The sequence below is a fragment of the Amblyraja radiata genome, chromosome 1, assembly GCF_010909765.2.
Source record: "Amblyraja radiata isolate CabotCenter1 chromosome 1, sAmbRad1.1.pri, whole genome shotgun sequence".
Taxonomy (NCBI): domain Eukaryota; kingdom Metazoa; phylum Chordata; class Chondrichthyes; order Rajiformes; family Rajidae; genus Amblyraja; species Amblyraja radiata.
Window position 1 is genome coordinate 168,672,355 of NC_045956.1, and position 72,089 is coordinate 168,744,443.

The 72,089-nt window shown below is 43.6% G+C and overlaps 1 protein-coding gene across 1 annotated transcript; it reads right to left on the bottom strand.

Moving 5' to 3' along the window:
* Positions 1-21,758: 21,758 nt before the first annotated feature.
* On the bottom strand, positions 21,759-42,328 carry cd8a (CD8a molecule). Its single transcript, XM_033035142.1, has 7 exons — positions 42,207-42,328; positions 40,465-40,782; positions 39,709-39,804; positions 35,905-36,015; positions 35,755-35,794; positions 29,317-29,365; positions 21,759-23,332 (listed from the first exon to the last, which is right to left on the bottom strand). The coding sequence occupies exons 1-6, from the start codon at positions 42,274-42,276 to the stop codon at positions 29,320-29,322; spliced, it is 681 nt and encodes a 226-aa protein (XP_032891033.1). The 5' UTR covers positions 42,277-42,328; the 3' UTR covers positions 21,759-23,332; positions 29,317-29,319.
* Positions 42,329-72,089: the final 29,761 nt, after the last annotated feature.

A 72,089-nucleotide genomic window follows, 5' to 3' on the forward strand; every position in this document is an offset into this window, starting at 1 on the left:
CTATAGAACATTGGAAAATGATCACCAATGCGCCCACGATTTCTAGAGCCACTTCCTTAAGTACTATAGGATGCAGACCATCAGGCCCTGGGGATTTATCAGCCTTCAGTCCCATCAGTCTGCCCAACAGAATTTCCTGCCTGATGTGGATTTCCTTCAGTTCCTCCAACACCCCAGATCTTCTGGCCACTAGTACTTCAGGAAGATTGTTTGTGTCCTCCTTAGTGAAGATGGATCCAAAGTACCTGTTTAACTCATCTTCCATTTCCTTGTTCCCCATAATAAATTCAGCCTTTAAGGGTCCAACTTTGGTCTTAACTAATTTTTTCCTCTACACATACCAAAAAAAGCTTTTACTAACCTCCTTTATATTCTTGGCTATCTTACCTTCGTACCTCATCTTTTCTCCCCGTATTGCCTTTTTAGTTATCTTCTGTTGCTCTTTAAACATTACCCAATACTCTTGCTTCCCGCTCATCTTTGCTACGTTGTACTTCTCTTTTATTTTTAGACTATCCCTGACTTCCCTTGTCAGCCATGGTCGCCCCTTACTCCCCTTGGAATCTTTCTTCCTGTTTGGAATGAACCGATCCTGCACCTTCTGTATTATTGCCAGAAATACCTGCCATTGTTGTTCCACAGTCATCCCTGCGAAGGTATCTTTCCAGTCAACATTGGCCAGCTCCTCCCTCATGGCTCCATAGTCCCCTTTGTTCAACTGTAATACTGACACTTCCGATTTACCCTTCTCCCTCTCACATTGTAGATTAAAACTTACCATATTATGGTCACTACCTCCTAATGGCTTCTTAACCTCAAGTTCCCTTTATCAAATCCGATTCATTATACAACACTAAATCCAGAATTGCCTTCTCCCTGGTAGGCTCCAATACAAGCTGCTCTAAGAATCCATCATGGAGGCACTCCACAAACTCCCTTTCTTGGGGTCCACTACCAATCTGATTTTCCCAGTCTACCTGCATGTTGAAATCTCCCATAACCGTAGCATTACCTTAACGACATGCCAATTTTAACTCTTGATTCAACCTATGTCCAGGCTACTGTTTGGGGGCCTGTAGATGTCCCATTGGGGTCTTTTTAACCTTACAATTCCTTAGTTCTATCCATACTGACTCCACATCTCCTGTTTCAATGTCACCCCTTGCAAGGGACTGAATTTCATTCCCCACCAACAGGGCAACCCCACCCCCTCTGCCCACCTGTCTGTCTTTTCGATAGGACATATACCCTTGAATATTCAGTTCCCAGCCCTGGTCCTCTTGCAGTCATGTCTCTGTAATTCCCACAACATCATACTTGCCAATTTCTAACTGAGCATCAAGCTCGTCCACTTTATTTCTTATACTTCGCGCATTCATATGCAGCACTTTAACTTTGGTATTCACCTCCTCTCTCACACCGCTCACAATTGGCCCTGACCTTACTCTCTTATCCCTTCTCGAACTTTCCTTCCCATTAATTCAGCAGTCCTTTATAACAAATGGCTTTGCACAACAAGATCGCTAACTAATCCTGCCTCATTACACAATACTCAGTCTAGGATGGCCTGCCCTCTAGTCGGTTCCTCTACATATTGGCTTAAAAAAACATTCCGTATTCCAGGAAATCTTCCTCAGTGCTGTTACCAATTTGGTTGGCCCAATCTATATGTAGATTAAAGTCACCCATGATATCTGCTGTACCTTTGCTACACATCCCTAATTTCCTGCTTGATGCTATCCCCAACCTCCCTACTGCTGTTTGGTGGTCCGTATACAACTCCAACAAGCGTTTTCTGCCCTTGGCTATTTTGCAGTTCTACCCATACCGATTCTGCAGCATCCAAGCTAATGTCTCTCCTTACTATAGCATTGATCTCTTTAACCAACAATGCCACCCTACCTCCTCTTCCTTTCTGTCTATCCTTCCTGAATATTGAATACCAATACATGTTTAGCCGCCAACCTTGGTCACCCTGGAGCCATGTTGGCCGGTGTGGGCAAGTTGGGCCGAAGGGCCTGTTTCCACGCTGTACCTCTCTCTCGATGACTCTGTTCTGTAATACAGGAGGCATTATCATTTGATTGTTAGAATGCAGACAGCGATTCTTCACCTCATCCTGTTTCGTTAGCTCCCTGCAGCGGAAAATTAATCTTACTTGTGTGAAAGCTGCTGGATTCCCTTTTATGTTTAAAAAAAAATCCAAGAAAAGGTAATGAAGGAATTATTTTTGAAACATAAATATTTCATGAAACTTTTTTTTCTTCCAATCCTTCACCTCTAGATGGTGATACATGTCTCTGTTTATCAAGGATCAGATCTGACCACAGAAGGTGGTTTCTGAGCTTTTTGGAGGATGCAATTGCTTTGAAGCTCGACATTTAGTGGGTGTCAAAAACCCAAACACTGCTGTCCTCTGGCATAGGTCACAAATGTTCCTTTGTCCTTTATCGGTCAGAGTTGCATTGCAATAAAATAGCTGCCAGTGATAGGCTCAAGCATGGTTTCAGCGCCCTGTGTACACAGGAAAAGGTCAGAAATAGTCTACTTGAGGTTAGAGACATTGCGCGCAAACAGGCCCTGCGGCCCACCACATCCGCACCGACCAGCCACCCCCGCACGCTAACACTATCCTATACACACTAGGGACAATTTACAATTTTACCAAGCTAATTAGCCTACAAATCTGTACATCTTTGGCGTGTGGGAGAAAACCAGAGCACCTGGGGAAATCTCACGGGGTGATCGTACAAACTCCCTACAGACGGCACTTTAGTCAGGATTGAACTCTGGTCTCTCTTGTTGTGCCACCATGCTGTCCAATTGGTCACTGAGTGAGTGGCAAGAATGTGGCAGATGTAAGATAATGCTGAAAAGTGCGCAATTATTTATTTTGGTGCAGTTGAGCCGACTTGTTAAATGATGAGAGGCTGGGTTGTGTTACTATTGAAAGGTTCAAGGTGTCCTTGCACACAAGTCTATGGAAGCTGACAAATGATTGGGCAGGCAAGTGGAAGTGGAACTATTGACTGGGAGGGAAGTGCTTTGAAAGGAAACTAGGAAGGCATAGGTCTCAAGACATCAGTGGTATGCAAGATGTAGGTAAATCCAAAGCTATGCTATAATAAGTATCCAAAGGGCAAGAGAATAATCAGGGAAATGTGCCACTGGTCGCATTTTGCCCTGGCAGCATCTAGCACCTATCCAGGGCCCTGGAGAGACCACACGTGGAGTATTGTGTGCAGTTTTGGTCTCCTAATTTGAAGAAGGACATTCTTGCTATTGAGGGAGTACAGCGTAGGTTCACAACGTTAATTCCCGGGATGGCGGGACTGTCATATGCTGAAAGAATGGAGTGACTCTGCTTGTATTCACTGGAACTTAGAAGGATGAGGTGGGATCTTATAGAAGCATATAAAATTATTAAGGGATTGGACATGTTCAATGTAGGAAATATGTTCCTGATGTTGGGGGAGCCCAGAACCAGGGGCCACAATTTAAGAATAAGCGGTAGGCCATTTAGTACTGAGATGAGGAAAAACTTTTTCACACAGAGAGTTTTGAATCTGTGGAATTCTCTGAAGGCAGTGGAGGCCAATTCTCTGAAGGCTTTCAAGAGAGAGTTAAATAGATCTCTTAATGATAGAGGAGTGAAGGGATATGGGGAGAAGGCAGGAACGGGATTACTGATTGTGGATGATCAGCCATATCACAGTGAATGCCGGTACAAGACTCAGGAAATTATGATACAACTTTATAGGATGTTGGTTAGGCCACATATGGAGTAGTGTCGATAGATTTATTTATAGACTTTATAGTCACATACACCATGAAGGTTCAGTGAAATTCTTTGTTTTTGCATTCACTGCCACAAGACGCAGACAGAGTTACAAAGTACCCTTAGATATTGTTGTCCATTCTTTGTGTCCCCATTTCCCCCCCGCCCCCTCCCACTACCACAGGTCCCTCTTCTTCTCGGCAGCCAGGGACTCTGTCCTCGTTGTTCCGCATCCCTCGTTCTTGGCGATGTGGTTCCCACCAATGTCGGTGGCCCTGGCTCGAGTTCGGAGTCCGCGGTGTGTGAGCCTACCCACCCTACTGGCAGGTCCTCTGTCAGCAGGGCGTGGCGAGCGATTTACCGTCCACGGCGGGCGGGCCTCCGTTGTCTTCGGTCCGCGGCGAGCAATCCTCGGTGGATGGTTTTGAGTCGTTAATCCACAGCGGCGGTGAGCAGGGCCTGCTGGTGGGACCTACCTGTTGGTCCATGTGCAGTTCTCATAAGGTCGTAAGGAGTAGGGGGTAGGATTAGGCCATTCGGCCCATCATGTCTACTCCGCCATTCAATCATCTCTTCATCCTAACCCCATTCTCCTGCTTGCTCCCTGCAACCTCTGACACCTGTTCTGGTCACGACATTAGAGAATGATGTGGAGGCTTTGGAAAATGTTCAGAGAAGATTTGCTGGAATGATACCTGGGTTAAGGGGTATTATCTACAGGGAGAGGTTAGGCAGACTTGGATTGCTTTCTCTGACATGTCGGAGGTTGCAGGGAGACTTGACAGAAGTACAGATGCTCCACGGATTACGATGCTTCGCCTGAAGATATCTCGACATTACGATGGTGTCAACGCTGGGCAACGGCAGCGAGTTGCAGCTCATTTCCTGTCATGTGATCACGTTGTATTTGAAACTGAAACATAGAAAATAGGTGCAGGAGTAGGCCATTCAGCCCTTCGAGCCTGCACCGCCATTCAATATGATCATGGCTGATCATCCAACTCAGTATCCCATCCCTGCCTTCTCTCCATACCCCCTGATCCCTTTAGCCACAAGGGCCACATCTAACTCCCTCTTAAATATGGAACAAGTATTAAATGCCTTTTTGACTTACGATATTTACGATATTTACGATAGGTTTATTTAAACGTAATCCCATCGTAGGTCGAGGAGCAGCTATATATACAATTAAAAGGTGCCAACATAGGGGAGACAATCTGAACCTTTGTTTCCCAGGATGGAAAAATCAAATACTAGAGGGCATGGCTTTAAGGTGAGAGAGGCAAGGTTTAAAGAAGATGTGTGAGGCAAGGATATTTCTTTTTACACAGAGTATGGTGAATGCCTGGAAGATGCTGCCGGGATTGGTGGTTTTAGCAGATACATTCGTAGCATTTAAGACTTTTGGAGAGGCATATGGATGCACAAGGAATGGAGGGATAAATATGTGCAGGTAGTTAAGTGATGCCCTTGGCCTCATGTTTGGAACAGACAATGTGGGTCAAAGGGCCTGATTTTGTACTGTACTCTTCTATGTTGATGCACAGTCTCTTGCCCAGAGTAGGTGAATCGAGGACCAGGGGATAAAGTTTTACGGTGAAGGGGAAAAGATTTGGTAGGAATCTGAGGGGTAACTTTTTCACACAAATGGTGGTGGGTGTATGGAACAAGCTGCCAGAGGTGGTAGTTGAGGCTGGGACTATCACATCGTTTAAGAAAGTTCGACAAGTACATGGATAGGACAGTTTTGGATAGAGAGAGACCAAATGTGGGCAGGTTGGACTTGTGTAGCTGGGACATAGAAACACAGAAAAATAGGTGCAGGAGGAGAACATTCGGCCCTTCGAGCCAGCACCACCATTCAATATGATCATGGCTGATCATCTAAAATCAGTACCCGTGCCTGCTTTTCCCCCCATATCCTTTGATTCCATTAGTTCCAAGAGCTGAATCTAACTCTCTCTTTAAAACATCCAGTGAATTGACCTCCACTGCCTTCTGTAACAGAGAATTCCACAGATTCATAACTTTTTGGCTCAAAAAGGTATTTCCTAATCTCAGTCCTAAATGGCCCATGAGAACTGCTGTACCTTTGCTACACACATCACTAATTTCCTGCTTGATGCTATCCCCAACCTCCCGACTGCTGTTTGGTGGTCTGTATACAACTCCAACAAGTGTTTTCTGCCCTTGGCTATTTCGCATTTCTACCCATACCGATTCTACAGCATCCAAGCAAATGTCTCTCCTTACTATAGAATTAATCTCCTCTTTAACCAGTAATGTCACCCTCCCTCCTCTTCCTTTCCAAAAGTCCTAAATATCGAATACCAATACATGTTTAGCTGCCAGCCTTGGTCACCCTGGAGCCGTGTTGGCCGGTGTGGGCAAGTTAGGCCGAAGGGCCTGTTTCCACGCTGTATCTCTATGACTCTGTGTTCTGTAATACAGAAGGCATTATCATTTGATTGTTAGAATACAGACAGCGACTCTCCACCTCATCCTGTTTCGTTAGCTCCCTGCAGCGGAAAATTAATCCTACTTGTGTGAAAGCTGCTGGATTCCCTTTTATGTTTAAAAAAAATCTAAGAAAAGGTAATGAAGGAATTATTTTTGAAACATAAATATCTCATAAAGCTTTTTAAAAAATTTTTTATTCCAATCCTTCAGCTCTAGATTGTGATACATGTCTCTGTTTATCAAGGATCAGATCTGACCACAGAAGGTGGTTTCTGAGCTTTTTGGAGGATGCAACTGCTTTGAAGCTCGACATTTAGTGGGTGTCAAAAACCCAAACACTGCTGTCCTCTGGCATAGGTCACAAATGTCCCTTTGTCCCTTATCGTTCAGAGTTGCATTGTAACAAAATAGCTGCCAGTGATAGGCTCAAGCACGGTTTCAGTGCCCTGTGTACACAGGAAAAGGTCAGAAATAGTCTACTTTTAGGTTAGAGATACGGCACAGAAACAGGCCCTGCGGCCAACCACTTCCACGCCGACCAGCAACCCCCGCACGCTAACACTATCCTACACACACTAGGGACAATTTACAATTTTACCAAGCTAATTAACCTACAAATCTGTACGTCTTTGGCGTGTGGGAGGAAACCAGAGGACACGGCGAAAACCTACGCAGGTCACGGGGAGAACGTGCAAACTCCATACAGACGGCACCCGTAGTCAGGATTGACCAATCGGTCACTGAGCAAGTGGCAAGAATGTGGCAGATGTAAGATAATGCTGAAAAGTGCGCAATTATCTATTTTGGTGCAGTTGAGCAGAATATTTTGTTAAATGATGAGAGACTGGGTTGTGTTACTATTCAAAGGTTCAAGGTGTCCTTGCACACAAGTCTTTGGAAGCTGATAAACGATTGGGCAGGCAAGTGGAAGTGGAACTATTGACTTGAGGGTCGGTGGGGGCGCTGCAAGACGGCTGCCCTGCCAGCAGCATGGCCGTTATTTCTACTTTTTTTTTAGTGTCCAAATGTTTGTTTTAGTGTCTCTCGGTATGTATTGTGTGGGGGATGGTGAGGGGGGGGATAAGGTGGGAACCACTTTCAGTTACCTCCTCCACGGAGAGGCGATTTTTTCCATGTCGCCTCCCTCGCGGCCTAACACCAAGGATTGAAGCGGCCTTTCCTGGAGTCAGGCCCGGAGTTTCAGCAGCGGGTGCAGCATGGACTTTTCATTGAGGAGCGGGCGGGCCCTTGCCGGGGTCGCCAGAAGGGAGCGCTCCGGTCGCTTGCCCACAGACTGTTACATCCTGAAGCCTCGGTCTGTGGAGCTTCTATCCGCAAGCGCGGCGTCCAGAGCCTAGGAATCCCTCATTGGGGATCCCCGGAGAAGAGCTCCGACCGCCGGCCTGCGGCCTATAACATCCTGAAGCCGCGGTCTACGGAGCTTCTAGCCGCGGGCGCAGCGTGGACTTACCATCTGGAGCCTGGGTTGCCTCGCCGGGGACAGCCAGAGAAGAGCTCCGACCGCCGGCCCTGCGACCTACAACATACTGAAGCCGCAACCTCCGGTAGGAAATCGTCGATTCGGGGCCTCCAAGCCGCAGAGTGTGTTCGACTTTCCCGACGAGAGGGGCTGTACATCGGGCCGTCCGTAGCAGCGACTGCGGTGGTTTATGGCCCCGACCACGGGTGAACAAAGGAGGAGGACTGACTGTACTTTGTGCATTCCACCACAGTGAAGAATGCTGTGGTGGATGTTTGTGTTAAACTTTATTGTGTTTTGTGTGTTTTTTTATTTTACCTCTGCTTGCAAATTCATTTCACTGCACATATGTGTATGTGATGAATAAAACTTGATTGATTGGTTGACAGGGAGGGAGGTGCTTTGAAAGGAAACTAGGAAGGCAAAGTAGGTCTCAAGACATCAGTGGTACGCAAGATGTAGGTAAATCCAAAGAGATGCTGTAAGCATCCAAAGGGCAAGGGAATAACCAGGGAATATGTACCACAGGTTGCATCTTGCCTTGGTTGCATCTTGCATGTTCCCAGGGCGCTGGTGAGACCACACCTGGAGTATTGTGTGCAGTTTTGGTCTCCTAAATTGAGGAAGGACATTCATGTTATTGAGGGAGTGCAGAGTAGGTTCACGAGGTTAATTCCCGGGATGGCGGGACTGTCATGTGCTGAGAGAATGGAACAACTGGGCTTTTATTCGCTACAAGGATCAAGGGGAATCTTATAGAAACATATAAAATTATTAAGCTCGATGGACATGCTCGATGCAGGAAACATGTTCCCGATGTTGGGGGAGTCCAGAACTAGGGGCCACAGTTTAAGAATAAGGGGCAGGCCATTTAGTACTGAGATGAGGAAAAACCTTTTCACACAGAGTTGTGAATTTGTGGAATTCTCTGCCTCAGAAGGCAGTGGAGGCCAATTCACTGGATGTTTTCAAGAGAGAGTTAGAGTTCGTATGGCTAACAAAATCTAGGGATATGGGGAGAAGGCAGGAACGGGGTACTGATTGTGGATGATCAGCCATGATCACATTGAATGGCAGTGCTGGTTCATAAAGCTAAATGGCCTACTACTGCACCTATTGTCTATGTATCCAGGTGTCTTCCGATCTCCATCCCTTTCTGCTTTCTGCAGAGACTGTTCCCTCTGCAACTTCCTGGTTCACTCATCCATTCCCACCCAAACCACCCCTTCCCTAGGAACCTTCCCCAGCAACGGCAAGGGATGCAACACCTGTCCTTGTACCTCCTCCCTTAACTCCATCCAGGGACCCCGACAATCCTTTCAGGTGAGGCAGAGGATCATTTGCACCTCCTCCAATCTGATCTGTATCCTTTGTTCTCTGTGTGGGCTGCTATATATCGGCGAGACCAAGTGAAGACTGGGCACTCATTGCGCTGGGCAATCATTCCACCTACGCTCATTCTGCCTTAGCCTAAGTGATCTCCCAGTTGCCAAACATTTCAATTCCCCTTCCCATACTGTCCTTTCCATCCTGGGCCTCCTCCACTGTCAGAGTGAGGCCACATGTAAATTGGAGGAACAGCACCTCATGTTTCACTAAGCACTCTGGTGGAATCAAAATGTGTGGGTGAGATCCTAAATGAATACTTTTCATTGATGTATTCAGAGAAAAATAAACATTATAATTGGTGAATTCCATGAAGGAGATGGTGAAAGTCTAGTGCTGGTCACCATCAATAATATAGAAACTTACAAAATTCTTAAGGTGTTGGACAGGCTCGATGCAGGAAGATTGTTCCCGATGTTGGGGAAGTCCAGGACGAGGGGGTCACATCTTAAGGATAGAGGGGAAATCCTTTAGAACCGAGATGAGAAGAAAATTTTTCACGCAGAGAGTGGTGAATCTCTGGAACTCTCTGCCACAGAAGGTAGTTGAGGCCAGTTCATTGGCTATATTTAAGTTAGATGTGGCCCTTGTGGCTAGATGGATCAGGGGGTATGGAGAGAAGGCAGGTACGGGATACTGAGTTGGATGATCAGCCATGATCACATTGAATGGCCTACTCCTGCACCTATTTTCTATGTTTCTATGAGGAAGTACTTGATACACAAGGAACTGCAGATGGTGGTCTACAAAAAAAAAAGATACTAAGTGCTGGAGTAACTCAGCAGGTCAGGCAGCATCTCTGGAGAACATGGGCAGGTGATGCTTCAAGTCTGAAGAAGGGTTCTGACTCAAAACACCACGCATCCATGTTCTCCAGAGATGCTGCTTGACCTGCCGAGCTACTCCAGCATTTTGTGTATTTTATTTTAGATGCTTTCGCAGGTTTAAAGATGGAAAAGTCTCCAGGACAAAATGGGTTTTATACCAGGCTGCTACAGAAGGCCAAGGAAGGGATTTCTGAGGCACTGTTACGATTTTTAAAATCTTCGTTGAATGCAAGAGAGGTATTGGATGACTGGAGGACAGCAAACACAGCAGTTCTCCTTTTTCAAGACAGACTGCAGGGAAAAGGTCTGGTTATGTGGAAATTGCAATAAGACAAAGGTTAAGATTGACCTGTGAGCCTAACATCAGCGGTAGAGAAAAGCTTGCAAAGATGGGGATTAATAAGAGACACCTAATACAGCATCTGCCCAGTATTTGTCAGAGGCAGATGCTGTATGAAAAATGTGATTTAATTTGTGAAAAGGATAACAAAGATGATCAGTGAGCAGGAGATATAATGACTTTACATCCCATATGAGATTGGTTTAAAAGGTTAGGGCCTGTGGGATCAAATTGCCAACCTGGATCCAAGTTTGGCTTGGCAAACAGACACAGAGGGTGATGATAGATGATTGGCTATTTGTGACTGCTGGTGCTCTATATCGATCAGTGTTGGGATCCTTACTATTTGTGATGTGCAAGGATGTGGGAGGCAAGGTCAGGAGGTTTGCGGATGTCATGAATATTGGCAGAAGTATCGATAATGTGGAAGGTAGTCTTGGACTGCAGAGAGATGTATAATTGGCAATAGAAACACTTATGTCAGGATGCTGTTCATTGACCACAGCTCAGCCTTCAACACCACAAGTTAATCTCTAAACTCTTAGATTGTGGTCTTGGAGCCTTCATCTACAACAGGCTTCTGGACTTCCTGATCACGTGACCTCAGTCGATTAGAATCGGTCTTCACATTGTCTCCACTCTAACTTCAGCCAGAGAGTTGTGAATTTGTGGAACTCACCCAGAGAGTTGTGAATTTGTGGAATTCCCTGCCACAGAGGCAGTGGAGGCCAAGTCACTGGATGGATTTAAGAGAGAGTTAGATAGGGCTCTAGGGGCTAGTGGAATCAAGGGATATGGGGAGAAGGCAGGCACGGGTTATTGATTGGGGACGATCAGCCATGATCACAATGAATGGCGGTGCTGGCTCGAAGGGCCGAATGGCCTCCTCCTGCACCTATTTTCTATGTTTCTATGTTTCCGACACTGGTGCTCCTCTAGATTGTGTGCTCAGTCCCTTGCTCCACCCGCTGTACACCCATGACTGTGTGGCCAAGTATAATGCCAACTCTATCTTTCCTTTTTTCTGATGATATCACAGTTGGCTGGATCAGCAACAATGATGACACGGAGTATAACAAAGAAATTGAGAGCGATGCGTCATGCTGTCAGGACAACAACCTATCTGGGAACGTCAGCAAGATTAAAGAGTTGGTTGTCAAACTAAGATAGTGGGATGGGGGGGGGGGGGGGGAATAATGCTGTCCCTGTCAATGGAGCTGGTGTTGAGACGTTGACAGCTTAAAATTCCAAACCATCCATATCACCAACTCCCCTAGACATCTACTTCACATTTTATTTATTCTATTATTGCACATCAGTACCTTTTTTTCACTACTTCAGATTGCACACCACTCAGCACCATTTTGATGTTTCGCATTTACCATATATCTATCATTATCATGTGCACTGTGTACTCTGAGTTTAATGGAATTAGGAGCTTCATTGCACCCTGTTGTGTATGACAATAAACTCATCTGAATTGACTTATTTATGTTTTGGGGAAATGGAGAGAAAAATGACATTGACAAATCCAGACGAATTTTAGGTGATGCATTTTAGGAGCACAAATGGGAATCGGACAAACATCTTGAATGGTAGGGTCTTGGGAAATATTGAGGATCAGAGACCCTGGAAGACAAGTCCATAGATCTTTAAAGGTGGCAATGCAGGTAGACAACATTGTTAGGATGGTATTTGGATAACAGGCATTTATTCAACAGGCCATTGAATAAATGAGTAGAAAGATCTGCTTCAACTTTATAAAACCTTGGTCAGAGCTCAACTGGAGTTCTGCGTGCTGTTCTGCTCACCAACTGCCTACAGGTTAGACTAAATAAAACTAGCAGACATAGATTTGGTGTCATTAGGAGTTGAATTTGGACATTCGGCCCATTAAGTCTACTTTGCCATTCAATCATGATTGATCTATCTCTCCCTCCTAACCTCCTTCTCCTGCCTTCTCCCCATAACCTCTGACACCTGTAGTAATCAAGAATCTATCTATCTCTGCCTTAAAAATATCCACTGACTTGGCCTCCACAGCCTTCTGTTGCAAAGAAAATTCCACTGATTCACCACCCTCTGACTAAAGAAATGTCTCCTAATTTCCTTCCTAAAAGAACGTCCATTAATTCTGAATGTAATGGTGAATGTAATTCTGGTGTAATGGAGAAATTCAATGAGGATTTGAGGGAGACCTTCATCCAGAGAGTGCTACATACCGAATGGTATGTTAGCATTCATAGCAAAAGGATTTAAGTATAGGAGCAGGGAGGTTCTACTGCAGTTGTACAGGGTCTTGGTGAGACCACACCTGGAGTATTGCGTACAGTTTTGGTCTCCTAATCTGAGGAAGGACATTATTGCCATAGAGGGAGTACAGAGAAGGTTCACCAGACTGATTCCTGGGATGTCAGGACTTTCATATGAAGAAAGACGGATAGACTCGGCTTGTACTCGCTAGAATTTAGAAGATTGAGGGGGAATCTTATAGAAACTTACAAAATTCTTAAGGGGTTGGACAGGCTAGATGCAGGAAGATTATTCCCGATGTTGGGGAAGTCCAGAACAAGGGGGTCACAGTTTAAGGATAAGGGGGAAATCTTTTAGGACAGAGATGAGGAAAATATTTTTCACACAGAGAGTGGTGAATCTCTGGAATTCTCTGCCACAGAAGGTAGTTGAGGCCAGTTCATTGGCTATATTTAAGAGGGAGTTAGATTTGGCCCTTGTTGCTAAAGAGATCGGGGGTATGGAGAGGGCAGGTACAGGATACTGAGTTGGATGATCAGCCATGATCATATTGAATGGTGGTGCAGGCTCGAAGGGCCGAATGGCCTACTCCTGCACCTATTTTCTATGTTTCTATGTACCTTGAATTTGCTGGGAGAGAGTGGTTGAAGCTGGGTCACTCACACCCATTAAGCAGTGTCTAGATAAACACTTGAATTGTGCAGGAATGGAGTCCCTGGAATTAGTGCTGGGTGATATAAATACCATGGAAGGGTGTCCACTAGTTGGCAAAGAAGAGTTGTGCCAAATGGTTTGTTTCCTTGTAGTATGATTCTATGAGTAGGGGAGCATATAAAATGGCTTCCGAAGATCATGCACTGAGCAGTTAAAGGTTTTGCAGCATGTTTTGTGCAACCGCCGATCCACAAAAGGACAATATTTTACTTTGCATCTGTGCATCAAACGTCCATTTCTTCTATGGTTCAGGCCAGTGTGGTTCAGTTGCCTCTTGAAATGATGGAAAGGCAAAGGCAGGGCCTTTTGCACAGAGTGGTGGTTTGGAATGGGTGACAGGGAGATGGCCTTAAGGAAGGACTACCCTTGAAGCATCAATGCTTCAATCTTAGGTAGACAAAAATGCTGGAGAAACTCAGCGGGCGAGGCAGCATCCATGGAGTGAAGGAAATAGGCGACGTTTCAGGTCGAGACCCTTCTTTAGATTTTAGAGAGTGTGGAAATAAGCCCTTCAGCCCGAGCCGACCGATAATCATCCCGTATATTAACGCTATCCTGCACACTAGGGACAGGTGTTTTACAACTGCCAATTTAACGAAAAACCTGTTCATCTTCGGAGGGTGGGAGGAATCTGGATGAAACCCATCTGGTCACAGGGAGAACGTACAAACTCCATGCAGACAGCAGCCGTAGTCAATATCGAACCTGTGTCTCTAACGTTGTAAGGCAGTTATGCCCCTGTCCCACTTAGGAAACCTGAACGGAAACCTCTGGAGACTTTGCGTCCCACCCAAGGTTTCCGTGCGGTTCCCGGAGGTTTTTGTCAGTCTCCCTACCTGCTTCTACTACCTGCAACCTCCTGCAACCTCCGGGAACTGCACGGAAACCTTGGGTAGGGCGCGAAGTCTCCAGAGGTTTCCGTTGAGGTTTCCTAAGTGGGACAGGGGCATAACTCTTCCGCTGCACCACTGCAGAACACTTTCCAGGGTTGATGCAAGAAGATCAGTGCTGAAGCTGTCAATGATTCCACAAAGGCTGTTCGTCACAGACAGCACCTGACAGACAACCTGTCATCTCCTGGCCCACAGCAACCACAAAGCATCTGCTGATCCACTGGTTGAAACTTTTCATAACTAGCTAAACTTCAGGAGGGTAGCGGAAGAGTTGGCAACAGCTGATGTGACTCCATTGTTCGAAAAGGGAGAAAGGCAGAAGGCAGAGAACTATCAGCCAGTTGTGAACAGCTTAATGTTGGCAAGATGCGAGCATCAATAATCAAAGAGGAAATAAATAACCAGTTGGAAAAATTTAACACAATCGACCCTATTGAACATGGTTTTGTGAAAGGTAAACCACATTTAAAACTTTTGCTCTCAAACAAAGGACATAACAAGAAGGTCGTTTGAAACTGAGATACTCTATATAGAAATTTCAGCTCACAGTGAATGGTGAATTTTAAGTTCTCTGCCATGCAGGTGGTGGTGGAATCTGGATCAATTGTATTTAAAGTAGAGGTGGATAAATAGATCAGCTGTGATCATATTAAATGGTGGATTGGTTTGAAGGGCTGGTGAGCTGCTCCTGTTTCTACTTTCTTTTGTTCTTGTGTTTAAGCTCTGCCTTGAACTCTGCCAATAATTGACATCAGTGAACAAATTATTGACTTCTCCAACAATCAGGACAGGTTTGAAAGAATGATAAGATGAAAGAGCGATGAGCTGGGCTGGCAAGATAAGGGACCATAGGCTGACAAGGGATATTGAGGAGTCTAGGAAGGAACTGCAGATGCTGGTTTACACCGAAGATAGCCACAAAAACCTGGAGTAACTCAGCTGCCTCAGTCTGAAAAAGGGTTGAAAGCCAAAGTCAAATTTATTCGTCACATGCACCTGAAGGGGCAGTGAAGTGAATTTGCCAGCAGCGATACACTTAAAAAAATAACACACAATACACACTAGAATCTACCACACAAACATCCACCACAGTATTCTTCACTGTGGTGGAAGGCAACAAAGTTCAGTCAGTCCTTCTCCTTTGATCACCCGTTGTTCGGGGCCATAAACCCTCCGTAATCGCCGCTACGGACTGCCCGATGTATAGGCCCTCTCGTCGGGATGATCCAAACTCCGACGTCGGGACAGTAAAACACACCGCTTGGAGCACCCGAATCGGCACTGTTCTACCGGAGACTGCGGCTTCAGGATGTTATAGGCTGCAGGCCGGCGGTCGGAGCTCTTCTCCCGTGATCCCCGGCAATGGATCCCAGGCTCCGGATGGTAAGTCCACGCCACGCCCGCGGCTAGAAGCTCCACAGACCATAGCCTCACGATGCCAAAGTCACCATGCCACTCCTTTCTGTTGACCCCCAGCAAGGGTTCGCAATGAAAAATTCCACGTTGTGCCCGCTTCTGAAGCTCCGGGAAAGGCCCCTCCAATCCATGCTGTTAGGCTGCAAGAGGGGAGGCGGAGAAGTGACATAGAAAAAGTCGCCTCTTCGTCCTGGGTGACGGAAGAACGGTTTCCCTCTTTTCCCCCCCACACAAGACACCAAGAAACACCCAAAACAATCACTTAGACAAACCAAAAAAACGCCCAAAAAAGTAGAAATAACGGGCACGCTCCTGCCAGGGCAGCCGACTCACAGCGCCCGCAACTGACCCAAAATGTCACCTATTCCTTTCCTCCAGAGATGCTGCCTGTTCCGCTGGGTTATTCCAGCTTGTGTGTCTATCTAAGGGATATTTGAAGGTTTGGTCAGGAAAAGGGAGGCATCTGTCAAATATAGGCAACTGCAATTGAGCAAGTCTTTTCGTTTAGTTTAGAGATACAGCATAATAACCGGCCCAATGACCCACCGAATCACACCAGCAATAGATCACCCGTGCACAGTAATTCTATGTTATCCCACTTTCTCATCCACTCCCTATGCATTAGTGGCCAATTATAAACTCGCATGTATTTGGGATGTGGGAGGAAACCAGAGCACCCTAAGGAAACCCACGCAGTCACAGGGTGAACATGCAAACTCTACACAGAAACTTGAGGAATATAAAGGATATCGGAGCATACTTAAAGAGGAAATTAGGAGAGCAAAAGGGGGGTGGATATCAAATATCCTTAGCAAGTAGGAATGAGGAGAATCCCAAGGATTTATTTCCCACGGTGAAATGTCAAGGGCTGGAAGGCAATGTTTAAAGGAAATGTGCAGGGCCAGTTTTTTTTAATCAAGAGAGTGAGGGTGCCTGGAACACACTGGCAGGGGTGGTGGTAAAGACAGATATGACACCTTAAGAAAACTGGAGAGTACCGAGTGTTATTCCTATGTTTAAAATGGGCAATTAGGATAATCTAACAAATTAGATTTCACCAAGTCTTATTTCAGTGATTGGGGAAATTATTGGAGAAGATTCCATGGGACAGGATTTATTTGCATTTGGAAGGGCAGTGAATTCTTGGAGATAGTTGTCACAATTTTGTGCAACGGAAGTCAGGTCTCACTAACTTAGTTTTCTGAGAAGAAAACAAAGATGATTGATGAGAGTAGTGCAGTGGATGTGGTCTACATGAACCAGTAAAACATTTGAGAAAGTCCGTCATGGTGGACTGATCCTGAAGATTAAATCACATGGAGATCTACTGTATGAATGACTGAATAAGTTTATTGGCCAAGTATTCACATACTCCATAGCTTGGCCATAGAAGGCAGTTGGTCTTCCAGAATATCCCTTGAGGGACTGAAGTCCATACCAGCCAAGATGCTTTCATGAGCTAGTCCCATTTGCATGTACTTGGCCCATATCCCTCTATGCGTTTCCCATCCATGAAGCTGCCAAAATGTCTTTAAAACATTAGAACTGGTATTGGGCTCTATAGCTTCATCTGGCAGCTCGTTCCATGCACCCACCGCAACCAAGATGATAAAGGCCGAAACCATGACTTCCAACACAAAATTCCATTTGTCACTTTTGTACCCACCCAACCTGCCTATTGATAGCTTCCTACAAGCTGAAACTTATTTATTACCATCAATCACACTGCTAATTTTGTTATTATCAGCAAACTCCTAATCATGACCCTGAATATAATTAATAAAAGTCCAATTCATTAATATATACCATACCAAGCATAAGGCTTAGTTCTGAACCCCAGAGGATTGCCATTACACATGGTCCCTCAGGCACTATACCATTTATTCCCAGAATCTCTTATTTGTGACTGAGGAAATGTTCTATCTACTTTATCACTCTCCATGAATCCCATGGGCTTTTCCCATCTCGATTGATCTTCCATATGGAACTTTGTCATGCAGCTTGAGAAAATGTATGCTCATCAAAGGCTCATCGATCCTTCCTGTTACCTCCTCAAAACATGTCATTGTTTTCCACCATGACTAACAAACACATATTGTTTTAGACACTAGACAATAGGTGCAGGAGTAGGCCATTTGGCCCTTCGATCCAGCACCACCATTCAATGTGATACCTTGACTAACCCTTGCCTCCCCACAACCTGCCTCCGAAATCTTATTCCAGCTGCTTTCCCACCACCATGGATTGGATGACTAGTCTGAAATGATCATCTATCCTTTCTTCCATTTTCGATGAGGGCAGAGCCTCTACATGTACTTCAACAAGGCCTTCGAAACAAGGCTGCCCTGGAAGGTTAGATCACATCGGATCCAGGGAGAGTGAGCTGATTGAATACAGAATTGGCTTCATGGTAGTAAGCAGAGGGTGGTGATGGAAGGTTTGTTTTTCAGACTGGAGACCTGTGACTAATGTTGTGCTTCAGGGATCAGTGCTGCGTCCAGATCCTTCTTCAGTCTGACGAAGGTTCTCAACCTGAAATGTCACCTATCCCCTTTTCTCCAGAGAAGGTGTCTGACCGGCTGAGTTATTCCATATTTTTGTGTCTATCTTCGATTTAAACCAGCATCTGCAGTTCCTTTCTACACAATGCTGGATCCATTGTTATTTGTCACGTACATCAACAATTTGAATGAGACTGTACAGGCATCATTTCTAAGCCTGCAAATGGCACATAATAGATGGTAGGTGGTATTATAGGCAGTGATGTATCTCCCCTGGATCACTCCACAGGAATCTACCATGTGGAAAATTATCAAAGATCTTAATAAAATCCATATACACTATGCCAACAATCCTGTCCAAATTGACTTTCATAAGTGATAGTGAGCAGAATTAGGCCATTTGTCCCATCAAATCTACTCCGCCATTCGTTTATGGCTGATATATCACACCCTCCTATCCCCATTCTTCTGCCTTCTCCCCATAACCCCCTGCCCATACACCTTTTTGTTTGTTTCTTTAAAATAAAATCAATTAAATTTCCCATGCACAAAAAACATGCGGACTATCCATAATCAACCTGTCTTTCCCCTGTCAGAATCCCCTCCAGTAACTTCGACCACAAATGTTAGACTCATTGGTCCCAGTATTTTCAATGTGACCTTTTTCAAAGAAAGCCATCTTCCAGCACCTGACTTGTGGCTAACATCTATGAATATCTCTATTCAGGGCTCACACAATGTTTTCTCTAGCTTCCCGAGCTTTCCTTCGATATATCTGATCACACATTTTAGGACGTGCGCCATCTCCTCTACCATAGTGCAGTCTATCTTAAGACATCCCCATTAATTTTACCAAGTTCCCTCATCTTCATTTCATTCTCCATGATAACAGTGGAGAAATACTATTTGAGGCCATTGCCCATCTCCTGTAGATCCTCGCATGGGTAACCATTGGCCCTTGAGAGTCCTGTTCTTTCTCCAGTTACCTATTTTATCTTACTATATTTATAACGACTCTGGATTCTCCTTAATTTCCTCTGCCAAAACTCTCATGCCCTATTTTAGCCTCCCAATTTCCTTCTGAAGACTCTCCTGTACACCCCAATCTCAGCTGCTTGTACTTGACCAATTCTTCATTTTATTCCTCATCAAGAACCTTGTCATCCAAGGTTCCTTACTCTGTCTTTCCCTCCACTATCACATACCTCCATATTTAATAACCCCCCCCCCCCCCACACACACACACACACACACACACACACTTGCTCTAGGTTGCTTTGCTGCCATACAGCCTACTCCAATGCTTTCATTTTTATTTGTAGTTTTAGTTTAGTTTGACTAACTGAACCATCCTACCAACTGCTAGAGAGTAGTCCTGATCTATTATCTGCCTCATTGGAGACTTTCGGACTATCTTTGATCAGACTTCACAGGACTTTATCTTGCACTAACGTTATTCACTTTATGGTGTCACTGAGGAGGTCATGTTGCAGTTGTATAAGACGTTGGTGAGACTGCATTTAGAGTTTTGTGTTCAGTTCTGGGCACCATGTTATAGGAAAGATAGTGTCAAGCTTGAAAGGGTTCAGTCAGATTAACGAGGATGTTGCCAGGACTTGAGACCGTGAGCTATAGGGTTGAGTAGGCTGGGTCTCTATTCCATGGAGTGCAGGAGGATGAGGGGTGATCTTATAGAGCTGTATAAAATCATGAGAGGAATAGATCGGGCAGATGCACAGAGTCTCTGCCCAGAGTAGGGGAATCGAGGACCAGAGGACATAGGTTCAAGGTGAAGGGGAAAAGATTTAATAGGAATCTGAGGGGTAAATTTTCACGCAAATGGTGGTGGGTGTATGGAACAAGCTGCCAGAAGAGGTAGTTGAGGCTGGGACTATCCCAACATTTAAGAAACAGGAGGACAAGTACATGGTTTGGAGGGATATGGACCAAGCGCAGGTGGGTGAGACTAGTATAGCTGGGGCAAGTTGGGCCGAAGGGCCTGTTTTCACACTGTATTATTATGTGACCCTATGAGAACGGCTCGATTGTAATCATGTATTGTCTTTCGGCTGACTGGTTAGCACCAACAAAAGCTTTTCACTGTACCTCGGTACACGTGACAATAAATTAAACTAAAAGCAATCAACTTTTGTTAGGTCCTGTCTAACAGCAAGTGGGTCTCGCCCATGTTTAGAACTTCAACCTCTGTCCTTTGTCATAACAAGTTTAAAACTAAAATAATGTACGTCAAGGGCATACGTGGTTAAATTCTGGCCCATATGTTTACTGTAAACCGCAGTGGAGATGGTTGTTTTCGATTCTGCTCGCTCTATCTCCGGTTATATGTGTAAAAAAGAAAAGAAGTGTTTGCAAGCGCTTGTCAGTGTTGCAAGGTGCAAGGAGTCAGTCACCTGGTGCGGTTTTGCCGAGCGCCGAGAAACCGTGGCGACACAGGGTGCGGTTCATTGCAACATTTATTGTCTCAAAATCTACATCCAACCCATCTCAATCAAGAAGCTACAAGCTCCGAGAAACAACAGCTTGGGATGCGGCGAAGCAATGGCATTTCTCTGGCTGCGTGAAAGGATCATCAGTCACATACTGCTCAAGAAAAGACACAAAGTGCTGGAGTAACTCAACGGGTCGGGCAACTTCTCTGGAGAACGTGGAACAGGGAAGTTTCCTGAACCGTCGCCTATCCATGTTCCAACACTTTGTGACTTTTTTGTTGTTGTAAACCAGTTCCTTGTTTCTAAATAGTGGGCAAGCACCGGCAGAGCATGGGGGTCTCTATAACATGGCATTGAAGTAATCACACTAAAAAGAATACAGATATGCAACCGCGTATTATCGCTCGATCTGAATTGCCTCTGAATCTTGTTTGTTCCATGCGCTCTAAAGCGTGTCCGCGTCCCACCCGCCGCCAATGAGATCAAAGCGGTTCTGAAAGTTTAGTTTAGAGATCCGGGGTGGAAACAGGCCCTTCGGCCCATCGAGTCCGCGCCGACCAACCCATACTACACCAGTTCTATCCTACACCTTTTATAGAAGCCAATTAACCTACAAACCAGAAGGTAGACACAAAATGCTGGAGTAACTCAGCGGGACAGGCAGCATCTCTGGAGAGAAGGAATGGGAGACGTTTTGGGTTGAGACCCTTCTTCAGACTGATATCAGGGGAGACTGGTGGGAGAACTGGGAAGGGGGAGGGGATGTAGAGAGAGGGAAACCTAGGGCTATCTGAAGGTAGAGAAGTCAATGTTCATACCGCTGGGGTGTAAGCTACCCAAGTGAAATATGAGATGCTGTTCCTCCAATTTGCGTTGGGCCTCACTCTGACAACGGAGGAGGCCTAGGACAGAAAGGTCAGATTGGGAATGGGAGGGGGAGTTAAAGTGCTGAGCCAGCGGGAGATCAGGAAGGTTAAGGCGGACTGAGCGGAGGTGTTCAGCGAAACGATCGCCGAACCTGCGCTTGGTCTCGGCCGATGTACAGGAGTTGACACCTGGAACAGCAGATACAGTAGATGAGGTTGGAGGAGGTGCAAGTGAACCTCTGCCTCACCTGAAAAGACTGTCGGGGTCCTTGGATGGAGTTGAGGGGGGAGGTAAAGGGACAGGTGTTGCCTCTCCTGCGGTTGCAGGGTAACCTACAAACCTGCACGTCGTTGGAATGTGGGAGGAAACTGGAGAAAACCCACAAGGTCATGGGGAGAATGAACAAAGCCCGTGCAGGCAGCACCCGAGGTCAGGATCGAACCTGGGTTTCTGGCGCTGGAAGGCAGCAACTCTACCGCTGTGCCACTGTGCTGCCCCCAATGAAAAGGTCTGGGCCCATCTGCAGGAAACCATGCAGCTTCTGCAAACAACCCATCATCCTCCTGGGACTGACTTCTTCACTGTCTGGGAAGCAGCGTCACTCCAGAGCCTACAAAGCAATTGTGACTAAAAACTTAATTATCCCGAGAAAAAAAACATCCACACAAAGTGCTGGAGTAACCTAAAGGGCCAGATAGTATCTCTGGAGGACATGGATAAGTGATGGCTGGGGTCAGAATCCTTTTTAAAGCTGATTCAGATTTTTCCTGACCAACTGAGGCAGTACAGCACTTTGTATTTTGATTCATTGATTGAAATATACAGCATGGAAACAGACCCTTCGGCCCACTTTTGCATTTGTTATACTACACATTGGAGACAATTCACTGCGGCCAATTAACCCATGGACCCAAGACTCCAGCATCCGCAGTTCCTTGTGGCTCCATTAACCATTCCGAGGTTACCAGGCTCTCTGTGTAGAAACAAAGAACTGCAGATGCTGGTTTACATGAAAAGACACAAAGTGCTGGAGTATCTCAGCGGGTCGGGCGGCATCTCTGGGGGGTGTATGGTCAGTCTCTCTGAAACTCATTCGGAGCCCCGGGCCCACCACCAAAGTGCAAAATCTGATGGGCAATGTTTGCAGCCACGTGTTAGCACAACTGATGAAGGAGATGAGGAGGAATTTCTTTGGTCAGAGGGTGGTGAATCCGTGGAATTCATTTTCACAGAAGACTGTGGAGGCCAAGTCAATGGATATGTTTAAGGCAGAGATGGATAGATTCTTGATTAATTCAGTTGTCTGGGGTTATGGGGAGAAGGCAGTTAGAATGGGGTTAGGAGGGAGAGATAGATTGGCAATGATTGAATGGTGGAGTAGGCTCAATAGGCCTAATGGCCTAATTCTGCTCCTATCACTCATGACCTTATGACTTATGAACAGCCTCGCTGAGTGCAATGCTTGTGACAGTTGTTTCCCAGACCCTGACACATCAAGATGCTCAAGATGTGACACGTGGACTGTGAAACAGCCCAGCCCCACTTGTCCCGGAAACGTTCAGCGCTCGGGGAGCCCAGTGTTCGGGGCCAAGGCTCAATAGGTGGAACGGGACTTTGCATTTTGGCCGGTCCAGGGATTTCAAATAATTCACATTAAACAATTGAAAAGAACCCCTGCAGATTGTTATTCCACAACTTAATTAATTGTTAAACACATTAGAGAGAAAAAAAACTAATTGCCAACACTTTTAGGCATTGATCGACGTTGTAGCATAGCCATAAAATAAACACAATGTCCAGGATCAGGAAGAATCTTTAAAGACAACTCAAATAGACGTGTCCGGTTCGGCAGCGCTCCATCGACCGACTGCACGCTCATTCCAATGCAACCTCCTTTATTTCCCTGGGGTGTAGAGTTGAATTCCAGGATTTCCATTTATGGTTGTACACGTTTTTGCGGAATTAACCTTCAGCAAAATGAAAGAAAACAACATTTGTATTGTAAATAGCGAAGGTCAAGCAGACCTTTAGACGAGAGCCATTTTCTAAAACAACACTTACATTCTGGTGGTCCATGAAACAAAAATAATAAAGGTATCATCTTGGGAATCAATATTGCTTCAGTCCAAAGCAAATCCAGGCATGATACGTGGAAAACTGCAGTGACAGAGACAGTGACAGAGAGAGCCTCTATGGGCTTGCCCCCACCTACATTAAAAGTCTGCTCACCCACCACACCACCTCCAGGTCCCTCAGATCGGCCGACTTGGGGTTACTGAACTTCCCGCGGTCTAGGCATATGCTCAGGGGCGACCGCGCCTTTGCGGTTGCAGCTCCGAGACTGTGGAACAGCATCCCCCTTCCCATCAGAACTGCCCCCTCCATCGACTCCTTTAAGTGGTGACTAAAAACTCATCTCTACTCCCAGGCCTTTCTTGACATCCTCTGAGCGAGGGCTATATGTATGTAGTGATGTTTGTATTTTATCTATGAACCACTGTTGTTTGTTATATTATTCTTTTACCAATGTATATTATAGCACTTTGGCCAACGAGAGTTGTTTTTTAAATGTGCTATATAAATAAAAGTGACTTGACTTGACTTGACTCTGTCCATGGCCACTTTTCCCGCTGAGCTGTATTTACTTCCTGACACAAATTATCGATATCGCTATATTCAAAAATGTTATTTTCAGAAGAAACCGCGAAAGAATGATCGATGCGCGCAGATTTGCCCAATTTGCAAGAAGTATGGAAAAAACGCACTTTTGGAAGGAAGTCACAAGACTAATTCAGATAGACAACATGGAAGGGTGGGGCAATGCATTTACACATACACAGTCCTTAATGTTTCTGCTCCACCTACATTCGCCATACACTACGGCCATTCAAAGATAACACTAAAAGTACAACAAATAGCGAAGTGAAACGTTGAAGTTTATCAGCAAAACGTCATTAGTGTCACCAACTAAACGCATCCGTTCAGTTGACCAAGTCTCGGAAGAAAGGTCCCAGAAATATTAAGCATTACATATTGCGGAGAGTAAAAAACATCGTTTAGGACAGTGATTCCCAACCTGGGGCCATGGCAAATTTCAGGGGGGCCACAGAAATATTTTGGGCCACAGTTTCAATGAAGGGGGCCACAGAGCTACCACCCTGTTGCCTCATAAATTTCAGTTCTAATAAATTTAAATCTATGTAGTTGAAATATTTTTGATGTTTGTGGAATAGAATAAAAGAGAATATATGTGCAATTAATAGACACTGATATTTTTATGGAAGGTATTATAATATTGAAGCACTTTTTTCCCGCTAATAAATGCCCCCCCCCCACCCGGCCACAAAAAAATTAAAAGATCCCAAGGGGGCCATGAGCAAAAAAAGGTTGGGAACCACTGCTTTAGGAGTACAGAGTCTTCATTGCATCCACACAAAGTACTGGAGGAACCTAGCGGATCTGTGAAGGCAATGAACTGACGATGTTTTGGGTCGGGACTCTGGTTCAGACTGACCAAAGAAGGGTCCCGACTCGAAAAGTCGCCTGCCCATTCCCTCCACAAATGCTGCGTGACCCGCTGAGATCCCCGCAGTCCGTTGTGTTTTGACCAAGATTCCAACATCTGATGATGTTTGCCAATGTCAAAGTTTGGTTAAAATTGACCCAAAGTGTCAGTTTTTAAAATCTTTACCAGCTCCTCAGTGACAATATATTCATAGTCATACAGCGCGGAAACATGCCCTTTGGATCAACTTACCCACACCAACCAACATGCCCCATCTATGCTAGTCCCACCTGCCCACATTTGCCCATAATCCTCGAAACCATTCCTCTCCATAACCTGTCCAGATGTCATTGAAATGTTGTTATAGTACTTGACTCAACCTCCTGAGGCTCGATCCATATACCCACCGCCCTTTGCTTGAAACGTTGCCTCTAGGTCCCCTGCTTCTTGATTCTCCTACTCTGGGTAAAAGCCTCTGTGCTATTCCCCTCATGATCTTATACACATCCATAAGATCAGCCCACATTCTCCAGTGCTCCAAGGAAGATAGTCCCAGCCTGCCCAACCTCTCCCTACGGCTCAGGCTCTCAAGTCCTGGCAGCATCCTCGTAATCTTCTCTGTATTCTTTCCAGCTCGACAACATCCTTGCTGTAAGCAGGATGACTAAAACTGAATGCAATACTCCAAATGTAGCCTCGCCAACATCTTGTACAATTGTAACAAAATATCCCAACTTCTAGACTCAAAACAATAGACAATAGACAATAGGTGCAGGAGTAGGCCATTTGGCCCTTCGTGCCAGCACTGCCATTCAATGTGATCATGGCTGATCATCCCTGGATTGGTGAATGCCAATGTACCAACCTATCGACCTGTGACACCTTTTCAAGGAACAAGATATCTGCACTCCCAGATCTCTCTGCTCTACAACACTCCCCATGGCCCTGCCATTCTCTGAAATGACAGTGAAGGAGAATGTTGACAGTTAAAGATTGGCTATTTTTACAACCAATATTTTCCATGGAAATTCCTCCAGCACCCATCCAGTGGAAGTGCTGGCATCTGTAAGAAAAATAACAGAAAATGCTGGAGCGACTAGCTGTTCCGGCAGCCTCTGTGGCTTTTTGACCAGCTGAGTGTCTCCACCATTTTGTGTTTACATTTCACATTTTCCAGCAGCTTAGTTGCTTTCTTTCATCGATTACTAATTTCTGCTGGCTTATAATTCACAGATAATTCACAGATAAAGAATCTTATCTTGGAACGATATTCTTGTGTGTACCCAGACTGTATGAATTGGTAGGCTAGGCTACAGTGGGAATCACATTCATAAATTCATTCGATCGCGGATCAGAATGAGGCCATTCAGCTTATCAAATCTACTCTGAACGAAATAACCAAACCAATCAAACCAATGTAGGGTCCACATTTCATCCAAGGCCCGAATGCAGCGGACGTGCACGGCGCTGCAGATTGTATCTAATCTTAAAGATATTATCTATATTCGCATGAAAATTTAAGTCCAATGAGGCAATTACGTTTTTTTTTACATGTTATCAGATCAACACTCACGCGGGCGGAAGGAGTAGATACCCACACAATTCCCACAGTCCTTTTGTGCTTCGGTTACCGTTAGAGGTACACAGTTTTGTTTCACACCAGAAAAATCCCCCATTCCGAGCGACCAAGAAGAGGTGACCCCATCCTTTGCCTGAGCAGTCCATATGATCCCCGAATCGCATGGGCCGGTGGAGTCTAGCTGGCCAGCCCTGTAGGCTTATCAAATCTACTCTGCTATTCAATCATGGCTGATCTATCTGTTCCTCTCAACCCCATTCTCCTGCCTTCTCCCCGTACCCCCTTACATCCGTACTAATCAAGAATCCGTCAATCTCCACTTTAAAAATATCCATTGCCTTGGCCTCCACAGCCATCTGAGGTAATTAATTCCACAGATTCATCACCCTCTGATGAAAGAAATTTCTCCTCATCTTTCTAAAGGTACTTCCTTCTATTCTGAGACTCAGATCTCTGGTCCAAGACTCTCCCACTCATGGAAGCATCCTCTCCACATTCTGACCTTGCCTTCTTCTTACATTAACTCGCTCGTTCTGACAGAGATCAGTTGATGGGTGGTGCAGCAGGTAGTGCAGCTGACTAACTACTCCAACAACCTGGTTTGATCCTGATCTCCAGCACTGTCTGTGTGGAGTTTGCTGGTTCTGGTCGTCTGGTGATTAGGTCGTCCAAGTGGGACAGCCCCTTTACATTTATTCCTTTCATGGTAGTGGGCTCATTGTCCTTATAATAAAAAGTGCGGAAAATGAAGTCATACTTTGAACCTAACTTTTGCGGTCCATAAGGCACTAAAGGACACAACATTAGAAACATAGAAAATAGGTGCAGGAGGAGGCGATTCGGCCCTTCAAGCCTGCACCGCCATTCATTGTGATCATGGCTGATCGTCCCCTATCAATAACCCGTGTCTGCCTTCTCATATCCCTTGACTCCACTAGCTCCTAGAGCTCTATCTAACTCTCTTAAATCCATCCAGTGACTTGGCCTCCACTGCCCTCTGTGGCAGGGAATTCCATAAATTCACAACTCTTCTGGGTGAAAACGTTTTTTCTCACCTCAGTCTTAAATGACCTCCCCTTTATTCTAAGACTGTGGCCCCTGGTTCTGGACTCGCCCAACATTGGGAATATTTTTCCTGCATCTAGCTTGTCCAGTCCTCTTATAATTTTATATGTTTCTATAAGATCTCAATTCTGGATACATTCTGGAGTAACGAGCCAGGTAGCATCTCTGGAAAAACATGGATAGTTGACGTTTCAGGACTAAAATATCAATGTTCTCCAGGAATGCTGCCTGAGCAAGCTGAGGTGCTCCAGCACTTTGTGTACTTTTGTGTATTAACCATCATCTACAGCTCTTTGTTTTTACTTTTGCAGACAACGACTGACTTTGTCTGTGAACACAATTCACTAAACATAGTAGGGCTGGCTGAAGTTCCACATAAAGATATTGTGCACTGCTGCACAACCACAAACTAAAGAATTGCACCTAAAGATCAAGACACTCATTTCGAGCCTGATCTCGGTTTTATACAATGCGATGTTTTGCAGATCAAAATGCTAGTTTTCCAACAGTCAACTAGAAAATACCCCTCACACCTTTGATGAATAACTTGCAGTTCTTATCAAAATAATCACTTCTTGGGATTCACTGTCACAAGAAATGAAATTCCAAGAAATGGATTTCATAATTGAAAAACAATTCCTCAAGGGATACAAAATGGAATGTTTTTATGGTCTTTGCTGATAACGTCTTTGCAAATGAGCCACTTCACTCAACTATCGCATTTCTAGTAGTCCACAGTATTGTTTGATAGAAAGATCACAGATTAGATCTAGAAAATATGTAGAAAGAATAATACATTTCTATATAAAGATAAAATGTAGCTGGGAGGGGTTTTCAAGTGGTTCTATTCCAGTGTGCCCGCTGTCCTTGGTTAGGCTAGTCTGTAGTGCATTTGAGGGAAACTTTGACAAACATGTGTATCTTCTGTGCTTTGGTTGACTGTAACACTACAGCCAAGGCATGCCGACAGTCAGGGGACAGTGGGTTTTTAGGAGGGGTGAAACTCTGATATGCCCTTGGAGGTGCTGAAATTCATGAAGGGTGTTGGGGCTACACTTATCCAGATAATTGGAGAGTTTCACATCACCATTCTGATTTGTTCCCTGTATATTCTGGAAAGGCTTTGGGGTTGAATTTTTTATATATAAAATTATGAGAGGCATTCCTGTAAACCTTTCCTATACAGAGAAGTGTTCAGTCCACGTGGCTGAGAACAATATGCTTGTTAGTCAGTCTTCTCGTTTTCATTTACAAATCATCAACCAAACTTCTTTATTATTTACCAAGATACAGTGAAAATCATAGTCAGAGAGAACTTCTACAATGTCTTCCAGCCCAATGTCTAGTTTGTATCTCAAGTATCTTTGACCGGCATTCTTTTGTATATTATCCTAGACCCATGGTCATAGCGAACGTACAATTTCACCCAGCCCTACATCTAGTTTGCATCTCAAGGCCCTTTAAACTTGTATTTCACCTGTATATTATCCTTGCCCAATGTTATTCATTTGGCAGCAATTCTTTGCTTCTCCGAATCTTTGAAACCTGCCTCAATCCAAAATGTTCACTAAGAATTTACCATTTTCTCAAATAATTTGATTATGAGTTAGCAATGAAATGCTTGAGATGATTTATGATTGAGGGCACTGTACAAATCAAAGTTATTGTTGGGTCATTTTGCTACATATGACTCTTTACTAAATACCACCAAAATATTGCTCTTCTTTTAGCTATTCCATGCAACACAACTTGAGCTATATTAAATTAGATGGTTTGTTCTTTCATTGAAATCCTGTACTTACTTGTTAATGGTAATTATTTAATGGTCTTCTAATATCTTCAGTCATTGGTCTGGAAAATAAATACATTCAGAATGATGTTAATGTAAGAAAAGATATTTCCTTGAACGTACTACAGTTTTACAAATGACGTATAATGACTACAGAAATAAATAAATGCCAACAAACGATGATGCGCAGAACTACACTTTATCTTGTAAAACAAAATGCAGGATAAATTTGGAGGTGACTTTCAAAACCATAAACCACTTTTTAGTCAGCAATTTTCTGAAAACTTGATCATACATTTATTTAATATCTCTTGAAATGCTTTAATATGATTTACATTAACTATAACTAAATAGTTAGGGAATATTTAGAGCAAAGTTCGCATTCCAAAGTTGGAATTAGTTCAAAATATTATTTGATTAAACATCCTGAAAGATATATTTAATTCAATTATATTATCACAAAAATAGTAACCCTGAAACTATATGTTTTATTAATGATTAAACAATGGTGCAATTGTAAATAGAAGTTAAAAGTATTTAGGGCATTATAATAGACAATGCCTGATGATGTAATATCAATCTATTTTTATTTATTTTTTAATATTTTATTTTATTAGAAGTAAGTACAGTCATATGGCACCAAAGTGCCTAATATATATTTTCATAATACATTTTATGTACAACTTCTTTTTTTTTTTTTTTTACATTGAAAAAAGATTAGAATAAGAAAAAGAAGTTAGATAGTAAAGGATAGAAAGATGTGAAATATATAGTGTGTGAAAAAAGAAAACGAGTAAATGAAGAAAGTTGAGAGAGAAAATAGAGAAAATAAAATAAAATAAAAAAGAAAAGGAGATCATTATTTATAATCTTGACCAACCCTCGTCCAGTCCTGAAACAGTTATTTTTTTACAATTGTGTTGCACCAAATGATTCCAAAAAAACGACGAATGGAGACCAACTCGTTATGAATTGGTCTGATTTATCCATTAGGAGGAATCGCATTTCCTCAAGATGAGCGGTGTCCAACATACTTGCAATCCACATTTTAAGCGTTGGTATTGATGTACCCTTCCAAAATTTAAGAATTAATTTTTTTGCTATTATTAAACCATAGTTAAGGAATAGATTTTGAGATGTGTTCAATTTATTCCCATCTTCCATTACGCCAAATATAATCATTTCAGTATTAGGTTCCATTCTTGTCTTGAACAATTTTGTAAATATTTCAAAAATATAATTCCAAAATCTATAAAGTTTTATGCAGGAAACTAAGGAGTGTGTTATAGTTGCCTTTTGGGCTAGACATTTATCACAAGTGGCGGATATATTTGGATAAAATTTGTTCAATCTTGTTTTTGAATAATATAATCTATGTACAATTTTAAATTGAATTAGATTATGTCTTACATTAATTGAACATTTGTGAATATATATCAGGTATTTTTCCCATTTAACCTTCGTAATTTTTATCATTAGTTCCCGTTCCCACTCTTCTCTAAGTACCTCTGTCGATGGTAGGTCTATATTTAGAATACTATTATATAAATATGATATTAATTTTTGTGAGTCAGCTTCAATATTCATTGATTCTTCCAATAAGTCAGGAGTTACTTTTTGATATCCTTGTATATATTTTTTCACGAAATCGCAAATCTGAAGATATTTAAAATATTGGTTGTTTTTCAATTTAAATTTTAATTGTAGTTGTTGGAATGATAGTAGGTTTCCCATTTCGTACATATCCCTGATCCTTCTAATTCCGAGACTTTCCCATTGGTTATATGTCTTATCAATAAGAGATGGTTTAAATAAAGGGTTATTCGCTATTGGCATTAACAGTGATAAATTTCTTAATTTTAAAGATAATTTTATTTGTTTCCAAATTCTTATTGTACCATATATAATTGGGTTCTTCAGTTCTTCATATTGTGTTATTCAGTTTTTTTGGGGAGAAGAGGATCGTTCCTATATTACAAGGATGGCAATCCTCCTTCTCCATTTTTATCCATTCTGTCTGTTGGGTAGAACTATCCAACCAATAAATCATATTCTTAATATGCACTGCCCAGTAATAATACATAAAATTCGGAAGTGAAAGTCCCCCGACCTCTTTTGGTTTACATAAGTGTTTTTTTGTGATTCTATGTGATCTATAGTCCCAAATATAATTAGTAATATTTGAGTCTAATTTAAAAAATATATATTTTGGTATATATACCGGTATAGATTGAAATAGGTATAGTAATTGTGGTAGGAAGATCATTTTTATTGCATTTATTCTACCTAATAATGATAAGGGAAGTGTTTTCCAAAATTTAATCAACGTATTAAGTTTATTTAATAAAGGTATGAAATTAGCGTTGAATAATGCTTTATATTTTCTAGTAATCTGAATACCCAAATATTTAAATGTTTCTGTTGCGATTTTAAATCTTCAGTAAGTGTGTAGGTTCTTGAGGTTTTAATGTCATGATTTCACTTTTATTCCAGTTTATTCCAGTTTATTCTATATCCAGAAAAAGACCCAAATTCCTCTATTAAGTTTAATAAATTTGGTATGCTCGTTTGTGACTTTGTAATATATAAAAGTATATCGTCTGCATATAATGAGATTTTATTCTTTGAGTCCCTGGTATTATAGCCCTGAATGTTCGGATGAATTCTTATACTTTCAGCCAGGGGTTCTATCATAAGGGCAAATAGCAGGGGTGATAGTGCACATCCCTGCCTATTACCCCTTGATAGTTGAAATTTTTGAGATAACATGTTATTAGTTAAAATTCTTGCCATTGGTTTATCATATAATAATTTTACCCATGTTATAAAATTCTCTCCCATATTAAATTTTTGTAGTACTTTATATAAGTATTGCCACTCTACCTGATCAAATGCTTTCTCTGCATCCAAAGAAATAATTGATATATCTTCTTCCTCTACTTTATGCGAGTACATTATATTAAACAGGCGTCTCAGATTATTAAATGAGTATCTTTTAGGTATAAACCCCGTTTGATCAGGGTTTATCAATTTACTAATATATTTGCTTAATCTTCTTGCTAAAATCTTTGCTAAAATTTTCTGATCTGTATTTAAAAGTGATATAGCTCTGTACGAGCCCGGATCTTCTAAATCTTTATCTTTTTTTGGAATAAGCGTAATAGTTGATTCTGTTAGTGTTTCAGGTAGTTTGTTTTCTTTAAAAGCATGGGAGTATAAATTAAATAAATAAGGGGTTGTTATCTCCTGAAATATTTTATAAAATTCATTATTAAAACCATCTGGTCCCGGTGTCTTACCATTTTTCAGCGATTTTATTGTTTCACCTATTTCTTTGATTGTAATTTGAGCTCCTAGTTCCTCTTGTTCCAAAAGGTCCAATATTGGAAGATTGCAGTTATCTAGAATTTTTTTTATTTTACTATCTTCTATTTTAATTTTAGATGTATATAAGTTTTGGTAAAATTGGGCAAATCTATTATTAATATCTTTAGGTAGTGTTAGTAATTTACCTTTCTCTGATTTAATTTTGGTTATAGTATTTTACTTTTCTTGTTTTTTCAATTGGCGAGCTAAAAGCTTATGTGGTTTGTCACCAAACTCAAAATGTTCCTGTTTTGTAATTTGGAATAGTCTTATTACTCTTGCCGATAAAATTCGATTAAGTTTAAATTTCAGTAATATTATCTTATTGTGTTTATCTGTCGTGGAATCTTTGGCATTATCCAACTCTAACTGTCTGATTTCTTGTTCTAACAATAATTGTTCTGTCTTATTCTTTTTATTTTGAAAACTTTGATATGAAATTATAATTCCTCTCATAAATGCTTTAAAAGTTTCCCATAATAAAGAAGACAAAGTACCTGGTATATAATTTGTATCGAAAAAAAGTTTCATTTGTTGTTTTAAATATTGATAGCCTTGCACGTCATTTAAAATATGTGTATTAAACCTCCAAAAAAAATTTTCACCCAGCATTCCCTCAAATTTTACTGAAAATGTCAACGGAGAGTGATCTGAGATACTACTAATGTGGTATGTTGGGTTGTTTGTATATGGCATTAATTTCATATCCACTAAAAAATAATAAATTCTTGAATAGGTTTTATGCACCGAAGAGTAAAACGAGTATTCCCTTCCAACTGGATTAGCAGATCTCCATACATCTATTATATTAGTATTTTTTATATATGTATTTAGAAGTTCGCTAGTTTTAGATTTTAAATTACTCTTCTTTTGTTTTGCTGATTTATCTAGATATGAATCTAAAACACAGTTAAAGTCCCCCCCTATTATCACATTTTGGTAATTAAACTCTGATATTATGTCAATAATTTTATCAAAAAATTGGGGGTTATCAAAATTCGGAGCATAAATATTTATCAAAGTTAGTGGGGTTGCATAAATTTCACCCGAAACTATAATATATCTTCCCTCTTTATCTGATATGGTATTCTTTAATTTAAAAGGAATACCTTTCCTAATAAGAATAGCTGTACCCCTAGATTTAGAAGTAAATGAGGAGTAGTATGTTTGGCCTATCCAATTCGCCTTTAATCTTATTTGTGTTTGTTGTTTCATGTGTGTCTCCTGCAAAAACATTATGTCGCTTTTCAACGATTTTAGTTGGGCAAAAATTTTACCCCTCTTAATTGGTTCGTTGGCACCCCTTATATTCCAACTACAAAATGTAATTCCTCCATTCTTTATTTGTCTATCGTCTTGCATTGTAAATCAAGGTAATATTCCTGAATTATATGGTGCAACCAAATACCTCAGAATTTTAGGACTTGGGTGGTCATCCCGGTTTATTAGATTTATATTGCATGTAATATCAATCTATGATATACTAATCTGATAATATTCATCTTGGCAAACTATTATCCATGCTAACATTTCCCCAATATGCACCTTCTTTGTTTATGATCTCGGCAACTTATTATATCCCATAGAGTATTCAATTATTCACCCCATAACCTTTAATCCCTTTCCCTGATATAACTGAACCTGTGATCTTTAAGGGAGATCCCAACTTCCATTGTTTAAGTTTTAGAAATCCAGAATCATTAAATACTATAATTCAATAATATTTTTTAAAAGTTACCTTTGAGAAAAAGTATTGTTAAAAAGTTCACAATTTGATAACATTTGTGGGAGAGTTATTGATTTTTTTTAAATTGTATGATGATTCATCAGACAACCTTTGACATTTAACATTGACATTTTTTATTTTAATGGAAAATTGAATAAATTGAAGATTGAAAAACTTGCCATTGAAAAATAATCATCATATGTTAACCGTCATATGTCTGGGTCATAGAATGAACTGATTGTTCAGGTTTGATCTTGAGCAAAAATTAAGTTTAAAATGTAGAAGTATGTTTTTTAATTCAATGTTCTGTTTGAAAAATGTTAAAATTGAAGCTGTGCCAAAGCTGTAAAATGATCAAGTTTTTTGTACAAGGTACACAAAAATGCTGGAGAAACTCAGCGGGTGCAGCAGCATCTATGGAGCAAAGGAAATAGGTAACGTTTCGGGCTGAAACCCTTCTTCAGACTGATAGGGGGTGGAGGGGAGAAGGAAGGAAAAAGTGCTTCCGATAAAATATATATATTTAAAAAAATGTAGAAGTATGAATGGTGGGATATATGCAATGCTGTGTTTAATTTGGGTACTTCTACTAACATTAATAGAAGAGGTTTAACAAGTCTTCACATATGAACATAAACCCCAGTACACCCTGGATAGACTTAAGATCTAAAACATTGTTGGCGATAGAATATAGATTTATATTCTATCCATATTCTATCCCCAGATCTTAAGAAAAAGTTGAATAGGTGATGTCCATGAAGCTAAATGTAATTTAAAATACTTATTTTAGTTCAATAAACCACCCATAGGCATGGGCTGTGGGAAGTAGATGCAGAGATTTTATGTGGAAAGCAATTAGCCTGGATTGGAATGTTAAAATGTGGGAATATATACATTTTTAAATGACTATCTCTAGATTTAGCATGTAGACTGTAGAATGTTAGATCCAATGAATAAATTAAATGGATTCAGAATAAGATGGATTGGATGTGGTTTGTGGAGTGAGTCTGTCTGTCCTTCCAAAGGTCTGTCCTTAAAATGAAACTAGAGGAGGTCATTAATATTTAGAGATTCTGTTTGTACCATGAGTTGAATGTAACATCTCTCATGCCCCACTCTTGCTCTTTCTCTGAAAATATGTTATATATTTCATGTACTGATGCCTATCACTAAGTGGTGCTCTAACATTCCTGGCAAGACATTTCTCATAGAGAGGGTCGGCACCCTTCTCCACCTCTCCCACCCATTCCTTCCAGGCAGAGATGCTGCCTGTTCCGCTGAGTCACTCCAGCATTTTGTGTCTATCTTCGGTGTAAACCAGCATCTGCAGTTCCTTCGCAAACAAGAACTAAAACTGACCTCTTTTTGAACTGATGCTGGCAGCGTCTCCGGCGGGGCCCTGGAAAACAGAAGCAGCTCAAGACAACTGATGTGCATTTCACCCGCGCTGAATTCATTGATGGAATGTAATTTTCAAAATAAGAAAGAAACCGAGCGGAAACCTCATACTTTTGCAGTAAACAATGGAGACGACGACCAGAGCCAGAAACTGCAGAAATGCCGCACCAGCCAGAGGAGCCCAGATGAACATGTGGCAGAGCGCTTTATCTTCCTTCATCGCTAACATTAGAAAAATAATCAGAGTTTAATGAAAAACGCATTTAAATGTATTAAGACAAGACCAACAGGTCCATAGATTGTTTGACTACCTAATAGACATTAGACAATAGACAATAGGTGCAGGAGTAGGCCATTCGGCCCTTCGAGCCAGCACCGCCATTCAATGTGATCATGGCTGATCATCCCCAATCAGTACCCCGTTCCTGCCTTCTCCCCATATCCCATGACTCCGCTATCTTTAATAGCCCTATCTAGCTCTCTCTTGAAAGCATCCAGAGAACCTGCCTCCACCGCCCTCTGAGGCAGCGAATTCCACACTAATGCGATTAATTTATGTTAAGCGACAATAAATATTCACATTTGAGGGTCTTAATATTTAATATATAACAATTATAACGAAACGTGTAGGAAGGAACTCCAGATGTTGGTTGAAACCGAAGATAGACACAAAAAGCTGGAGTAACAGCGGGACAGGCAGCGTCTCTGGGGAGAAGGAATAGGTAACGTTTTTGGGGGTCGAGACTCTTCAGAAAAAGGGTCTCGACCCGAAACGTCACCCATTTATAACGAAACGTCTGATACAGGGGGGACAAAACTAAATGTGAAATTAAACGAAACTGCTTTATACTATATGTGTAAGAAGAAAGTGCAGATGCTAGTTTAAACATCTTTGCTTTATACTATATTGGTTATAGTTTCTTTATTGTCACGTGCACCGGGTACAACGATATACTTTTTTTGCATACAACACAGCAAGATTACCCCCGTGCATGAATAAGCACAATCGCCCCAGTTAGTACGGAATGCACATAACAGCCCACTGAGCTCTTCCATGCGGCCCCATTTTGGCCAACATTTGACGACTATTTATGCAAACACAAGCTGTTCATGTAAATATATTACTGAAACTCACCTAGTGCAATTATGGGAAGTTAGGGCAGTAAACATAGGGAGACGAAAGTTCACAAAAAAAACATAAAGGGCTGGAGTAACTCAGCGGGACGGGCAGCATGGGTGGGGGGGGGGGGGGGGGGGGGGGGGGGGGGGGGGGGGGGGGGGGGATAGACAGGCGCTGTTTCGGATCCACGGATGCTCCCTGATTAGCTGAGTTACTCCAGCACTTTGTGTTTTATTTTAAATCAGCGTCAGTAGTTCCTTGATTCTCCAAGAAAGTTCCCAAATTTTTCACGGTTTCTTTGAGAAGGCAAGTGCTATTGACGGTCCAACGCCATTCGGACTTTAACACCTTAAAACCTGATTTTATACTTTAAACCGCTCACTCTTTTTGTCAGCTAAGCATTGTGCCAAGGCAACATCTCTGGAGAAAAGGGTCTCTCAGTCTGAAGAAGGGTTTAGACCCGAGACGTCACCTGTCCCTTCTCTTCAGCGATGCTGCCTGATCCGCTGAGTTACTCCAACATTTTGAGCCTATCTTGTGTCAATAGACAATAGGTGCAGGAGACGGCCATTCGGCCCTTCGAGCCAGCACCACCATTCAATGTGATCATGGCTGATCATCCACTCAAGGCAAAGTGAGTTTAGAAACAAGGAACTGCAAATGCTGCTTTATACCAAAAATAAACGCAATGTGGTGAAATAACTCAGCGGGTCGGGCAGCATTTCAGCCAAAAAAAGTGGCAAAAAGTAACCGGAGGCGAGAAAAATGACCAAAACCAGTCAAGGGCACCCACAAATGACTTCTGGTAAACCCATTCTTGGCTGGGGAAGGTGTGATCTCAAGAGGAACACAATGGGGAGAAACTGTGGAACTGGTAAAGCGTCAAGTGGGGGAAATGGGCAAAGGGGGGGGGGGGGGGGGGGGAATCTTGACAATTTCTCAGGGAATGTCTACATTCACCTCCCACTAATCCGGCACTGAGTCTCCGTGCGCCGTTTGCGGCCGGGGAGCCGCCGCCACATTTCAATCCCTGCCACAACTGGTTTACTAACAATAATCTAAACTAAACTAAACTGTCGATCGATTTATGCGTGGGGAATTTCCGAAGATACGGGCAGCCAGGGTGGTTGGACATATCACCAACCAGCAAGTTGCTTTGCTTCGCCCTGCGAGACGCCTTGCTCGGTAGCAATTGAAATGCAGCGAGCGATAGATAGTACAGGCCAATCTTCCCGTTAAACGTAAGGGTTTATTTTGCATTCGGCGATACTTTCAGTGAATTGGACGATTAAAAAGCCGCGTTCTTTGAGCACCGGTGGTTTGGAACAAAGGGCGTAGAAACGGATACAATAAATACCGACTTTCAAACGACATTTGGACCGTTATATGGAAGGACCTGGGCCAAATGCAGGTAAACGGCTCGGAGTGCCACCTTGGTCAGCATGGACAACGTGGGCCGTAAGGTTTGCTTGCGAAATATATAGCTCTACGGCTATTATTCATAGCGTTACAATATTATTCTATTCGAGATTTCTATCAGAGTGGGTGCACAGGGAGGGCGCCTGGGCAGATTCAGAACGCTAGGCACAAAGAAACTGCAGATGTTGGCATCTTGAACAAAACACAGAGTGCTGGAGGGACTTAGCGGGTCAGGCAGCATCTGTGGAGGCAATGGGCAGACGACGTTTCGCGGAAGTATCCAGACCCGCGACGTCCCCTGCCCATTCCCTCACAGATGTTGTGTGACGGGCAGTAAATTCCTCCTGCACTGTGTGTTTACATTCAGAAAATAATCTGCCACACTGAGTACATTATTTAACTCTTTGCTTTAAAATCGCTTCATTAAAACGAAACGCGGTAAATGAAAACCCCAATCCGCACTTATCTACAAAGGCAGGCCAACAGTTCTTTTCCAGAATATTTTTTTTGGGTGGGGATTTTGTATATTTCCCCGCGCCTTTGCCACCCGCAAAAACAACAACTACGCCAAAAACGCCACGGAGAAAACCTCTTCCTCGCAGTTTTCCAATTATATGTAATCGGAAAAATGCTGGGTCTTTCGTAAACTGGTTTGGTGGAAGTTTGACACAAAAAGCTGGAGTAACTCAGAGGGACGGGCAGCATCTCTGGAGAGAATGAATAGGTGACTTTTCGGGTCGAGACCCTTCTTCAGACATTTCCGAAGTTTGTTCCGACCAGGACTTCTGAGGCCACGGCGACTGCAGGTTAAACGCCGAAAACGAGGGCAGCGACATGACCTTTGAGGCACTGAAACGAAGGCGTTGGGTGGGTGGGTGAGAGTGGACAGGAGACTAAGAGACTTTATTAAAAATATTTTGACTTTGCCTAGAGAAGGATCAAGACGCTTGATACCTTGAATATAAAGTTTATTTTTGTATTGGGATGCTTAAAAATAAGATTGTAGTTATTTCATGACTTAAAGGTGAATTTGAATTCCAATAAAATGCGAAGCCGACATAGATAGACAGACAGACAGACAGACAGACAGACAGACAGACAGACAGACAGACAGACAGACAGACAGACAGACAGACAGACAGACAGACAGACAGACAGACAGGTGGGTCAATAGATGGATGGAAAGAAAAAATTCAATCAATAAATCAATCAATCAATCAATCAATCAATAATCTATAAATTGACGTTCAAAACACACTTTTACTGGACGGACTATATATCCCACGATATATATCTTAACTCGAATCTATTTCCGGAGAAGAGCCAACAGTTAATTCCACTCGGGAGAATTTAATGTACAAAATACAGGTTTGTACCTGATGTGGCTGGAGTACATGTGGTCTCCTTGCGTGTTGCCGCGACTGTTGGAGACTTGGTGGGTGCCACCGTTGCCTTTGGAGTCGTTTTGACTTCTGTATTTATGCGATAAAGAAAATGGTGACAATGGTAAACATGGTTAACAAATAAAATATAGGCAACAATATAGATCCAATAAAAAATATATAACTTGGAAACTCACGGCGTGGCGAACATGATATCAACTCCTCTCCCCCGCCTGCACATGATCCATATCTCTCCATTCCCTGTAGATCTATTTGCCTATCTAAAAGCCTTAGATACAATACCTCCATAGTATCTGCCGCCACCAACACCCCTGGCGCTCAACAACTTCTGTGTGAGAAAATAGCGCACACATCTCATTTTCATTTCGCCTCTCTCACCTTAAAGCTACAATATGCCTGCTAATCTTTGATATTTTCGCCCATGGGGGAAAAAAAGGTCTATCTAACTGTGCCTCTCATCATATTATATTATCATGTTATCATTATATTATATCATCTATTATATATTATCATATTATCATCTTATTATATGCGTCTATCAGATTTCCCAAGTAACTGAGAAAACAACCCTAGTTCGTCCAGCCTCTCCTTGCAACTAACATGATCTAATCCCGGCATCATTCTGCCAAACCTTTTCTTGTTCATAAAACTTTGTTCATAAAAACAAAGGCACAGGGTGACTGTTTTTCCATTTAGAATTAATATTGTTGCATCTCAACTAGAACCCACCTTCCAGATAGCGAGCGACCATGTTGCCGAATTCCAAGGTGGGAGTCTTGACCATGACACAGTAATACTCCCCAGAGTCTTGTTTGGTGAATTTTTGGACGACCAGGGAAACCTTACCGGTGGATTTTCTGCAGTCCAATCTCCGGTTCTTACCAAGCGTTATCCTACCGACGCCAGAAATATACAGCAGGTGTTCTAGCTTTTCATTTTCACGCTTCAAGAACCAATGGACCCCCCCAGATACCGCCAGTGAGCAGTCTATGAGCACGTCTGTTCCTTCCTTCACCTTCCCGGCCGATGGAGAGTATTGAGCGGTTCCTGGCAGGAGATGAAGAGTAAATGCTCACAGGGTGACATTATTTTGGACTGAAATACCCGACCCTTCCCCCTAAGATGCCCAAATGAATCGGGAGATACCGAAAGCATCTGACCGAGCGAGCTGTATTATGACCAAGATTCACAAGAGCTTAAAAGTAGATGCATGTGGTCCGGAGAAGCGCCGTAGCCTCAACGGCACCGAAAGGCTCGATCGCCGAAGGAACCGAAAACAGACACAAAAAGCTGGAGTAACTCAGCGGGTCAGGCAGCATAGAAACATAGAAAATAGGTGCAGGAGTAGGCCATTCGGCCTTTCGAGTCTGCACCGCCATTTGATATGATCATGGCGGACCATCCAAATCAGTATCCCATCCCTGCCTTCTCTCCATACCCCCTGATCCCTTTAGCCACAAGGGCCACATCTAACCCTCTTAAATATAGCCAATGAAATGGCCTCAACTACCTTCTGTGGCAGAGAATTCCACAGATTCACCAGCATCTCTGGAGAAAAGGAATTGTTGACCTTTCGGATCGAGACCCTTGTTTACACCGAGAGTCAGGGGAAAGGGACACGAGAGATATAGACGGCGATGTAGAGAGATATATAGAACAAATGGATGAAAGAAATGCAAAACAAAGTAACGATGATCAAATAAACAGGCCATTATTAGCTGTGGCCAAGGAACCATTGGGTTCTTTATCCACCGCGTCCGGCCACCGTGCTCTCTCCCCCCCACAGCCCTCTTGTCCTTATTTTGTGTTTTAACTAAGGCGGCGGAGGAATTGCGGGATTTGGTTTTTATCTATCATTTTATTTTTCGTTGAAATGTCTAACTGCGCTAAGTGCAAGATTCGATCAAAAATCTAATTTTGCTGACAGGGGTTGGGATTCACAGCACAAACCACATGTCGGTTCTCTCACGTTAACCTACCCCGCATAGCCCTCTGCCTTTGGAATATCTATAACCCACGAGGGAATGCAAGGTGTTCAAAATTCATCGTGGACAATCGAACTCTCTTTGATCCGACTTTACTGCCTTCACTTTTCATTAAACGTTATTCCCTTTGTCATATATCGAAACGCTGCCAATGGCTCGATTATAAGCGTGGATTGTCTTTCCGCTGGCCGATTAGCACCCCACAAAAGCCTTTCACTGTACCTCGGTGCACACTAAACTAAACTAAGCCTCATGAGAAGCATAATCCGCAGATTGAAATCTGAAATAAAAACAGGCGCTGGAAAGGCTCAGCCGGTCAGTCAGCATCTGTGCAAGGGAAATTAATAGCATTGGCGTGAAAGTTTGAACTGGAAAGCGCTTCGTTCCTAGGTCTCTGACCTGAAACGGTAACTATGTTTGGGTTCTCTCTCCACAGATGTTTCAGTCGCATCCCGCTTTTTGTCTTAATTCAAGGTTAGCACCTACCAGTCAAATGGATGACGAGAAGGAACCCGACAATCTTCATGGTGCTACGGCGGAGAACGACCTGCGACATGCTGCGTTGTTCAGGCGAGGAAGGGCCCCTCTCTGCACCCGTGCCTTCCCACCACCACACACCGTGAAGTCACTGCTTCAGTAGGCGTCGAGATATCTACACGCACCGCGACCCACCCCCTCCCCTGAACATGCATCCCAACCGAGTTTGAACTCTACCACCTGCAGGAAGCTGAGCAACTCTACCCCGAAACAATGACCTCGTATGTTTAGATGGTGGTTAGCTGTAAATTTCATTCTTGAGGCAGAATATAAATACCGCTGTTACGGTGCCAGAATAGAACTAACTAGGTGAAGGAGAGGCAGGTGGAATTTAATTCTGCCGAGTATGAGATGAGGCAGTAACAATGGGGCACGCAGCACAACTGATGTATTGAGGGAAGATGGACACAACGTTAGAGTTACTCATTGGGCCAGGAAGCATCTCTGGAGATAAATAATGGGAATAGGGCAGCGGTAGAGTTGCTGCCTTTACAGCACCAGAGACCCAGGTTTGATCCTGACTACAGGTGCTGTCTGTACGGTTTGTACCGTCTCCCCGTGACCCGCGTGGGTTTTCTCCGGGATCTCCGGTTTCAACCCACGTCCCGAAGACATACCGTTTTGTCGGTTAATTGGCTTGGTGTAATTGTGGATTGTCCCTAATGTGTGTAGGATAGTGTTACTGTGCAGGGGTCGTCTGTCGGAGCGGACTCGGTGGGCCGAAGGGCCTGTTTCCGCGCTACATCTCATAACTAAACTGAAATAAAAACAATCCCTTTCCTCCAGAGACGCTGCCTGGTCCGCTGAGTTACTCCAGCATGTTGTGTCTCTATCTTCGGTGTAAACCAGCATCTGCAGTTCCTTCTTACACATGATGTATTAAGGGAGCGTTCAGGAAGAGAGGGATCTCGGTGTAAGAGCATCGATCCCTATGGCAGTCCAGGTGAATAACTCGTACAGGTCGTTGGCCTTCAACGGCGTTAGATCATGGAGCATGGAGGCCAAGGTACAACTTTATAAATCACTAAGTATACCCTCTATAGCTCTGGGGAACACACTTTAGGAAGGATGCAATTATACTGCAGAAGGTGCAGAAACGACCCACCAGGAAGTTTTTGGGGAAATAATGTTTCAGTCATAAGGAGAGACTCCTCATAATTAAAGAGGTGTCTTAATAATGAAGACCCTTATAATTAAGTTATATAATTATGAGGACTTAACCATAGGAGTCATATAATGAACACAATGTTTGTTTTGCTTTGAGTAAGGGAGGCTTGGGTGAAGGGGAGGGGGGTGGTTGGGTGGGAAGACCCACATATAGATAATTATTAGAGGCAAAGATAGAGTGGCTACCAAGAAACCTTTACCCATTTGATGACATAAAGGGTGTCGTTTAAGGCTAGAAGTAAAGAGGATTGGAAGGGACCTGAAGCCAACTACCTCATCCAAAGGTTATCTGCACTCTTGAATGCATTGCCTGAGTGGTGGGTGGAGCGAAAGACTCACAAAAGTATCTTGACCAGTACTTGAATTAACATTGAATTAACAATCGAAGATTATGGTCCAAATGCTGATAAATGGAATTAGAAAGATACAGACATAGAAAATGGTTGCAGGAGTAGGCCATTTGGCCCTTCGAGCCAGCACCGCCATTTAATATGATCATGGCTGATCATCCAAAATCAGTACCCCGTTCCCACTATTTCTCCATATCCCTTGATTCTGTCAGCCCTACAAACTAAATCTAACTCTCTCTTGAAAATGAATTAATTATTAATATAGATAGGTCACAAAGTGGTGGAGTAACTCAGCAGGTCAGGCAACATCTCTGGAGAACATGGATAGGTGACATATTGGGTCGAGACCCTTCTTCAGATCCGAAATATTACCTATCCTGTTACTTCAGCATTACTCCAGCACTTTGTATCCCTCTGTGTGTTACCCAGCATCTGCAGTTCTTTGTTTCCAATTAGCATGGACATGGTGGGCTGAAGGGCCTGTTTCTCTTTCTATGATTCATTGACTAAAGATCAGTTGGAAAGAGGTACAAAGCAAAGAATGGATGTACGGTATTTTAAACAAACACATATTAAAATATAAAGATTACAGGCAGATTATAAAATTAATGTACACAACAGACTTCAAATAGGCACAAAACTTATGTTTCCTATATACAGTAACAACAATTATTGCACTTGGTAAGTACTTTATAGACGACAAAGCACTTTGGGGGCATTCTGAGGTTGTGTATAGCAGCAAATTCAACTTCATTTTTTTGTGAAAAATCTATATGGTGATTGACAGCATACCTCTAAACCATACACCCGAAACAAAGCTCAAAAGGCCGTGCATTATTTGAACAGGAAACTGTCTGAAAATATCTCATTTTGTATTCGTTTAAGATCAAAGTATTTTTTTCCAATCAAAATAACCCTTTGCAATAGAAACAGTGTTATAAATGTATTGTTTTTCATTTTTTCATATATTATCTGTGTGTATTGCATTTACAGATCCATTGTGCTGTTACAAGTAAGGATTTCATTGTTCTGTTGTCGGTACATGAGACACTACACAACAGCAAGGTCAACTCTTTACTATGGACTGTCTTTGGCTGCACATTTTCTGGCAGCTATGGCTTCAGACCCCAAGATTGCTCCATATATCTGTGCTGTTAAGGGTCATGTCATTAATTATATATTTCCCCCTTACACTTGACCTCCCAAAGTGCAACACCTCACACTTGCTTTGATTAAATTCCATCTGCCATTTCTCTGCCCATTTCTCTAGCCAATCTTTATCCCACTCTATACTTTCACACCCTTCCACATAGTCTACGACCCCAGCATATGATATGCTTGCTATTATGGCCGGGGCTTTGAGTATAAGAGTTAGGAAGTCATGACACAGCTGCACAGGACTTTGGCTAGGACGCATTTGTTGTTTTATGCACAGATTTGGTCACCCCCATTACAGGAAGGATGTGGAGGCTTTCAAAAAGAGTGCAGAGGAAGTTTACCAGGATGATGCCTGGATTAGGGGATATTGGCTACAGGGAAATGTTGGACAGACTTTGGCTGTGTTCTCTGGAATGCCAGAGGCTGCGCAGAAACTGGATAGAAATTGATGAAATTATGAGAGGCATAGATAGGGTAGACTATCAGAAGATAGACACAAAAAGCTGGAGCAACTCAGCAGGTCAGACAGCATCTTTGGAGAAAAGGAATAGGTGATGTTTGTGGTCAAGGCGCTTTTGTTTCTATCTTCGGTTTAATCCAGCATCTGCAGGTCCTTCGTGTACAACTCATAGACTATCAGAATCGTTTTCGTAGAACATAGAAGCATAGAAAATAGGTGCAGGAGGAGGCCATTCGGCCCTTCGAGCCAGCACCGCCATTCATTGTGATCATGGCTGATCGTCCCCAATCGATAACCCGTGCCTGCCTTCTCCCCATATCCCTAGATTCCACCAGCCCCTAGAGCTCTATCTAACTCTCTCTTAAATCCATCCAATGGCTTGGCCTCCACTGCCCTGTGGCAGGGAATTCCACAAATTCACAACTCTCTGGGTGAAAACGTTTTTTCTCACCTCAGTCTTAAATGGCCTCCCCTTTATTCTAAGACTGTGGCCCCTGGTTCTGGACTTGCCCAACATTGGGAACATTTTTCCTGCATCTAGCTTGTCCAGTCCTTTTATAATTTTATATGTTTCTGTAAGATATCTCCTCATCCTTCTAAACTCCAGTGAATACAAGCCTAATCTTTTCAATCTGTCCTCATATGACAGTTCCGCCATCCCAGGGATCAATCTTGTGAACCTATACCTGCACAACAACTTTCAGTGACTGGTGTACAAGGACACCCAGGCCTCGCTGTACCTCCCCCTTACCTAAGCTAACCCCATTGAGATAATAATCTGCCCCCTTGTTTTTTCCGCCAAAGTGGATAACCTCACATTTATGTATATTATACTGCTACTTTTTTTCCTTAACATATCCAAAGAAGTTTTTACTGTCCTTCTTTATATTCCTGGCCAGCTTCCCCTCATACTTCATCTTTTCAGCCTGTATTGCCCGTTTTGTTTCCTTCTGTTGTCCTATGAAAGTTTCTCAATCCTCTGGCTTCTGGTTACTCTTTGCTGTGTTATACAGGATAAAAAAATACAGATGGCATGGTTTTAAAGTGAGAGAGGCTAAATTTAAAGGAGATGTGTAGGCCAGGTTTTTTTACACAGATGGCAGTGCAGAGTGCTGCCGGGGGTGGTGGTTGAGGCAGATACATTAGTGACATTTAAAATATGTCTCATAGGTATATGGATATTGAGGGAATAGTGAGATCTGGATTCTGTGCAGGTAGATAAGTAAAGACCTTGTTGTCATGCTTAGCACAGTCTTTGTGTTCTGAAGAATCTGTTCTTGTGCTGTACAGTACATGTACTATTGTAAAACACAAGAAAAGACACAAAGTGCTGGAGTAAGTTAGTGAGTCATGCATCATCTCTGGTGAACATGGATAGGTGATGTTTCACTTCATACTGATTGTGGGTAGGGGGGTGGATGGGATGCTGGAAGAGAGGAGGGGCAGGGTTAAAGCCTGGCAGATAGGAGGTTGATACAGGTGAGATGGGCGTGATGTGCAGATTGGGGACAAAGGTGAGAGATGGAAAGATAGAAGATGTGAGACAAAAGGATTGAAGAGTTGCGAAGCTGGAGGAAAGAATGTGGGTGGAAGGGGAGGCCGCGGGGAGAAATAGGTGCGAGTCCAGGTGAGGCACAGGGGAGGAGGGGAGGGAGGCAATAAAGTGTTTATGGGACAAAGAACGGGAAGGGGTGAGGTTTTGCAGTTACTTAAAATTGGAGAATTAAATGTTCATACCGTTGGGTAGTAAGCTACCCATGTGGAATATACGGTATTGTTGCTCCAATTTGCGTGCCTCTTCACCATGGCAATGTGGGGAGCCCAGGATATAAAGCTCAGCATGGGATTTGGAAGAGGACTAATGAACAAGGAGGGACTGCAGCCACTTCGTATCTGATCGTCAAATGTTGTTGCATGTAGCCAGCCTTGGAATTCATTTGAGTTATGGTATGGTACCTTATTTGTCACATGTACAGTGAAATTCATTGTTGTATACAGTTCAGTTCAAGTATCACGGTACATAAGCACTTAGATACATCTTAGATAAGCATCTTAAATACTGCCTGACCCGTTGAGTTACTCTGGCACTTTGTATCCCTTTGTGTATAAACCAGCATCTGCAGTTCTTTGTTTCTAATATAGATGGGTATTTGATGGTTAACATGGACACGGTGGGCCGATTGGCCTGTTTCCGCGCATTTATCTAAACTAAACTAAACTCAACTAAACTAAAATGAAAACAGGTCAATGCCGCACGCACTTGTTTACTATTTTACTTCCTGTTCTGTTCACAGAAACCCTCCCAGGCAGTTTTATTTTCCACTTGTTGCTTTCGATACATTTCATTTGTTTTCTCTTAAGTAGTTCCTCAGGTAGAACGGCTATTCTTCTTCACTCCCCCGGCACTCATGTTTCCATTGATATGTAGGTTGACATTTTCCAATATAACATCTCTTGCGATAGTCACGGCACTCGCTGCCTGCCTCTCGTGTTTCCTTCCACATTTGCCGCGTTTTTGTGTGAAAAAGCTGCAACTTCAACGCGATTTATCCCAGAAAGTCGCCGATTGCAGATCAATGTTTATCGCTGCGTGGACTAACAGGTCAAGGACCAACATACATTTAACAATTTATTCTGTGCAAATCAATAACAAAATAACCCATCTCCACCCCACGTCTTTTCACCAGTTAGCACAACCGCTAACACAACCAGTTCCCTCCACAGATACAGCCTGGCCCGCTGGGTTCCCCCAGCACTTTGTGTTTTGCTCAAGATTCCAGCATCTACAGTTCTGTGTGTTTTCAGTTGAAAAAATACCCCTTTCATGACGCCATCGCTGTAATCCGAATTCGCCCAGAGATACTATGCAAATGTATTTTCTTGTTACAATTATACAATTGCTAGATCAATAGCTTTTCATTCTATCTTGCCGGTATATTAAGTGCATTCTCTCAATGTACTGATCTCCTCGAATTGTTTCATTACGATGGTACGGAGTGCACAGGCGGCAATGAAAATGAAACATGACCGTTTTTCTCCGACCCCAAATTCCTATTCCATGCCTTAAATGAGAGAGTATGAGTGACTTGGGGAAAAACTAGAGGGACCTGGGGTAGCGGCAGAGTTGCTGCCTTACATCCACAGAGACCCGGGTTCGATCCTGACTACGGGTGCTGTCTGTATGGAGTTTGTACGTTCTTCCAGTGATCTGCGTGGGTTTTCCCCGGGAGCTCTGGTTTTCTCCCACACTCCAAAGACATACAGGTTTGAAGACACATTGGATTGATAAAATTGTATTGTCCCTAGTGTGGATGGTGTTAGTGCGCGGGGGTCGCTGGTCGGTGCGGACGGACTCCGGTGGGTCGAAAGCCTGTTTCCGCGCTGTATCTCTACTAAATTAGAGGGTTGGCGTTGAAATATTAGAATGCTTGAGATCAGACAAACAAAACATTCAGATGCATGTTGCTGCGCAGTCCCTTAGAAAGAGTTATTCAATTATTCCAGTGCTCCTTGTCTTTTCCGATAAATTAGCTAAACTTGCTGGTGCCACTTTTAAAATTTACAGGTGTGACACTTTGCAATTTGACACTCGGGCGCCTCCTCTTGGATTAATTCAGCATCCGACTGCATTAACCCACCCATCACTCTCCACCTCCATTTACCCACAGCATCCACGCCCACATACACAAACTTCAACCATTAGATGACAATTTTAGGAAATGGTAGATATAAGCATTGGGCGGTTAAACAAAGTTCTGCAGGAAAAATAAAATCAACATGAACAATTTCTCCGATGGAAAGTTCCCAATATTTCGCATTCAATGGTTTACTCTGGTCCCTTTGGCGAACTGGTGGGCATCACGTTACTCCCCACATTGAGTTTGGACTTCTTTGAGATAGGTATATTCCTCCTGTTAATTGTTCCATGATTCGGAAAGTCTACCGTGTTAAATCTGCTGCACACCTGATATCTCCCTCCTGCACAAACACCCACTTGTTTGGTTGGCTAATTAGCTTGGTAAAATTGTAAATTGTCCCCAGTGTGTGTGTGTGTGTGTGTGGGACAGTGCATGTGTGCCGGGATCGCTGGTCGGCCTGGACTCGGTGGGCGGAAGGGGCTGTTTCCACGCTGTATCTCTACTAAACTGGTGCACAGACCATGATCTCTTGCTCAACTCATCAAAAACAAAATAACTCATCATCGACCCAAGACGCCAGCCATCCCCCAAAACTCCTGTGCTCATTAAAGGTGAATCCATCTCCATCACTGACACATTCAAACTCCTTGGAACCCACATCAGCAACAACCTCAAATGGAGGACAAACGCGGACCACATCTATGGAAAAGCCCAGCAAAGACTTTTCCATCTCCGACAGCTCAGGAAGTTCAGAGTAAGGTGTCATCTCATGTTCCGCTTCTATACAGCCATCATCGAAAGCATCCTCACTTCATCCATCACAGTCTGGTTCGGCAGTCTCGACTCACTCTCCCGGAAGAAATTACAGCGCATCATCAACAGAGCATCCAAAATTATTGGCTTACCCCTACCATCCCTTGAATCACTTTACCACAAACGGACACTACACAGAGCCCGCAAGATCATCTCTGATCCCACTCACCCTGCACACTATGCCTTTCAGCTACTGCCCTCTGGGAGGCGTTACAGGACAATTGCCTCCAAAACAAACCGCTTCAAAAACAGTTTCATTCCCACTGCAATTAACATTTTAAACTCTGTACGGTGAGGAATAAGAATAAGCATGGCCCTTATGTATTATGTAATGTGTCTGTTTGTATGTATATCTATGTTATATGTTTAATGTTTGATGAAATGTTGGAACCTGTACCGAGCTGTACTGATAACAAATTCCACCAGCCTGGCTGTGTGGTCATTAAAATACAATACAATACAATACAATACAATACAAAAAAGATGAACGCATGCTTCTACCAACACTGCCAGCAGGCCACGCGGATAACGCCAGGGTTGCCCGGACTGTCGATGCCCTCCAGAGGGCAGGATAACATCTGTAACATTCGCATTCCTGTAGCCTTCTGGTAAACCCCATTCACAGCGGAAATAGACCCATTATTCTCAACCAGAGTCAACGAGCCCACAAAGCCATCTCGTGGCTTAATGCCTTCGCGAATTGTTTCCTGTGAGTGGCCTGCGCAGAAGCAGGTGGTTCTTAGTAGTCCCAGCCTATACATTGTCCAGGAATGACCTGCAGAAATTGTCCACTGGTTAAACCATTGAGTAACATCAAATGTTTCTTCCTAATTTGCCAAGTTCCAATGGGGAACTTTTCACTGTGCCTCGGTTCACGTGACAATGAACTAAACTGAAGGGTCTCCACCCGAAACTTCACCCATTCCCTTTCTCTAGAAATGCTGCCTCATCCGCTGAGTTACTCCAGTTTTTTTTAAATATATCTCTTCAATAAACTCAACTCAACTTTGGGCAAGTGTTGCCAGTCCGTTGGTGTAACTTGTAGAATGGATGTTTAGATGTTTATGGGGGAGGGACTAGCTGTACTCTTGGCCACCCACACAGTAACATCTTCTAATCGGTGCTACTATGGGCGGCATCAGCTGGCGACGGCTAGGTTTAGGTTCATTATTTCAACGTGTACCAGGGTACGATAAAACAGTTTTGTTTTCCAGGCTATTTGATCAGATCAGATATACTATACATAAATACAATCAAGTCTTTGGAATTATGTGAAGTTCTCTGCCACAGAAGGAAGTGGAGGCCGATTCAATGTTTTCAAGAGAGAGTTAGATTTCGCTCTTGGGGCTAACGGAATCAGGGATATGGGGAAAAAGCAGGAACGGGGTACTGATTTAGGATGATCAGCCATGATCATATTGAATGGCGGTGCTGATTCGAAGGGCCGAATGGCCTACTCCTGAACCTATTTTCTATGTTTCTATGTAAGTCAAACTCAAGTACAATAGAGAGAGCAAAGACAATAGACAATAGACAATAAGTGCAGGAGTAGGCCATTCGGCCATTCGGCCATTCCGCCATTCAATGTGATCATGGCTGATCATCCCCCAATCAGTACCCCGTTCCTACCTTCTCCCCATATCCCCTGACTCCGCTAAATTTAAGAGCCCTATCTAGCTCTCTCTTAAAAGCATCCAGAGAACCTGCCTCCACTGCCCTCTGAGGCAGAGAATTCCACAGACTCACCACTCTCTGTGAGAAAAAGTGTTTCTTCGTCTCCGTTCTAAATGGCTTACTCCTTATTCTTATTCTTAAAGAGAACATACAGAGCGCAGATTATAGTTCTCAACTTTGTAGTGGATCAGTTCCATAAACTCCATGTCCTCAATGGGGTACAGGTGATTGGGACAGTACCCTTGCTTTGGAAGGGCCATTATTCCTAAATCTTATGGTGCACGCTTTCAAGCTTCTGTAACTTATGCCAGATGGGAGAAGGAATGACTGGGGATAAAAAAAAATATTGGATTATGTTCGTTTTTCCGAGGCAGTGTGAAGTGTAGATGAGGTCAAGAGTGGGGAGTCTGGTCTGATTGATTGGGCTACATCTACAGCTATGCGATTTCTTGCAGTCTTGGACAGAGCTATTCCCAAACCAAGCTGTGATGCAACCTTAGTATTCTTTAAATGGTGCACATGTAGAATTTTCTAAGAGCCACTGTCAGATGCTGGATTTCCTCATTCTTCTCATGAGGTTGAGGCTTTGCTGTGCTTTCTTGGCAGTCGCTTTAATGGATTTGGTAGACGACACAACATTGATAATATTAATGCCAATGGACTTGAAGCTCTCAACATGTCCACTCGTGCACCGTTGATGCAGGTTGGGGGCATGTAATCCACTATGCTTCCTGATAGCAATAACTAGCTCTTTCAACATGCTGACATTGAGGGAGAGACTATTGTCCGCGCACTATGTCATGAAGTTCTCTAACTCCTTCCTGTACATTATCTCATTGATTCGGCCCACCGCAGTTGTGTCACCTGCAAACTTGTAGATGGAGTTAGAACTGAGGTTTTTGACAGTACAGTCGTGAGCGTTGCAGGTGAGTGAACACTTCCAGTCCCACAAATCCCAATATCAGGTGATGTGACAGGTATAAAGTAAAGGGAAATGTATACGTGATTTTTATTTTCATTATTTATTATTAGTTATTAAATCGTTGTAGCGAAGCAGTGGTGCTGGTTTTCGCCGGGCACGGTGGCGGACGCCAGGTGCTGTATATTTGTGACTATTAAACTACTTTTCATGAGAATACGTCAATATTTGGTAAGAGCATGCTTCTATCAACATTGCCATGTTACAACTTAAGCAACATAAATCTCAAGATGACAGACAATTGAACTACAAAGGGAGTTCCGGCAACGCTCCTCACCTCAGTCAACCATGTTAGGCTCACGATGATGCGGCCTGTCCTTAATTTGGATAGAAATCTGATTGAATGTTGTCACAATAGTCTTGATCTTAACGTTAGCAAGATGCTGGAGATACTTCTAGTTTCCCTCTCCCCCGACTCTCAGTCTGAAGAATGGTCGCGACCTGAAACATCTAGACCTGAAACGGAGAGAGAGGGTTGCAAGGGTTACTTTAAATATTTATGACTCTCGATGACTTTTTCTGCCTGCACATCAAGCAACATCATTCGAACACCCCTCCTGCCCACTGCCTACAATTCAGGGAACCGTGTGAAATCGGTGTATGTAAAGTAAAAAAAGTATCCTTCATTGTCATTCAGACATTTCAGTCTGAACGAAATAACCAAACCAATCAAACCAATGTAGGGTCCACATTTCATCCAAGGCCCGAATGCAGCGGACGTGCACGGCGCTGCAGATTGTATCTAATCTTAAAGATATGATCTATATTCGCATGAAAATTTAAGTCCAATGAGGCAATTACGTTTTTTTTTACATGTTATCAGATCAACACTCACGCGGGCGGAAGGAGTAGATACCCACACAATTCCCACAGCCCTTTTGTGCTTCGGTTACCGTTAGAGGTACACAGTTTTGTTTTACACCAGAAAAATCCCCCATTCCGAGCGACCAAGATGAGGTGACCCCATCCTTTGCCTGAGCAGTCCATATGATCCCCGAATCGCATGGGCCGGTGGAGTCTAGCTGGCCAGCCCTGTAGGGGCGGCATGGTGGCGCAGCGCAGCAGCAGCACAGTTGTTGCCTTGCAGCGCCAGGGACCCGGGTTCGATCCTGACCTTGGGCGCTGTTTGTACCGAGTGTGTACGTCCTCCCTGTGACCGCGTGGGTTTTCTCCGAATTCCTCACACATTCCAAAACGGTTGTAGGTTAATTGGCTTAGGTAAAATTGTAAATTATCCTTAGTGTGTACAGGGTAGTGTTGATGTGCGGGGATCGCTGGTCGCTGCGGACACGGTGGGCCGAAGAGCCTGTTTCCGCGTTGTATCTCTAAATTAAACTAAAACTGCTTCTTTGTCTAATCTGCCGATATTTTCTATATTTGGTCTCTTCTCCTACATCTCACTGCAATTTAAATCTATCTTCCAGGCGCAGGAGCCACACTAAAGAAAGGTCCTGACCCGAAACGGCTTCTGTCCATTTTCTTCCACAGATGCCGCCTCTTCTGCGGAGTTCCTCCAGCACTTTGTTTTTGCTCCTCTGGTTCACTCACTGTAAATACTTCTGGCCGGTGGCGCAGCGGTAGAGTTGCTGCCTCACAGCGCCAGAGACCCGGGTTCGATCCTGACTGCGGGTGCTGTACAGTTTTGGTCTCCAAATCTGAGGAAGGACATTATTGCCATAGAGGGAGTGCAGAGAAGGTTCACCAGACTGATTCCTGGGATGTCAGGACTGCCTTATGAAGAAAGACTGGATAGACTTGGTTTATACTCTCTAGAATTTAGGAGAATGAGAGGGTTTCTTATAGAAACTTACAAAATTCTTAAGGGGTTGGACAGGCTAGATGCAGGAAGATTGCTCCCGATGTTGGGGAAGTCCAGGACAAGGGGTCACAGCTTAAGGATAAGGGGGAAATCCTTTAAAACCGAGATGAGAAGAACTTTTTTTCACACAGAGAGTGGTGAATCTCTGGAACTCTTTGCCACAGAGGGTAGTCGAGGCCTGTTCATTGGCTATATTTAAGAGGGAGTTAGATGTGGCCCTTGTGGCTAAGGGGATCAGAGGGTATGGAGAGAAGGCAGGTACGGGATACTGAGTTGGATGATCAGCCATGATCATATTGAATGGCGGTGCAGGCTCGAAGGGCCGAATGGCCTACTCCTGCACCTAATTTCTATGTTTCTATGTTTCTATGCTGTCTGTACGGAGTTTGTACGTTCTCTCCGTGACCACGTGGGTTTTCCCCGGGTGCTCAGGTTTCCCCCAACACTCCAAAGACGTACAGGTTTGTACGTTAATTGGCTTGGGTAAGAATTGTGAATTGTCCCTAGTGTGTAGGAAAGTGCTAGTGAACGGGGATGTAAACGGCGCGGACTCATAGACGGCACCGCCATTCAATGTGATCATGGCTGATCATCTAAAATCAGTACCCCGTTCCTGCCTTCTCCCCATTTCCCTTGATTCCTTAAGCCCTAAGAACTAAATCTAACTCTGCTTGAAAACAACCAGTGAATGAATTGGCATGCACTGCCTTCTGTGGCAGAGAATTCTAAAGGCGGGCCGAAAAACTTCCGAATCATTCCTCGTCTCTTCTGCTCAATTGGAACGGCCTCAATCCCGATCAACAAGATTGCGTCAATGTACAATATGCATACATAAAAGTAAACTAACCACAGAGTGCGTGGCATTGGGCCGATACTATCTATGTGAGGAAACGTGTAATTTGTTCCAACGCCTCTGTTGTTCATCTACAGCTCAACCCCCTCACTCTTCAATTGGAGATCCAATACTCCACTGCACGCTCCGGTTTACGTTGCATCCTCCAGCCTACTTCTGAATGGACAAACCGCATAAAGAAAAAGACACAAAATGCTGCAGCAACTCAGCGGGTCAGACGGCGGGTCCCAAAACGTCACAGAGATGCTGCCTGTCCCACTGAGTTACTCCAGCATTTCGTGTCTATCTTCGGTATAAACCAGCATCTACAGTTCCTTCCAACGCATAAAGAAAGACGTTGATACAAACGTCTTCTGTCCATTTCCCTCCCTGGATGCTGTCCAGCTTGCTGAATTCTTTTGTGTTTTGGAAAGGGAAACGTTGAGTTAAAAAAAATATATATATATTCTCACGACAGCATTCCGTTTTATGTTCATGGATCTCATCCAGGCCTGAATAATTGGCTATGGAGTTATATCTAGCCCAAATACAAACTGCTGGAGGGAGTAACTGATGGCATCATGTGTGATTACTTTCCCTCACCGCATCGCAGCTATCTACCCTCTATCCCATCAACAACTGGGCATCCTTCTGCCCAGCAACATGAATGTTTAATTTCTCTCATGTCAAGTAACCCATCTCTCTCAGCCCCTCCTCCACTCTAGTCGAGCTGCCAGTCCCACTGTTCGCAGCCATATTTCTCTTCGTTGTTACCTCTTCCAGAGCCAACAATTGAGCATTGTGGGCTCTACCTTTCCTTAGTCATCGGTGCCGGCTCTGATATGTTCTGAACCTTTTAATACTTCTAGTCTCCCTCTCTTGGAGAGAAGGCAGGTACAGGATACTGAGTTGGATGATCAGCCATGATCATATTGAATGGCGGTGCAGGCTCGAAGGGCCGAATGGCCTACTCCTGCACCTATTTTCTATGTTTCTATGGACTCTCAGTCTGAAGAAGTGGTTGGGCCCGAAACGTCCCACATTCCTTCTCTCCAGACATGCTACCTGCCCCGCTGAGTTACTCCAGCATTTTTCTCCAGACTAGATAGAGACGTGAACCGAAGGTTTTTTAAGGATAATTCGATAGTTTTAACAGAACTTTCCGACAGGATCTTTTTACATGCAAATGTTTTTGCTTGCCGCAACAACAAAAAAAAATAGTGTAAATCCAGTGACTGTAGAGAAAATATAAATTTTGGGAGGGCTGTTTCTTCGTAATCCAAGGATGCAATAATAAGATAATTGTTCCAGCGAGGATTGATACCGACTGGAATCATTAGATAACTTTGTCATTTGAGATGTAAGATACCGGTAACGTAAATAGACGGTCACGGTGGCACAGCGGTAGAGTTGCTGCCTTACAGCAAAATGCAGCGCCAGAGACCCGGGTTCGATCCCGACTACGGGTGCTGTCCTGTATGAAGTTTGTACCTTCTCCCCGTGATCTGCGTGGGTTTTCTCCGAGAACTTCGGTTTCCTCCCACACTTGAAAGATGTACAGGTTTGTAGATTAATTGGCTTGATAAAAATGTAAAATTGTCCAAGTTGGCGATATGAAGAGTACTGCCCTGCCGTCTACAACATTCAGAAGGTTCAGAAGGTAGACACAAAGTGCTGGGGTAATTCAGCGGGTTAGTTAGGCCGCTCTCCGGAGAAAAGGGATGGGTGGGACCCTTCTCTAGACTGACGGGTAACGTAGGATTTATTAAAACAACGGGATGCCGAAACAATGGAGAATATTCAATATAAACTGATGAACTACAGTGAGACGCCAAGAAGAATTGTAAAAGGGCAGCGTGTTTTCAATCTGGTCGTGAAAGGCTCCTGACCCAAAAGGTCCATGTTCTCCAGAGATGCTGCCTGACCCGCTGAGTTACTCCAGCACTTTGTGTCTTTTTTTTTGGTAAGGCTCCCCGTGGCAGTTTGAGCTGTTTTGCAAGGACAGGCGGTATCGCACGGTGGAGCAGAGCCTCGGCTTTCGTTCTGACCAAGACTGTGCAATGGAAACCCCGAGGTGACGATGCAAACTGAAACCGGGCGAAGGGAAACACCGATGAGCAAGGCAAGGATCAACATCTTTATCGCTCAACCTTTCACAGGCCGGATGCAGAATTCTAAGCGAGTTCTCGGGTAAACCCTGGAGATGTGTTGCAAGGGGCGGTGGTCCTCAATAGAACTTGGGTTACACAGACACAAGGAGCTGCAGATGCTGGAATCTTGAGCAAAACACTAAGTACTGGAGGAACTCAGCGGGTCAGCCTGCATACGTGGTGGGAATGAACAGACGACGTTATAGGGTCGGGACCCTTCTTCAGACGGATTGGAGAGAGGGGGGGAGGGGGAGCTGGAAAATAGTTCAGTTCAGTTCAGATCAGTTTCAGTTTAGTTTATTGTCACGTGTACCGAGGTAAAATGAAAATCTATTGTTGCGTGCTAGAAAGACAATACATGATTACAATCGATCCATTTACAGTATTTCATACATGGGGGCGGGACAAACCTGGCAATGGAGGGGGGAGGGGGAGGGGGGGGGGAGGAGTATTGGCAAATTAGTGGAGTAAGTGACAAAGGCTAGAGATGAAAAAGAGACGAAGGGTGTGAGATCAGATGCCAGGCAGCACAATGGCTCAGCTGCTAGAGCTGCTACCTCACAGCGCCAGAGACCCGGGTTCGATCCTGACCTCGAGTGCTGTCTGTGTGCGGGTCAGGCAGCATCTATGCTTCTATAAGATACCCTCTCATCCTCCTAAATTCCAGTGAATACAAACCCATTTCGCTCCAGTCCCGCCATCCCGGGAATTAACCTGGTGAACCTACCCTGCACTCAAAAGCAAGAATGCCCTTCCACCCATATCCCAAAGACGTGCGGGTTGGCAGGTTAATTAGCCGCTGTGGGGGTAAGGGGGGTATGTAGGGGGTAGAGGCAATAGTGGCATAACATAGAACTAGTGTGAACAGGTGATCGACGGTCGGTGTGGACTCCAACCACACCGTGGTCTTTCCATACTGCACCCTTCAATCATTCAATCAAGCAAGGACATACGAGGAGGAGTGAAATGCAAAGCCAGAGGGAGCGATATGGGTGGAAGGGGATAGGGAGAGGGGAAAGAGGGAGAATAAAAGGGAAATGAGGAACTCCGGGGATAGGATGTGCGTATAAGAAAGAGGGGAAAGGGGCAGGGTTACTGGGAGGGTGGGAGGTAGCTGGAGTAATGAATGGGTATCGGGGAGGGGAGTACAGGGTAGAGAGAGGGGGGGGGGGGGGGGGGGGGGGTGTCGGAAGAAGGTATTACTTGAAATTGAATATGTAGGAAGGAACTGCTGATGCTGATAGACACAAAATGCTGGAGTAACCCAACAGGTCAGCTAGCATCTCTGGAGAAGAGGAGAGAACCCTCTTAGGTTTTATGGAATAGCCCATGTAGAATGTTTCACAAACAACTGGGGGCAATCTGGGCCTTGTTTGGTTTAGTGCCTCATCACATGAAGGGAACTTCATGTTCATACATTCATAAGAGATAGAAGCAGAAATAGGCTATTCGGCACATCACGTCTACTCTGCCATTCATTCAATGTTGATCTATCTTTCCCTCTCAACCCCATTCTCCAGCCTTCTCCCCATAACCCTCAACACCCTTACTAATCAAGAATCTCTGCTTTAAAAATATTAATTGACTTGGCCTCCAGAGCTGTCTATGCATGAATTCCACAGATTCACCACTCTCTGACAATAGAAGATCCTCCTCATCTCCTTCCTAAAGGTATGTCCTTTTATTCTGAGGCTATGGCCTCTAGTCTTAGACTCTCCCACTAATGGAAACATCCTCTCCGCATCCACTCTATCCAGGTCTTTCACTATTTGGTAAATTTCAATGAGGTGTCCCCCCCCTCATCATTCAAGTAGTACCACCAGGCAGTACTGTACACGGTTTCCCTCACCACTGCACTGAAGTCTTACCCTGGCTCTTGTGCTTAAGTCTCTTGGCAGCTCCTAAAGCCATAGTTGATAAAGTGTTACAACTGACCCTCAGCAAAATTACATGTTTTCTATGATGTAACTAATTTTCCATTAACTGGGACTGGTCAGGTATGTTGCATTTTTCAGGTTAATTGACTGTTTTCCAGTTAATGGAAGATGACAGGAGTGGCTGTAAGTGGATAAACTTGAAGAAATTTTGTTACAAGATCGAATATTCAGGAACATGCAACTCTTGTCAGTGACTGCAGTCTTGTCCTCCTATGTAGTTTTCTCTCCACACTTGGACCCACAGTGGCAACCCAGGTGGCAGGTGAGTCCTGCAATTTACCACTGCTAGTTGGTTCTCAGACATCCACTATTTGGTTTGCTATCCTCCTGCACTCCAAGGAATAAAGTCCTAGCCTGCTCAACCTCTCCATATAGCTCAAGCCCTGGTGTCCTGGAAACATCCTCGTAAATCCTCCCTGCACCCTTTCCAGCTTGAACACATCTTTCCTATAAGATGGTAACTAAAACTGAACATAAGACTCTAAATGCGGTCTCATCAATGTCTTTAAAAACTGCAACATGACCTCCCAACTTCTATACTCAATACTCTGATGTGCCTTTTTGACTCCCTTATCTATCTGCGACACCACTTTCAGGAACTATGTACTTGCACGGAAGTGTGACAATCCTGCATTGGCACATTTTGGCCAGTATTCTCACAATGAACACGATGATCATCTTTGTCAAAACAAGGAACTGAAGACGCTGGTTTATAAAACAAAAGACGCAAAGTGTTGGAGTAACTCAGCAGGCAGGGATGCTGGCTGACCCGATGAGTTGGGTTCACCTGCCACTTATTGAACCGGAAATAGAAACATAGAAACATAGAAAATAGGTGCAGGAGTAGGCCATTCAACCCTTTAATAATAATAATAATAATACATTTTATTTAATGGGCGCCTTTCAGACATCTCAAGGACACCTTACATAGTAATCAGAATAACATATAATCGGAATATAACAAGTAATAAAGACATCACAGAGACACAAATTAAAAACAGAATTCAATCCAAAAACAGAAAATCAAAAACACAGTGTGAAGAGAGAGCAGCGGCAGCCAAAGCGCGCCAGCGTCCACTCTCTCTTCACGGCAGCCATCTTGGACACAGACCTACAGGACTACAATTAGACAAAAAAATCATCCCCCCACAGTGGATAGCACTGTGGAGGAAGGCACAATGTCCAGTCCCCACCCCATGTTCACCCCAAAGTCAGCTATATGATCATGGCTTTGAGCCAGCTTTGAGCCAGCTATATGATCATGGCTGATCATCCAAAATCGAAGATACACAAAAATGCTGGAGAAACTCAGCGGGTGCAGCAGCCCGAAACGTTGTCTATTTCCTTCGTTCCATAGATGCTGCTGCACCCGCTGAGTTTCTCCAGCATTTTTGTGAAACTTCGATTTTCCAGGGTCTGCAGTTCCTTCTTAAATCCAAAATCAGTACCCCGTTCCTGCCTTCTCCCCATATCCATGTAGTCATAGTAATTCTCATCCCAGTACCAAGAAGCAACTCTATTTCCAATGTCCACACTAAGCTCAGAAACTGAAGAAGCCCGTGTTATAAGTAGTATGATTTCCTATTGGTTTCGATCTGAGTGATTCACACCTATTTTCTGTGGAAAGGAAGTTGTCAGATGCAATGTTTTCTAGTTTCTGTATTTGTGAAACTGTTTTCACTTCAACTATTTTAATGTTTCATATATTCATGCACATGACAGTGGAATTGATACATTTTTCGAGAAATCCTATCAAATCTTTTGTAAAACAGTATCATGAAATTTTATTCAGTTGATGGCTAAATGAGGAAATAGCTTCAATAATCTAGTAAAACATGTATTATGTTATCTGAGTAGAAGGCGAGGAAGTGATACATTTTGCATTAATTTGAGCCAGTAATGTTTTATGAGCTGTTTATCGTTTTTGTTTGTTTCTAAACACATTATTTGGGATGTTCAGATCTCTTCATTAAAGAACATCATCAAAAATATAAAACATTGTTTGGATGCTAAGCGATATGTCCAGGAATAGCTTCGGTCAATTTTATATTAAGATGATAAACTTTGCATCAGGGCAACGTTGACAATGACCTTGGATTCCTTGGTGTGAAAAAGAAGATCAAATCCAAACTGATCAACTATCATCAAATTATGCACAGAAACCTAAAAACATAGAAAAATAGGTGCAGGAGTAGGCCATTCGGCACTTTGAGGCAGCACCGCCATTCAATATGATCATAGCTTATCATCTAAAATCAGTACCCCGTTCCTGCTTTTTCCCCATATCCCTTGATTCCTTTAGCCCGAAGAGCTAAATCTCACTCTTTCTTGAAAACATCCAGTGAATTGGCCTCCACTGCCTTCTGTGGCAGAGAATTCCACTGATTTACAACTCTCTGGGTGAAGAAGTTTTTCCTCATCTCAGTCCTAAATGGCCTACCCCTTATTCTTAAACTGTGACCCCTGGTTCTGGACTCCCCCAACATTGGGAACATTTTTCCTGCATCTAACATTTTTCCTGCATCTTAAAATCCTTTAAGAATTTTACATGTTTCTAGAAGATACCCTCTCATCCTTCTAAATTCTAGTGAATACAAGCCCAATCGACCCATTCTTTCATCATATGCCAGTCCCGCCATCCCGGGAATTAACCTGGTGAACCAATGCTGCAATCCCTCAATAGCAATAATGTCCTTCCTCAAATTAGGAGACCGCAATTGGACACAATACTCCAGGTGTGGTCTCACCAGGGCCCTGTACAACTGCAGTAGGACCTCCTTGCTCCTAAAGTCAAATCCTCTCGCAATGAATGCCAACATGCCATTAGCTTTCTTCACCGGCTGCTGTACCTGCATGTTTACTTTCAGTGACTGATGTACAAGCACACCCAGGACTCGTTGCACCTCCCCTTTTCCTAATCACGACACCATTCAGATAATAATCTGCCTTCCTTTACTTGCCACCAAACTGGATAACCTCACATTTATCCACATTATATTGCATCTGCCATGTACCTGCCCACTCACCCAACCTATCCAAGTCACCCTGCAGCCTCATAGCATCCTCATCGCAGCTCACACTTGCCACCCAGCTTTCTGACATCCGCAAACTTGGAGATGTCACCTTTAATTCCCTCGTCTAAATCGTTAATATATATTGTAAATAACTGGGGTCCCAGAACCGAGCATTGCGGCACCCCACTAGTCACTGCCTGCCATTCTGAAAAGGACCCGTTAATTCCTATTCTTTGCTCTCTGTCTGCCAACCAGTTCTCTATCCATGTCAATACCCTACCCCCAATACCATGTGCTCTAATTTTGCACACTAATCTCTTATTTGGGACCTTGTCAAACAGAACTATGATGAAAAATGTTGGTTATATCACTCTGAAGACATCCTTGTTCACCAATATTCAGTATCAGTTCTGCCCTTTGGATTCTAGAAGAACCATTTGGCTTCAGACCTTATTACATTCTTTGTCCAAATGCAATCTAAATACTACGTTCCAGAGGTGGTGACATTGACCATTCTTGATGAACTTTCATCAAAACTATGAAAAGTTAGAAATCAAGGAAGATTAGAGAAGGTGAAGGTTGTATAAAGGGGAAAATATAAAATTAATGGCATGGACCTTAACAGCATTTGTGTAGGAAGGAACTGCAATGGCAGTATCTCTGGAGATAAATTACAGCAGATGTTTTGGGACAGAACCCTTCCTCAGACAGCATTGATGTACAGAGGAATCGTGGGGTCCAAAATTCCCTGAAATTGGCAACACAAGTAGATAGTGTGGTTAAGAATGCATATTATATGCGTGCCTTCTTAGGTTAGGACATAAAATATTAGAGTCGGGAAGTCATGATGCAGCTTTATATGAGTTGAGTTAAGCCGCTTTTGGAGTGTTATGTGCAATCTGGTCACCCTATGACAGGAAGCATGTGGAGTCTTTGGAAAGGGTGCAGAGCAGGTTTACCACTGATGAAGGATTAAAGGGTATTAGATACTGGGAGAGGTTGGACAGACTTGGATAGTTTTCTCTGAAACACCAGAAGTTGTGGGGAGGCCTGTAAGGAGTATACAAAATAATGTGAAGCATAGAGGCATAGATAAGGTAGAAAGTGAGATTTTTTTCCCAGGATGGAAAAATCAAATACTCGAGGACTTAGTTTTAAGGTGAGAGGGGCAGAATTTAAAGGAGATGTGCGGGTGGATGCAGAGGGAGACAGAATGATGAGATATACAATACTGCAGGTGCTGGAAATCTGAAATGAAATAAGTGTGCTGGAAACACTTCAAGCATATTCTGTGGAGAAATAAAACTTGTATACTTACTATATATAAAATCATGAGAGGAATAGATCGGGTAGATGCACAGAATCTCTTGCCCAGAGTAGGAGAATCGAGAACCAGAGGACATAGGTTCAAGGTGAAACGGAAAAGATTTAAAAGGGATCTGAGGGGTAACTTTTTCACACAAATGGTGGTGGGTGTATGGAACAAGCTGCCAGAGGAGGTAGTTGAGACTGGGACTATCCCAACGTTTAAAAAACAGTTAGACAGGTACATGGATAGGACAAGTTTGGAGGGATATGGACCAAGTGCAGGCAGGTGGGACTAGTGTAGCTGGGACATGTTGGCGCTGTGGGCAAGTTGGGCTGAAGGGTCCGTTTCCACACTGTATCACTCTATGATTAGTTAAATTATAGATTGGCGAGCTTTCAACAGGCTGCCCAGTCCCAATACATAGTAGAAAGGCTTGTAATCCGAACTTCAATATCCAGTCCTTATTTTGACCATTCTCACCAATCATACTTATATAATGTTCCCAGTTGGAAGATGACATTCTGTTCCTCAAACTTAAGTTGTGGTGTGTTGACCAAAGCCAGAGAGTTGAGAGTGGTAATGCAATGAAGAATTGGTGAGGGAGGTCATGCAATGAAGGATTAAAACACTGGGCAATTGGGAGGCAGAATCACCCTTGATCAGGCATGCTCTGCAAAGGAGTAATATAATCTGCATTCAGTTTCTTCATTGTGGACGAGACCACGCCATGGGCTTCAATGAAGTCATGATGTCGTCTACTCCACAATGAGAAAATAGAAAGACGTGCAAGTGGAAGGAGAATTTGGAGCTGTGGAAGATGGGACGAGGTGAAAGGGTAAGTGTTGCATCTCCTGTGGTCACGTGTGAAGTGGGTCTTGGCAGAGACGGTAAACCAGGATGGCACAGTCGGCTCAGGGTGCTGGCATGTCAGGGGAGAGGAGAGGAGGAGGAGATGTGTCCGCTAGGAGCATCACATTAAGGAGGGTAAAGGTTATGGATATTCCGTTGATCGTGAAGACGGTTGATGAGGAAGGTGAGGATATGGGGAATCCTATCCTCAATGGATGGGAAGATAGGGGGAGAGAGTCAAAATAAAGGAGATAGCCAGAGTTAAGAGCCCTGTCAACTATGATGGAGGGTGAGAAAGCATGGCAGTTCCAAAGTGTTGGCATGGAAAATCCCAACATCAGAACAAATATGGCAGAACCGGGGGAAATGCAAGAATTATTTGGACTCCTTACAGCAAGCAGGGTGTAAGGACGTCAAGATAGTTATGATAGTATATGGGGTGGTGAATCTGTGGAATTATTTGCCACAGAAGTCTGTGGAGGCCATCAATGGATATATTTCAGGCAGAGATAGATAGATTCTTGATTAGTACAGGTGTCAGGGGTTATGGGGAGAAGGCAGGAGAATGGTGTTAGGAGGGAGAGATAGATCAGCCATGATTGAATGGCAGAGTAGACATGATGGGCCAAATGCCTAATTCTGCTCCGATCACTTCAGATTTTATGATCTTATGGACTAGAACATCAGGCATAGGACAATACAGCACAGGAAGAGGCCCTTCCATGCACAATGTCATTAAAGTAATCTCCTCTAATCGCTGGCAGGTGATTCATTCCCCACATATCTAGCTGCCTATCTAAAATCTCTTGAATGCCACTACCATGTCTGCCTCCACCACCATCCCTGCCCTATTCCAAACACCCACCACCCTCTGCATAAAGAAATTGTCCCACACACAACTTCAAACTTTGCACCTCTGACCTTAAAGCGATGCTCTCAAATCTTTGACATTTCCATTCTGGGAAAAAAAGGTTGTGGTTGTCTACCCTATCAATGCCTCTCATCATTTTATATAGGGAGAAGTAGATATTGGCTGTGAACTGATCAGAGAAGGGGATAGAAACGCCTAAAAAGGAAGGAGAAATGTCAGAGGGAAACCTTCTGAAAGTGAGAGCAGGGTGGAAGTAGGTAGCAAAGGTGATGCAACTGAATTCTGAGCAAGGGGGTGTTGTAACACCAATACAGTCATCTATGTAACAGGCAGGGAGGTGAGGGAGGCTTGAGTTGTTTTGAAACTGTTCTATACATTCTACGAAGAGATATGCGGAACTTGGACCCATCTGTGACCACCTTTGATCTGGAAGAGCTGAATGGAGTTGAATGAGGGGATGCTCAATGTGAGAACAGAGAAGTCCTCAACACAGAACTTGATCTACCAGGCAGTCATGGTCCCTCCCCACTTATATTTTGTAGCGACCTGGACTACCTCCAATTCAGTGAAAGGATAAGCAAACCGATGTGAGAGTTCTCTCCCAGACCAACATTCCCAGCCTGGGGACACTGAATTGAAGAGTTGGACTGGCCATATGCCCACCTTTAGACGGCCGTATCAGGCATTCTACAGCTCCATCATCGGTAAAGATTACCAGGTAGACAGTGGAAAATATTCAAGGATGCACTTAATGCCTTGTTGGAATGTAACATCCTGACCGACTCCTGAGTATCTCTGGCCCATGAAGATCAGTAGAAAGGAATATTTGGAATGGTATTGAGAGCCTCATCTTTGTACTGAGAGCACAAGATGACCCAGGATTAGCAACAAATCCTGGCAAATTAGCAATTGCGTTCCTCCAGTACTTTGTGTTTGGTTCAATATTCCAGCATATGCAGTTTCTCGTGTCTCGATCAATAGCTGGACATTGAGTTTCTAACACCACAGTAATTCCCCACTTCAGAAGCTTTTCACAGATTACAGTGGATAACTAGCAGGAACGAAGCCATCTTGTAATAAGAGCAAACCCGCAGAGACAAAGGCAGTCTTGCAGCGTCAGGGACCCGGGTTCGATCCTGACTTTGGGCGCTGTCTGCACAGAGTTTGCACTGTAACCACGTGGGTTTTCACCGGGTGCTCTGGTTTCCTCTCATATTCCAAAGACGTGCAGGTTTGTAGGTTAATTGGCTTGGTAAAGTTATAAATTGCCCCTAGCATGTAGGATGCATGTTGGACAACATGGAACTGATGGATTGTTGGTCGGCATGGACTCGGTGGGCCGAAGGGTCTGCTTCCACGCTGTATGTCCAAACTAAAGACGAAACTGAACTTTCAGTGGGACATGGTCTAGCTTGACTTGGTATCTTTGTTTCCGATTGTTAAGGAGAACGTAAGGACCACGGCTTTTGTTACAGGCAGACAAACAACTGGACCTATGATCGTTCACATACGTACAAATCAAATGCACATCATATTTGAAGTGGGCTGTTCTTTCCTTTTTTTAAAACGTTTCTAATAATTGTACAGTTGCAATTGGCCATGATGTTGCCATTATATCTAAACTATGCCAGCATTTAAACAGCAGCGTGTGGTATTTAAAAAAAATGTCCTTGAATAACCGCAGATTCTGCAATGTAATCAAATGGAAAGTAATGCAGAGTGAAGAGGCGGTGACACGGGAGATGGTCCCTGAGGAGAGGGCAAATGTCTGCTAAAGTTGCAATGAAGATGATGCAAGGCATATTTCGTACTTGGGCAGATGCACGACTGTCCTTCCTCACCTGCCCTGCACTTCATTGTTAACCTTGCAACGATTTGTCTTCCTTATCTCTTGCGAAACTGGTGTGGGCATCGTCTTTGCGGCTCTAGTGAGGGAAAAGAAACGGAGATCCCTTCAGTTCATGTTCATATGTTCTAGGTGCAGAATTAGGCCATTCGGCCCATCAAGTCTACTCCGCCATTCAATCATAGCTGATCTATCTTTCCCTCTCAACCTCATTCTCCTGCCTTCACCCCATAACCCCTGACACCCGTACTAATCCAGAACAAGGGGTCACAAGGGGCCACAGTTTAAGGATAAGGGGGAAGTATTTTAGGACGGAGATGAGAAAAACATTTTTCACACAGAGAATGGAGAATCTGTGGAATTCTCTGCCACAGAAGGTTGTTGAGGCCAGCTCATTGGCTATATTTAAGAGGGAGTTAGATGTGGCCCTTGTGGCTAAAGGGACCAGAGGGTATGCAGAGAAGGCAGGTACAGGATACTGAGTTGGACGATCAGCCATGATCATATTAAATGGCGGTGCAGGCTCGAAGGGCCGAATGGCCTGCTCCTGCATCTATTTTCTATGTTTCTATGTAATCAAGAATCTGTCAATCTCCGCCTTAAAAATATCCATTGACTTGCCCACAACAGCCGTCTGTGGCAAAGAATCCCACAGATTCACCACCCTCTGACTAAAGAAATTCCTTCTCCTCTCCTTAAGTAAGTTAAGGAGAGTCGCGCCGCCTACGAGAGTAGGCGGCACGACTCTCGTCAGCAGCGGCCTCTGCAGCCCGTCTGCGTTTTTATTATTTTTGTCTATGTTTTTATGTAGTTTTGTTATTTTCTGTTGGGGTGTGTGTGTGTGGGGGGATGGGAGGGAGGGGGTAACTTTTAAAATCTCTCCCTGCACGGGAGACCCGACCTTTTCTTTTTCGGATCTCCGTTGTCGTTGGGGCTGCAACGTGGAGCGGCCTCCAACAGGAACGACCTGGGGCTCCAGTGCCGACTACTCACCGTCGCGGAGCTGGCCAAGTCCGGAGCGGGTGGAGCTGTGGTGGACGCTGCTGCGGCCCGACCCCCGGAGCTTCGGTGGCGGGTCTGGCGGACGGCGGCACCGGGAGCCCGCGGGTCCCTGGAGGGAGACCGCTTTTCGGGGCTCCCGCAACGGCGACTTCTCTTGCCCGAGTTGCGGGGTTGAAGAGCTCCTGGAGCGCGGCTTGGAATGGCCGCGGGACTCTGCGAGCGCACGCCGGGGGCTCTAACAACTAAACCCGGTGTGCGACCTTGCATCACCCAGCGTGGCTTTAATGGCCGCGGGACAATCGCCATTGCCAGCCGGGGGCTTTGACTTTGACTCTGACATGGGGGATGGGGGGGGGGGGGGGGGGGGGGGGGGGGAGTGCAGTGGAGAGATAAGTTTATTTTTGCCTTCCATCACAGCAATGTGATGGATGTTTATGTAAATTATGTTGTGTCTCGGGTCTTTTTGTTTGTAATGTATGGCTGCAGAAACGTCATTTCGTTTGGACCTCAAGGGGTCCAAATGACAAATAAATTGAATCTTGAATCTTGAATCTTAAGCGCCTAGTGAAATATATCGATGTCCTTACCAATATGTAACACCAAAGATCAATAAATATCAGTACTTACTCTTGTTCCGACGATGCATGATGACCAAAAGGATGGAAATAAGAAACAGAAGGTTGCAGGTGATCAGAGATCCCCAGATAGTCCAGTCGCAGGTATACTCTGGAAAAACAGCACCAGTGCACGTTAACAGGGCCCAATACCGATATAAAGCAATGGACACATTTCAGCAACTGCAGGGCAGCACCACCCCCATGCTACCGGGTGAAGTCACACAGAACATGCAGGTTCTGATCCCTTTTTAAATGCCCCTGTCCCACTTAGGAAACCTGAACGCAAACCTCTGGAGACTTTGTGCCCCACCCAAGGTTTCCGTGCGGTTCCCGGAGGTTGCAGGTGGTTGCCGGAGTTTGCAGGTAGTGGAAGCAGGTAGGGAGACTGACAAAAACCTCCGGGAACCGCACGGAAACCTTGGGTGGGGCGCAAAGTCTCCAGAGGTTTCCGTTCAGGTTTCCTAAGTGGGAACAGGGGGTTAGTGTCATGGGCAGAAGAAAGAAGAATGGGTTCAGAGAGAAAGATAGATCAGCCATGATTGAATGACGGAGTGGACATGATGTGCTGATCGGCCTAATTCTGCTCTTATAACTTATGAACATGAACTTATGACATGACCAGCAGATCCGGCTGATATAATGGTGAGAGAAAACCTGAGCCAATATCAGAGATGGAAGATGAGGTGCGTTCTAGTGCAGTCAGAGGAAGTGAGTGACTAGAAGTGGTGGAATTCAAACTTTAGTTCAGAAGTTTTTCACTGAGAGGGTGGTGGATGGAACGAGCTGCCAGAGGAGATAGTTAAGGCAGGTACTATAACAACACTCAAAAGACATTTAGTCAGCACATGGATAGGAAAGTTTTAGAGGGATATGGGGCAAATGTGGGCCTAGCATAGATTGGGTATCTTTGTCGACATGGGTAAGTTGGGCCGAATGGCCCATTGCCCCGCTGTATGGCTCTAATAGAAAAAAAATATGGAATGTGCCCGGATGGAAGATGTTGTTGTTCGTCAAGTTTTGATGGACTTTGACGAATGAATGAGTCTTAGAGTCATGCAACACTGAAACAGATCTTTCAATCCAACTCGATCATGCCGACCAAGATGCCCCATCTAAGCTAGTCCCATTAGTCTGTAATTCAAGTGTCTTTTAAAAATTGTCATTGTACTTGCCACAACTACCTCCTCTGCCATCTTATTCCATATACCCACCAAGCTCTATGTGAAAAAGGTTGCCCCTAAGGCACCTATTAAATCCACCTCTCTCTCACCTACGTTATCTAGTTCGTAATTCCCCTAACCTGGGGAAAAGACTCTGAATATTCACCATATCACTTCCTCTCATGATTTTATGCACCTTCATATCATCCAGGGCTCCAAGAAATACTGTCACAGCCTGCCTAATCTCTCTTTAAATCGCATGCCCTCAAGTCCTGGCAACATCCATGTAAATCATCTCTGCACTCTTTTCAGCTTTTTTTTAATTAAAAAAAAAATTTGTTTATAGGGACAGTGCATATTAATGAACATTTGCATGTAAATATGCGAGATTGTAGCCAATCAGTAGCTAATTTCCGTCTCTAGTCCCAGGCAAAGGTAGGTGAAGTGTCTTGCCCAAGGACACAACGACAGTACACACTCCAAGCAGGATTTGAACCGGCCACCTTCAGGTTGCTAGCCGAACACTTAGCCCATTGTGCCATCTGTCGTCCTTAATTACAACCTTCCTTTAGCAGGGTGACCAAAATTGAACTATTTATTCTAAATGTGTCTCCACCAACGTCTTGTGCAACTTCGATACCTAATACACTGACTGATGGCCAATGTACCAAAACCTTTCTTTACCATCCTATCCACCTGTGACGCCCTTTTCGGGGAACTATCCTCGGTACTGCTAGATCCCTTTACCACACTCCCAGGGACCTGCCATTCACTATGAAAGTCCTGCCCTGGTTTGACTTATTTTTAGAGAGATACAGCGTGGAAACAGGCCGCTCGGCGCACCGAGTCCACACCGACCAGCGATCCCCGCACACTAAAGCTATCCTACACACACTAGGGACAATTTACAATTTTATCAAGCCAATTAACCTACAAATCTGTATGTCTTTGAAGTGTGGGAGGAAACCGGAGCTCCCGGAGAAAACCCAGGGAGAACGTACAAACTCCGTACAGACAGCACCCGAGGTCAGGATCGAACCCAGTCCTCGGGCGCTGTAAGGCAGCAACTGAACTGCTGCACCACCATGCCTCCCTTGTTAGTCAGACTTCCTTACACATAGGTAGACATAAAATGCTGGAGTAACTCAGCAGGTCAGGCAGCATCTCTGGTGAGAAGGAATGAGTGAAGTTTCGGGTCAAGACCCTTCTTCCTTACACATATCTGCCTTGCCCTTCACTTTAATAGGAACATGCATGCTTTGAACTATCACCGTCATGTTTTTAAAAGCATCCCACTTTCCAGGCATCCCTTTTGCCTGTAAACAACCATTCAGCTTTTGCAAATATGTGATAAATATCGTCAAAGTTGGCCTTGCGAACAATTCAGAACTTTAACATGTGGATCAGCGTTTTCTTTACCCATGGGGACACAAGGAACAGCAGATGCTGATTTGCAAAAAAAGAAAAAGCACTGGATAACTTAGCGGATCAGACAACATCTCAGTTTAGTTTATTATTGTCACCTGTACTAAGATATAGTGACATTTATGTGCTATCAAGTCAAAGAAAAGACCATACACAGCACAAGTACACATTCCTTGTATGTGAATACTTGGCCAATAAACTTACTTACTTACTTACTTACTTACAATCAAGCTGCCCACAGTGCAAAGTTAACGGTTAAAGGGTATAACATTTAGTGCACAGATAGCATCTGTGAAGCACACGGTTAGGCAACCTTTCAGGTCGGGACGCTTCTTCAGATCTATCCTTATCTATAATTATTTTAAAGTTAATGGGGAGAAGGCAGGCATAGGTTATTGATTCGGGACGATCAGCCATGGTCGCAATGAATGGCAGTGCCGGCTCGAAGGGCCGAATGGCCTCCTCCTGCACCTATTTTCTATGTTTCTAATACAATCATGTTCAATGGTCCCAAAAAACTTGTGCACTGACAATTCAATCTCCTGCTCTTTCCAATTTCCTAAGAGTAGGTCAAGCTCTGCCCTCTCCCTTGTGGGGCCCTCCACATATTGGCTAAGGAAACTTTCCTGAACACATTTGATAAATTCCACCCTATCCAATCCCTTGTTATGACAAACCTACTAGTTTGACATCTATTAGTCTGGCTGTTGCGTGCAATCTCCTGGCATTTTTGTTCCTCTAATTCCCGTTGACTATTTGGGG

Excerpts from the sequence above, each read along its gene's own strand:
- cd8a (XM_033035142.1), bottom strand. The coding sequence starts at position 42,276 with ATGTCGCAGGTCGTTCTCCGCCGTAGCACCATGAAGATTGTCGGGTTC. Across the intron at positions 40,783-42,206 it reads TCTCGTCATCCATTTGACTG|GAACCGCTCAATACTCTCCA; the intron begins GTAGGTGCTAAC and ends ATCTCCTGCCAG. Across the intron at positions 29,366-35,754 it reads CAGCATCAGTTCAAAAAGAG|ACCAATGACTGAAGATATTA; the intron begins GTCAGTTTTAGT and ends TTTATTTTCCAG.